General features: G+C 34.2%; 3 protein-coding genes across 3 annotated transcripts; 1 reads left to right on the top strand and 2 right to left on the bottom strand.

Annotated features, from left to right (window-relative positions):
- Positions 1-19,759: 19,759 nt before the first annotated feature.
- On the top strand, positions 19,760-54,892 carry MS3_00006258 (uncharacterized protein; the record flags this gene model as incomplete). Its single annotated transcript, XM_051214386.1, has 8 exons — positions 19,760-19,766; positions 21,063-21,146; positions 51,900-52,112; positions 52,164-52,256; positions 52,308-52,418; positions 52,478-52,640; positions 53,815-54,136; positions 54,683-54,892. The coding sequence occupies exons 3-8, from the start codon at positions 52,073-52,075 to the stop codon at positions 54,890-54,892; spliced, it is 939 nt and encodes a 312-aa protein (XP_051067550.1). The 5' UTR covers positions 19,760-19,766; positions 21,063-21,146; positions 51,900-52,072.
- Positions 27,764-28,833, bottom strand: MS3_00010759 (uncharacterized protein; the record flags this gene model as incomplete). The annotated part of the gene is made up of 2 exons (XM_051219155.1): positions 27,764-27,973; positions 28,519-28,833. The coding sequence occupies 2 exons, from the start codon at positions 28,831-28,833 to the stop codon at positions 27,764-27,766; spliced, it is 525 nt and encodes a 174-aa protein (XP_051067552.1).
- On the bottom strand, positions 30,034-30,761 carry MS3_00010758 (uncharacterized protein; the record flags this gene model as incomplete). The annotated part of the gene is made up of 4 exons (XM_051219154.1): positions 30,034-30,176; positions 30,236-30,346; positions 30,398-30,490; positions 30,542-30,761. The coding sequence occupies 4 exons, from the start codon at positions 30,759-30,761 to the stop codon at positions 30,034-30,036; spliced, it is 567 nt and encodes a 188-aa protein (XP_051067551.1).
- Positions 54,893-57,073: the final 2,181 nt, after the last annotated feature.

Genomic DNA, 57,073 nt, shown 5'->3' with positions numbered 1-57,073 from the left:
TTTATATGATTAGCTAACCTGTAGATATAATTTATATTGTATTGTAAAACATTCCTTAACATATCATGTATCCAGGGTTTTGATTGTATTTAAAGCCACTAGAAGTAATATGCCACTTATCATCAAAGTTGTCATTATTACTTTGGGAATAAAATCTGTCTTTTAGCCAAAATATATTATTACCAGACTACTTATCATTCAAGACATTATTACAGAGTAACTACAAAATATGAAAACCGTTACATTAAATACATTATTTGCACATCTTCCTCTAGTTATGCATTACATGCTTCATGATTCTTTCAATTATGCTGTTACTACAATTTTTTACAGTTTATAAAGATAAACTATGAAACAGGATGAATTGATTCTATTTAACAAATTTTGTTTCTGCTATATTACTGTGTATGCACTTGAATTTCTTTGTAAATGTAAATCACTTCTAGAATTGTGGTTAAATGTATATATCCAAAATCTTCTGATCATTGTCGTTTGGACTTATTTATTTGCTTAGGCCTGTTATCCCTCATGGAGGAACATAGGCAGCAAACAGGCATTCGCCATCCAACTCTGTCATGGACAATCGTTTGCAGCTCATTCCATTTGCTATTTATTCTTTTCATATCTACTTCGACGCAGTGCATTCTTTTGTTTTCCTATTTTCCGTTCCCCTTCAAGATTCAAAGTTAGGGCTTGCCTCGTGATGCAGCCTGATGATTTCCATAATGTATTTCCCATCCACTTCTAACGTCTTCTCTTAATTTCCTCCTCAGATGGAATTTAGTTTTTCCTCTCCCACAGTACGCTGTCGCTGATGGTATCCGGTCAACGAACATACCGTATCTTGTGTAGACAATTGTTTACAAATATTTGTGGTTCTTCAATGATAGTTGTGGTAGTTCCCCAAGATTCAGCTCCATACAGTAGAACTGTCTTGACGTTCATATTGAAGAGTCTTACTTTGATGTTGGCTTGCAGACAGTCGTTTTGAGTTTCATATCTTGTTCAACTGTAGGAATGTTGTCCTTGCTTTATCAATCCTTACCTTCACATTTGCATCAAATTCTCCTTGTTTATCGATGATGCCACCTAGGTAAGTGAAAGTTTCCACCTGTTTCAGAGTTTCTCTATCAAGTGTGATTGTGTTGGTGTTCTCCGTGTTGTGTTTGGGGATCTTGCTCCTTACCTTGTGTATGCTGATACCTACTGATGTAGAATAGCTAGGTGATCTATGAAGTCTGAATCGTCTAGTTGCATCAAACCTGTTCATTGTATTCCGTGCTTGCTCTCCAAAGTAGAAGTCTTCATACCAGAAGAAATAGAAACGTGGAGAATCAGCAACCTTGTTTGATTCCACTTGTCACTACGAATGCATCTGTCACTTGTCCTCCATGCACGACTTTGCAGCGTAGTCCGTCATATGAATTCCGGATGATGTTGATGATCTACTCAGGTACACCATGGTGTCGACGAAGATTCCATAAGGTTCTCTCATTCACATTATCAAATTCTTTCTCATAGTCCATAAAGTTAATATATAGTGACGAGTTCCATTCAAATGATTGTTAAACGATGATCCCTAGTGTTTGAATTTGGTCTATGCACAACTGATCCTTACAGAATCCAACCTATTCATCTCGAATTATCGTTTATACAATTTTATATATTTCATAAACGTACATCTTATATTACCTTCAATGTCATTTTTTTCAACAAGCCATTATATTTAATTGATTTTTGATAAATATTTATAGTTCATATGGTGTATATATATGTTGTTGGATAAATATTTACATTTTATTCCAAGTATATTATGGGTCAGATTACTTACGATTTAAAAGAATTAAGGTATAATTACTATTATCTATGAGAAAGTAAATAAATAAACATATATGTATCAGATGCGTTTTGTGGATATTATGGTAATTTCAATGGTTGTGATCATGAGTCAGTTGAAGCTAGAACACCATGGAAAACCTGGAAGCACTGGACGGCCTTTTCGTCCTATTGTGGGACTTCTCAGCAGTGCTCATCCACGACCTCGCCCCCTGAGAGATTCAAACCTAGGACTTACTGTACCACCTAACAAACTTTGTAATTTTTTAGAACAAAAAAAAACAAATAAATAAACAGTATTCATTCCTAAAAAAATCTTTTCATTAAAGGATAAAAGGAAATAATGTAAAGTACTTTGATTAACCTTTTCTAATTGACATTGTTTTTCTTGATTACAATCATAAAATGAAATATTACAATTTGTGAAAATGTTACATTATAATGAAAGAAAAGAATATTTATCAAATAGTTTTCTGTATATGTAATTGTATGATAAATAATAAATATAAACAAAACGAAGATTTTCTTAAACACTGGAATTTTTCTCTGAGAGCGATCTATTTGACTTTTTCTTTATATCCGAATGTTGTTGCTACCTTGACTTGATGGTTGGGCTTGCCTATCATGATGAACCAATCAAGCTATACTGGCTGGAAAAATCGTTCCTCAAGATCCTACTATGTCAGACAGGTCGGTTGAAGAGCGGTAAGACTAAAAGCAGCAAACTCTAGGTCTGAGGGCGAATTCGTACTGGCTGACTTTACAAAGGTGTGACAACAGTAAGGTGTTTCCTTGAGACAACCAGCAAAACAGCGATTCTGCCCACTACTCACAAGGAAGGGTGGGGCTAGAAGAGGTCGACTCTAAAAATGCACATCTCGCCTTATCTCAAAGATATCCGTTTCCGGCTTTTGTGGATATTACAATAATTTTAATGGTTGAAATCATGAGTCAATTGAAGCTGGACCACCATAGCAAACCTGGAAGCACTGGACGACCATTTCGTTCTGTTCTGGGACTCCTCAACAGTAGTAATAATACTACTAACAATAATAATAATAAACTATTCAATAGCTATGGGTTTCATGAATAACTAACGGAAGGAACATAGAATATATAGGATTATTATAGATAATATGTCTAGCAGTGGAATTCATTATGTGCGTTTCGTCCCATTTGAGATTCGCCAGATGGATGAACGCTGACCCAACAGTTCACTACATTATCTAACTCTGTTTATAACACTTGTGATTTAAAACCAATATCTAGGCAAATCGCATAGGATTCACATATGATGAAAGTGATTGGATTATAGCGTTGTTGATATTTTTTATATTGACCAATATAAATGTTAAGTGTTCAAGGATTGAATATAAAATCTGAGATAATATGAACATTACCATAAAAAACAATCACTAAAGTGTTAACCACATATTCCCATGTTGTAAAATTAAGGTAAGATTTATTATTTGAGTCAAAATAATGTCCTGAAAAGGCTGTACTGAAATTGATTATTTTTTATTATATATTATAGAACGTTTTATTTTACAATGACTTTAGAATAAACTGGGTTGTGGTCAGACATCAGTTAGCTGATATGTTGCATCAACTTCGAGAAGCACTACATTAAATAATATGCACATCCTCTCTAATTACTATTCTGAGGTTTGTCTTGAAATAGTTTTCTCTCTGTGTGCTAATATAGTATGGCAACTTGAACTGATAAATATATGTGTGTTATGTTCGATCTTGTGTATGTGTTGGAGACGTTAGATCCCCAGAACTCACTTGGGAAAGGACCTAATTTTGTAATTTTATTTAGAAAATTTGAATTTCTATGTTTTCGCGCCAAAGGCGCTCTTGTCATCATGTCGTATTTCCCACTGGGAAATATCTAAGATGCTATTGGTCGGTTGAGTCGTTTGGTATGCTATTTGGTAACTCTTCCCAAGGACGGTTTTGTACTGTATATACACGTTTTGAATTGTGTTTGTTGTTATCGCTCGTTTCTGGCTGTTTGCATCAATAGTTAGCTTACTGGTCTTTGGTCACCGAGTCTTTTTTCTCGTTCGCAGATTAAGTGAGCTCGTAATAGCTTCAACCCTAGCAGTATGGCTGACTGGATAGCTAAATATATATTTACAGACAGATTTATTGTTAGTTATAAGAACAGACAACTATAGCCTTGATCTTTAAGTGGAAAATTGTCACATTTCTAAACCGAGGCTACTTTAATTATGCTAGAAGTCTGGTACTCAAGTCAATATGCAGCCAATGCATGTGCGAAATTCAAGGAAATGACTAACTAATACATGATCATAGGTTAACTGAACACTAAATTTAATAGGAATTTAATTACACATGACAGAAAAACCTGACGTTAGCCACTTACAAATATAGTCATCACAATAGATTGGTTCAGCACCTGTGAACTTCACATTCCCAATACGACAAACTTAATATACGTAGTAGCTAATAAGCGATATTAATTATAAGAATTACTAATTAAAACATGCGACTGAGTATCAGAGACCGAGAGCCTAAAATATGAGGATTAGATAAAATTTTGAAAGGATCAACAATATTTATGGCTCGAATAGATGAGTCAATTGATATAACTCGAAAGGCCTCATTGGCCTTCTGGTCAGAATCATTAGTCTAACATAAATAGGCAAGCATTTAAGAACCGGTGATGTTAAGAAAAATCACAATCAGTAAAAGAACGTAATTTTACCTTTTTAATCTTATCATATCAAACTTTTATGGTTCAGGTAGACAAGATCTAAAAATTATAAATTAGTATTTTTTTAAAAGTTCATTTCCATTAACATTTCTACTACACTTCATTACCCGATCCCAGGTATAGTCATGAAAGTTCATTACTGGGGAGTCCATTACTAGGATAAAATAACAGTTCAATACTTTCTGGTAGTGTGAGATTATAAAATTCAATAATCTGCATACTTGAATCCCGCGAGGCAGGGTCGTGGACGCGCACTTCTGGGAAGTCCCACAATAGGACGAAAAGGCCGTCCAGTGCTTCCAGGTTTTCCATGGTGGTCTAGCTTCAATTGACTCATGATCTCAACTGTTGAAATTACTAAAATCTCCACAAAACCCCTTCTGATTATTCAACGTAACTATCAGCTATAGAATATGTAACAGCATGAGTGATTGTCATCATTTCCTTCATAGACTTTTTGATATTTCGAATCTATTTATTTTACAATAAATCATCAAGAAATTTTATAAGATTATCTTTACAGCATTTAATGAATTAATATGTGATATTTTTATAGCAACGTTTTATTGTATCGAATGGTCAATTTATCTATTATTGTTTCTTAAAGAGAGCAAAAACAAAGATTGATACGGAATAACATGAATTCATTTTATTTCGTTAGGTTCTCATCAGCTACTTACAACCTATGATATTTGAAAATAAAAGTTACCACAGATATTGAGATGCTTATAAATAATAAGAGAACTAGAGATGAATATATGTATCATGATATAGAGAAGATTCCAACAGAATTAATCAAGTCATAAAAGTTGTTTGTTTCCAGTAAATAAATCAAGTGTGAGCGGGAAAGTTCCAGAATGTCGAACCAGTGATTAGAAATCATAGAGTTCACAAACATTGAATGAGGTAAGTGAAAACAGATTAATGATAATAAAGAAAGATATGAGTTGAAATCAGTTAATTAGGAATTAAAGAACAATGATAATGATGTAATTAAAACTTGAGAAAGAGTTGAATTAATGGACGATGCAATAAATGGATGTAATGTTACTGGGGCAAAGAAAGATTAATTGCTTTTTGTTTTTGAACATATAGATCTGGTTTCAAATATGTGATCTCTATAGATTCGGCAAATTTCACAAGATTGAAGTTCATTTGTTTATTAATCACCTTGAAAGACTTCAGTCCATCCATTTGATGTCTTGCATCAAGGAGATGTCTCAAGATGAAACTGATGAATGTTTTAAATAAATCTGACCTTGGATTTTTAAAAATATGTTCTTTGAATCGGGCATAAGTATTCCTTTCTGTTTAACCAATGTAACTGCTTTTACACATAAATGTAAATTTGTATACACAGTTTGTAATAACATGAAAGGGATATCTATCGATCTTTGATTGTGTTAAATAACATGCTATTTTGGATAAGAATTAAAATGAATTTTTACAAAAATTACTGAAAATGAATTAGATTTTTGATTTAATTCAAGTTCTTTTTGTAAAAATCTAAATGTATTTCTGTTCGTATACACACCTTGAAATCAAAGATACAACATAAATCTATTACGCTTTATTTAATCATTTAAATGGAAGCTCCAACATTTTTATAGTGGCCTATCTCGAAACAGCTGTTGTTTTACCATGTTTCTGCTAATCATTAAAGTTTTTCTAAAATAATTACAAGTATACATACATAAATGTTAAAGTAACAATTTGGATTTCAATAACTCTTGACGTAAATGAAATATCAGAAGAGGTTTTGTGGAGATCTTAGTGATTTCATAGTTGAAATCATGAGTCAATTAAAGCTAGACCATCATGGAAAACCTGGAAGCACTGGATGGCCTGTGGTGAGATATCAACTCACTGAAGACAATGGTGTACGGTGGCGCCACTTTGTGGATTGGTTGAAGTTAGACATTAACACCGTTGGATGCCGGCTCAGTGGTCTAGTTGGTTAAGTAGCTGGCGCGAGACTGATAGGTCTTGAGTTCGAAGCTCGCGAGGTGCGGGATCGTGGACGCGCACTGCTGAGGAGTCCCATACTAGGACGAAACGGCTGTCCAGTGCTTCCAGGTTTTTCATGGTTGTCTAGCTTCAGTTGACTCATGATTTCAATCAGTTAATGAAATATATTATTTCATAGGTACTTATACCATCTCGGATATGGCGTTATTAGTATTCACAGATTATATATATGATAATTTCTCAGTGTAGTATCTGTTTTGTTTTCCAGAGTGATATCTTATGCGGAATAACTTTGATTCATTTGAGTGTGTTACTTGTTCCAGATTCGTTTGGTATCATTTACTTGAATCTTCCCATTGATGTTTAGGACTGCAATTGGTCATTCTCTTATAGGCATATATACATACTGTGCATATTGCCTAGATATTGCCTTATTTCACAAGCGTTATAAACGAAGATGGACGCGAAACGCGCGTTCTAGATTCCACTGATAGTTACTATCCATTTTTGCTTACGAAATGTTTGTATTAAATTAACATGAACTAGGCTCAGCATGACAGGCAACATGTGATTTTTTATAGCTCTGTGAAATTTTTTTATTTATATGATTTTATCCTAATTAATAACCAAAATAGGTTTACAATCAATGTATAAACGAGTGTATTTTCAACTAGGATCATCAAAGTGTTTTGGGTTTAATAAATCTTCAGTTTTACCTGTCTTGATGTTCTTACTTCGCATCGTGGAAGCTGTATTGGTTCATTTTTTCTTAAGTATAGGCAATAAGCAACGCGGATATAAGGACGTCTGTATAAAAAAGTGATAAAAAATTAGTTTATATTTAATTGAGATCATGAACCGATTGATGTTAGACCACCATTGAAAACCTAGAAGCACTGGACGGTCGTTTTGTCCCATTGTAGGACTCCTCAGTGGCGCACATCCACGATCCCGTTCGCGGGATTCGAACCCAAGGCCTTCAGTCTAGCGCGCGAACGCCTAACCTAGTTTATATTTAATTTCGTCTACAGAATCATCAACCGTTTTTCAACACTTACAATGTAGAACATTTGGATGTATAAATAAAAAAGATTATTTTGATATATCTAGTCCATATTTTATTTTTTAAAACTTAGTTCAATGTACAGCAGTAAATCTTACATAAATCGTAAACGATTTCCGAATTTAGTTATCTAATAATTAACTGAAAAGTTGACATATTGAGTGAATTTGAAATACAGGTAATTTAACAATCTTTATTATTATTATTATCATCATCATCAGCTTTATTCAGTATTATATTTTTGGTACAATATAGAATTCTCAGCGTAAAGTATTTCAACAAGTTTCCGTTTCTTTCTTCTTGGTCGGTCCTGGCGATAAATATTGAGTGATCGCCAGTTAAATGTTAGCAGTTCACTAAATGAACATCTGAATAATATGCATTCTTTTCGTTGTATATTGCCAGCAACCACATTGTTTCTTATTGAGTTTTTTGTAACTATGACAACGAAAGGTTGTACACTTTTCAGAAATACACCAGGATAGGTTATGCGATTAATAGACATAACGATATAATAAAACAAACAAAAAATAGATAACTTGTTGAAATATATAGATGGCAGGAACAGGTAACCCAGATGCTCAAGCACGCCGCCCTGCCATTTAAACCAGACATAAAATATTACAATTAGTTGTGATCTATACATCGAAATCCATGTTAATCATGACTTATAACGTTTTCTAAAGTATCAGAAAATCGAACTACTTTTAGATTACATCATCAGATTAAAAACATGTTTTTGACATAGAATTAGAAATATGATGATTGATGCACACTGCTGAAGAGTTCAACACTAGGATGAAACTGTCATCCAGTGCTTCCAAGTTTTCCTTGGTGATGCAGCTTTAATTGACTCATGATTTCAACTATTAAATTACTAAAATCTCTACAAAACGCCTCTCAGATTGATATTTGTTTATTTGTAATACAAATCAGTATTATAAATATCTTTGTATTTCACGTCATTAAAGCTTGATTAAACATCTGTGGTACATGAAAAACGGTTTCGGCTAGCTAAAATTCCTGTTTTGATAGTTTATATGAAAACTGCTTGAAAATATGTTACTGTATTATTTTGTTCTATTAGTTCTATTAATACATACATATATACCTTAGGTTTTAAATTAGTGATTACTGAACTAAGATAATAAAAACTTTCTGAAGTACTGTACTTTATAAACACACAGGTTTCGGTCTTACAGTTGTATTTAATCTTAATATGTACTTTCTACTTTCAAATCATATTTCATTAAACGTCATTATTTCCGTTTAGAAACTTTGGCGAGACTATAATTTATGGACAAACCAGTCAGATTTAGGATAACAGGTCTTGGATTTTGGTGCGAACTTCAATTATCCATTCGTTTAAATAGCGTTTTGGTATTTTAGCTGATGTCAGTACGTGATGAAAGCCATAAACCTAATTCCTAACCCAAACCATTAATTATAACCCACATATGGCTCTAGTAAGTAGGTGGATATTCTCAAGGTCACTAAAGCGTCACTCAAAGGTCATCCATAAACTATGGTCTTACTGAAACTTTATACGAAAATTCAATTTAGGCTGTTTACTGAAAATAAAGCTGTTACCTTTTCTGTTATTCAATTTCATTCATTAGTCATTTCATAACTCAGCATGATGTCTAAAGCATTTTTGATTTTCCTTTTTTTCAAATTTCAGTTAAGCTGGTTAATTCTAGATACTATGTGTTTCACATGCAGTTGATACAAATTATGAAAGAATTTACTTGATTTACTACTCATGTTTTATCAGTGACGCCTGTTACTAATCCTCATAATAACAGATTTTTGTACGCCTTAAAATTATAATGTTATATTATTACAGATGATATAACCTGATAGTTAGTACTTTTAACTAAAGTGATTATTGAATACTTTGCTAAACGCAAGTATTAAAACAGAAATTTTTAAAACCTAGCTGTCATTTAGCATATCATGATAGAAATATTGATAAAGTAGACATTTAATCTGATTGACTCAGTTATTTTATAGTTGAATTTATGAGCCAATTGACGCTAGACCAACATGGAAAACCTGGAAGCACTGGACGGCCGTTTCGTCCTAGTATGTGACTCCTTGGCAGTGCGCATCCACGACCCTGCCCTGTCCAGTGCTTCTAGGTTTTCCATGGTGCTCTAGCTTCAATTGACTCATTAATTCGACTATAAAATTACTAAGATCTCCACAAAGCCCCCTTCTGATTAAGTTATGTTTTTTAAAGACTTAACGCGTAACTACTGTTTAAAAATTGGTCTGAAAAGGTAAATTTAAAATGTGGAAAGATTTAACAGATTTATACAGTAGTTTGTCAATAGAAAGCATAAAATAGAGTTCATTACATATACAGCCACATTTATTATGTAGATATATTTTCGAATCTCTTCGGAATTGAACATAGAAATCTTGGAGCTTTAAAAGGGTAGCTCCTGAATTAATAATATTGTATTCTAGAAAACAGTTTTATGGTATGGCCCAGTTCCTAATATGATATAGGTCATTGTAAAATGTCAATGTTTAGTATTATCAGTTTGATTTGATTTCCAGCTTTTAACCTAAGCGCTAAACTATAATTCCTTACTAAATCTTGAATGTATACTTTAATTCCAACTAAGTATTTATGTCAGTACAAACATAAATGGTTAAGATCATGAGTCAATTGAAGCTAGAACACCATGGAAAACCTGAAAGCACTGGACGGCCGTTTCGTCCTATTGTGGGACTCTTCAGCAGTGCGCATCCACGACCTCGCCCCCTGCGAGATTCGAACCCAGGACCAACTGGTTTCACGCGCGAGCACTTAACAACTGGACCACTGTCTGGTAAAATCGAGTACGACTATAAAAAGAAACGGTAATCATTCTGTTTTACTCTTTTAATAAAAACAATAAATAGCACCATTCTCATATTCCAACTATCTACAGGACGTATACTTACTACCCTGTACAGCTGAATACACTTTTTATAAAATACATTATAATCTATTTATTAAGCACTTTCTAGGTATTCTATAAGTGTTTCGACTAATATTGACCGTTATCAGTTGAGTGTTTATGAGAAAAATTTTTTCATTCACTGAAATTGACTATTAATGTAAATTCTTAAAATAACATTTAAACTAGTTAGTCCTAGTTACATTTGTATTATGAGAATAGTTTGGGATTTCAGATGTCAATTTCGATTGTGATCTTCGAATTTTTCCCATCTTTTCATAATATGTCCGAAGATAAAAGCGAATTAAACAAAGAAATATAGTGTATGATATGATGAATAACCTATGCTATTGTAAAAAGAAAACTACTTCTTAGAGAGTTTTCTTTAGTTGGAAAAGATCATCTAAATATAAACTTGAAAGTCTTTAGAAAATGGAAAAGAAACTTATTGAATGTAAGATGACCTTTATATTGGCTTGATCCTCAAACAACAGATTGTACTTACAATTCATAGTTTAAGTTTGTATTTTATTTTTATAGCCAACTTTTTTGGCACAATATGTGATAGTGGACGGGAACACTTTGAAATTCTTGTGTTGAGGTTCTTAGATTTATAAATTGTATTTATCGTAAATAATATTTTATTCAACTAAACACTCAGTGTATACGTAAGCGGGAAATTTCCAGCTAAACAAATACTGGTACATTGTTTAAACTGAACATTAGAATGTCAGTTAGAATATTAAGAATCATCCATTAAGTATTTAATGACATTGAGAACATTACGAAATTATGGTAGTCCCAGAAAAAACAGCTTGTGAAGAATGGATGTAGGAGAATGATAGCACTGATCTACAAATTTCTATCAATCAGTTATGCTTTTCAACTAAGCTAACTTAATTTCCAACATCTCTTTTAGAGAATATTATGTAAAGACGTATACAACAAAAACAAATCAAGAAAAAATTCATAGAGTGTTGGGACTAGTCAACTCTATTCTAAGTAATCCAAATTATTGTACTTACTAAGCTTAACAGGCAAAGTATTGACTAATCTTATAAGATTTAGGTTACACTGATCGATCATTTAGTATACTGCAATTTCAGGTTGTCTACTCTTAGTTATTGACTAAAAACCTGGGTTACGGTTATTTGATTCACTAACGTCAAATTGTGGTAGAATATGTATTTGTAAGCAGTATTGTTGACATTCTTATTATTAACTTTACACGGAATTTGAGGTTGTGTTTCTGAATAATTATCTTCAGATTTTATTTGTTTATTTGAACACATATATATATGCACAAAAGGGCACCGTATACATATACGCCACACAAGTCACTTGATTTGTGAGTGGGATGTTATACTACCTGGGTGCTCAAACCGAAGTAAATGATTTTCTTGGGAGGCCACACCTAGAGCCTTCGACAAAGAGGTCTGACCCATAAAGCAGTGGAGCAACGTCAGGAGATGTAGTCCCATGGTAGCCGATCACAAACAAAAGGTTCATACGCCTTTTGTTGCTTCAAGATCATGGACCCTATGTGTATCACTGATTTGGAATAAAAATTTTCCAACTCCCCTGGATGGACCCTCCGTGTCCACCAACCCAGTTAAGGCACCGGCTTTCGCTTTTTGTCCTCTCAACTTCGTGAACAATAGTAATGCTACGAGAAAACAGTGAGTAGGACTTCTTTTTCAGTAGTTGTATATACATGGCTATGTAAGAGTATTTTGAGAGGGAGAGCGGACTCTCCCCACCATCGGCCGTACCAGGGCATTTGAGAGCAATTATCTTCAGAAAGTTATAAAGAGCTGTAGTAACTTTTCTTATTTAATAAAAAAACAGCAGTTTTATCAATAAATCATCGTTTCTACAATGTGGAATTAACTAATATTCTATTCAAAGTGAATAACAATTTTGTAAGATCATAGACGATAAATGTAATGTTTAATCTTGTGTAGGTTTTGTTGTCAAACGAACTTTAAATCTATTTATCATACGTTAGTTATTCCATTTTAATCTAATATTACAAACATTAAATTAGTGTTAGTCCCTATTAGGTATTTATGTTTGATTTAAATGAATACCTTTTTTATTTGTAAGTTTCTTCTTATTCGCTTATGCCATATTCCAATCATTCATCATTGTCTTATTATTATAATTATTATATTATCATTGTTGTAATAATGTGTACTTTTTTCAGCAACTGTTCACTTATCGATTTACAAAGACAGGAAATTTCTTTCATTTCACTGTACATAGTAACAAAAAGGTGTTAAAATATAAAGCGAACCTAATAATTCTTTTCTAAATAAGGGTATTTTTTTGCACAGATTTCTTGAAATTTGAAGATAAATTTCGTTGAAAAATGGACATTTTGAAAAACAAGCAAAAATCATCTTGGAAATCTGAAACTAGAATAAAAACAGAGATCAGGTGTATCTTAGTTCGAAAATGTATTTGTATGTTTTTATTTTTATGAAAGGGTACTACAACACATATTTTCTTTTACCAGTAGATTTGATCTAGGCAAAACAAAAGCAGTTGCTTCCCGACTGCAACAGGTGTAGTTAAAAGTGACTGAAATTTAGGTCATGAGGACAATCATATGTCAAGTGGTAGGAGCACAATTAAAACAATTCAACTTCAATCATTCTTTGAATAATGTTCATCCTTACTATCTAGAACAGCAATACTCAATCCTGTGATGCAAACACATAGTTACCAAGATCCCTGATGGTTTTCCACGAGGGGTAACAGGGATAATGAAGTAAGTTATTAGTTCAATTTCATCTTTAAAACAATTGACTTTCTCTTTAGAATAGCACTTATTACGACGAACAATAATCTTGATTTCCAAAATAAAATTCATCTTGTTTATAATTAACTTACTATAGAATTTCGGTAAAGATTTGAGGTACATTTACAATTCTTGCCTTTTTAATGTGTTCACATAACTCTGAAACATTTCCCTTATACTTTGATTGGGGTAAACAAAATATCAATAAAATAAACTCGACTTCGTGTTAAAAAGTTACAAGTTCAACGTTTTAACCAAATGATATGTGATTAACACAGGATACAGAGAAAGGTGTATATAAGACTCCCAAACAAATGATTATCTAAACATAATTTTTAATGACGTAATTAACTTTCTCTGTTATTCTAAATCGCTAATTTCTTATTAATGTATATTATAGTTAACTAATTTTGTTTATCTGATATAAACCTGTGTTATTTAATTAGTAGTTAAGACTTGACGTGAATCGTCAATGCTAGATGGTTGAAGGTATTCAGGAAGTAACTCTAGACCACTGACCATGTTGCTACATAATCAATCCGATTTGATCAATCCTTATGGACTAAACAAATATGACACAATTTAATACTCAGTAATTTATCAATTTACAGCAAAGTGTAAAACTTGCGTTATCTGACTGAAAAAAAAACATGATTTCCCTGTTAATTGAAGAATATGTAAGAGATATTAAAAGTGTTACTACTTAAATGGTGTTGTTACAGAAGAATCCTATATCATTTTTTGGAGGAGGGGGATGCTTAGTCTATAATTCATTGGAAAAAAATTAGCATAGAAATAGATGATGTTTAATCTTTTTTGATGTATAATCATATATATTCTTGTACCAGTATTAGGAATACATGTACGTTATGTTATCAGAAGAAAATAGGGCGAGAATATAATTTATGGATGAGCCAATCAGAAGTGTTTGAGGGTTTTCAAGGTAACAGCGCCAGCTTCAGTACTAAGTGCTTACGTACGATCAGTTCACAGGGGATTTTATACAAAACGTTATAATTGAGCACCTATAACAAATAAAACGGCTAGGCTATAATTTGTGGATGAACTAATCAGGTATAAGACAACAGATCTAGGATTTTGGCGCTAGTCTTTCATCCATTTGGCTGAATAGAGTTATGGTATTATAGTTGATGTCAGTTCGTGATGGAAACTCTATATGTAATTCCCAACTAACGCAAATCATAACAATTATTGCGAACTGGATAATGAAGGCACTAGTAACACTGGCTGCAGCCAGGTACTACAATATATACGAATGATTGGAGAGCGTACAGACTCATACATAGACTTGGTTATATGTATCGTGTCGTTATCCACAAGTGTCATTTTGTGTACTCAACAACCAGAGTGCACGCAAACAATATTGAAGCTATGTGGTCGAGGCTGAAAGAGTTTTTGCGACCTTATCATCGCTCCAGAGTCTGACTATTCTGTAGCCGTATGGATGATTTCCTCTACTGCATGCATTACGATTTTAAGACCTCTGAACCTCTTTCTAACCTTGACAAGTTTTTGAACCACGCATAAGAAGTGCATCCACTTTATTTCCTTGGTTTTGTATAATACATTTTTACTCTATACTGACTGCTTGCTGATTGGTCAATATTTCTCAAGGTCAATTAAGATTCATTGAAAGGTCGTCTATAAATTATAGTTTAGCCGTTTTCTTTTCTCGTATATTTTATTCTATGTAATATACGATATTCTTGTATTCCATTGACATGAACTATACTGACTATGTGATTTGTTATAACTCTAAGTACTTTTCATGTATGTGATTTCATCCTAATTATTAATCAAAATCATCCACCTGAGCTACAAATCTTCTCCACCATCTCAAAAGCAAAGTGTGTGTACAATCATTATATAAATGAGTGTATTTTCGACTAGAGTAGTCGTCGTCGTGTTTTGGGGGGTTAATAAATCTTCACTTATACCAGTCTTTGTGTTCACATTTTGGGAATTGCAGAGGTTCATCGTTTCGAGTATAAGTGATAAGAGTTTCCGACACAACAATCAGCGACCACCAGATATAACAAGTAGCATTCAACTGACAAGTTATAACATTATCTTTTTCTGAAGATCAGTTCAAAATCTCGATATAAAATCTAAGATAAATTATCTTTGATCATGAAGTAATATCTTCTCTTCAGTAAAATGCTTAATTACCAAATTTCATTTAAATATCAAACACTTAGAATGATATTGATTCATTACTAAAGAAAAACTGAATACAACTAACCATTCACTTAAACTGATTGTTAGATACATTTGTTTTTCGAAGCAAACGTTCAATTTCCCAATCATTCCTAAATAACATTCCATATTAATAATACTATTTATTTTGACCACTTTATCTGTAAAACGTATATTCAAATGCCATACAATATAACATTTACATAATGTCTATATAATGTCGACAAATTATTTATGGTATGTATAAACTAACATGGTTATTCTAGACTATATACTGTAAACGAAATGTTAGATTATCATTAATTATACGAATTATTATGTCAGTTATATTTTGAAAGATAAAGAAATGGTTAAAGTGTGAGAACACAATTTAGTATGAAATTGTATAGTTTAGCCATTTTTAATGAACAATTTTATGCAGCCTATGATAGGTTAGCGTACATTTTCAGAATGATTATCTTTTGTATACGTGGACTAGAATGTTTTATCAAATGTAGAATGAAAGGGGTCGAAAATTCACTTACATTAATTACTTTGTTAATAGAATGAAATTAATGATATGTATTGAGACTAAACTGTTTACTCTGGTTAGCTTTTTTTTGGAGAGGTTGTTTTCTACGGGATGAGGTTGATGACCCCATACCCAACTCTGTTCCATTACCCGGGCTTGAAACCGGTAGTAACTCTAGAAGCGCTACAGGTGGAGTGGATGTATGGAGATAGGCATGGAAAACATATTTTGTGAATAGTTTTTGATATTATTTACATTTATTTTGTTAATTTTTACAGTCTGTACATTTACCACAAAATGATTGTACATGTTGTTTAAGTGCATGACCTTGAACACACTTTCTTCCCTTGTGTAACACTCATTGCATGATACACGTTGTTAACCGCTCGTAAATACACCACGTCTTTTGTTCTCCGTTGCTTGTGGTTACGCTTACTGAACTCTTAAACATCTATCACCTGCATTTATAGTCATTCTGAAAATGTACGCTAATCTATCATAGGCTGCATAAAATTGTTCGTTAGGAGGAAATTAGGAAAAGAGGTTAAAACTGGATAGGAAATACATTACGGAAATCACCAAACTGCATCATGAGGCAAGCCGTAATTTGGAATCCTGAAGGGAAATGGAAAATAGGCAGGCCAAAGAACACACTGTGTAGGGAATTGGAAGCAGACATTAAAAGAATGAATAGCAAATGATAAAAACTGGAAAGGATTGTCCGTGACAGAGTTGGGTTAAGAGTGCTGGTCTGTGGCCTCTGCTCCTCCTTGAGGGGTAAGTAAGTAAATAATTGGGACCAAATAAGTAAAATGTTATGACTTCAGTGTCTTATCATTGTTACTTTTCCAGTGTATATTGTAAATGTAATGTGTAGGAGAACATCATCTGTAGTCTTACCAATACGTTTATATAACATGTGATTAACATTTCGCAACCAAATATAATTAAGCAACACACATTATACTTGGACTAAAAACAACACAACCTATGAACTAACAATAAAACAAATTAGTGTGTTTAGAACAGAGGAAATTCTTTTATCACTTCAGTGTCTAGTATATAGGTTAGTTGTATAGTTCTCATCAGGTCGTCATTCTTTGGGTTAAAATAAAACAATATGGTTACATCTTAATGTCATCATTAATGAAAATGCTGATTTTCAGATTTTGTTCTGATTCACCTTATTTTTTATACAGTTCTAGAAAACAGAATTTTTTCAATGTGAAAACTTATTAAACAGCTATTCATACAGGGACTTTTGAATAATTAGAGGTCTCACTTAATTTCATGTATCTACTATACTGATTCCGTTTAAACCATTTTCAACCACTCAAACTATTGATTATTCTGTGGACTGTGTGTTGGATATCCCTAACCATTGTCTAGCTGGACGCATAACCGTTTGTAGAGTGTGATTAAGCTGAGAGTAAATTGAAGGTGACATTGACTTTAATCAGCTGTTGGACGACTTATGTGGCATGGCCCAGAAGTGGTTACAGTGGCACAGATAGATTCATTTTTTATATGCTCTTAGATTTTGAGCTTCAATATTATTTCGCACCAAGATCTCATTATTCAAGTCCATATTCCCCAAAGCACTATAATTCATATTATTATTTGACTCCTTTGCTATTCGTCTTGTTAATTTCATCTCGATATATTGATGTGGCATGGGATTTCGGGCCGACTGTCATTTGTTTTGTTAGAAATATTGTAGTTGTTATAATTTGCCTTCACCATAAAGCATAACTAGTCTTTAGGATAATTTTAACGTCATTTTAACTTCAAAACACATTACTACTGTTATACTTTATACTAGATACTAGATGTAATTTACCCTTGACTTTGTTCCCACTTTCCACAATTCACAAAATCAATACTTTTCGCTTCAAGCTTCAGATGTCGGTGTGTAGAAATTAACATCTGCAAAGACTTTTAAGAACTTGGAAGAGTATATATATATATATATTTATATATCTTTATAAGAAATTATATCTGATGCTTCACTGGTACTGTTTACACTACGTCTCATTCTGATCAGAATGGACTTCATGCTTCGACAAGAGTCAACTCCGAACTTATCATTCGTTATAACAATCCATTAGTCTCTAAAACACATTGAAACATCAGTATATTATAAAGCAAAATATCTTTGAACGTCACTTTTCACCCTTTTATTCCAAGTCTAGAGAAATACAACCTTTAGCTATGTATAGTACACAAAATCAATGGTCGAATGATACGAAAAAGACCCTGTTTTTCTTCATCTTTAAAAATGCTTACGAACTTTATTGAATAACAAGTGAAATTTATGAAATATCTGAGTAAGTACTCTTAAAAAATTCCATTTTCTTTCAGATAGTTCTGTAATACTTTAAAGTTATAATAAAACTATAATTTACTCACTCCAAATAAAATTCCTCTCAAATAATAAAATATCAGTTTCTATATTGATTAATTTTGTACCATATACTTATTTGAAAGGTACTATGATATAACAAATATCTAGTCTTCAGAATGGCGCAACTTTGTGAATTGGATGAAGTTAGACATTAACATCGTTGGATGTCGACCGGTTCAGTGGTCTAGAGGTTAAGAGATCGCGTGCGAGACCAACAGGTCCTGGGTACGAACTCCGCGTGCGGGATCGCGTGTGCGTATTACTAGGGAGTCCTATACTGAGACGAAACGGCCGTCCAGTGCTTCCAGGATTTCCATGGTGGTTTAGCTTTGATCAGCTCATGAATTCAACTATTAAATTACTATAATATCCACAAAACCCCTTTCTGATTAAAATCATCTTATTACAAAAGTCAAAAAAGACCGATTTTACATGATGTAATTCAAGGAAAATAATATGATAAAAATAAGTTATAAAATTCGACTAAATTTAAGACCATAGTTATAAATCATTTTTTTTCTACCTATATCTACTTTATTTGTATTCATATATAATGTATAATTGGCGCCAATATCTGAAATTAGTCAAACAAACGTTTACTAATATAACCAACTACCAAATCAAACGAATGGTTTGGTTGTAAGTTTCATTTCTTGATTGATATTATAAAGTGTACAGATGGTTATCATGCTATTCAAAAGTCTGTTGACATTCGCTTAATTCAATAAAAGTTAATTAGGATGTTATCGGTTTTATTCTTCTCTTGTTTAATGGTGAGATTTACAATGTCAATTTTTGTTCTCTTTGAAACTCATCAACTGAAGGACCTTTCATTATAATTTGTATCGCTGATTGTGACGAGACCAAAAACTTCGGTATCATTTGCTTTGAAAGTCAGTGTTACCCTCTAGATTATGGGATAATTTTATCTAACGAGTTTCAGCTAGGATTTAAGAGAGCAGTTTTCTTGCTAGTTTATAGAAAACCCTATCTCCTAGTAAAATTATGCTTATTTCCTCCAAATGTTTAAAAGCAGATTTGTGAGTGGTCATATTCGAGCATCTCCATGGTGAGACGTTTCTCACCGGCTACGGTGGATAATTGCTTCACAGTTTTTCAAAACTAATTCATTTTAAAATATTAGGCTTTAACGGAACAATCTAAAGGTCATGACACGTGAACAACCTAGTATTGTTCTTACAGGAGGTTGCGACTAGGCACTGCTGAAGATTTTTATAATTAGGACGAAACAAATGTTCAATAATGCCTGGTATTTTTACTTGCTCTTCAATTAATGTTAGTCCATATCGAAAAATCTTTTCAAATTTACCAATCGCCTAGTCTCTAGTTACCACTAGATCAAGTTTTTTTGTTATAGAAGTGCTAAATTTACCCATAGTCTTCAAATTACCGAATGTTTAAAAAACTTTATCTTCTTTAGATTTGTGTAAAATTATATTAAACCCTGATAAAAGTGAAGGACATTACTAATTTTTACCTCACTCACCTTGTGGTTATTTATAAACCATGCTCTAACTGTGACGAATAATCATACTACTCGGTCACCAAAACCGAAGTAAATGAAGAGGAGATTAAATCTACCACTTGGTGGGTTGAATTCGTAAGCCTAGTGATAAAGGCATTCAACTTTTAGCCCTTTGGGCTGACGTCTGAACCCCTCTTCACTTCGCTTTGAGCAACCAGTCATTATCATCACCCCTTATACTTGGGGCCCCGATCATTATTGATATTTGTTCATTTTAGTTAGTATTTCGTTTATTTTCTTGTATTGAGCATGGATTATAGAAGTCAAACTAATGCCTTGTTTTAGATAAGTTTACAAATCTGGAAGGATGTTTGACAAGTAGCTAACCTGAAGCAATAGTAAAAGATCCATGATTGTTTTCGTTTACAATATGGGTGAGGCTAAAAGCACACTTCTCAACAATTGTCGAGTCTTTACATCAAGTTCAATTCATAGTTATGTTCACTCCATGCCACAACTATTATGCGCTTAAAATAATAACATTAGTACAAACGATAAGAAGTTGAATGTCAAGAAATGGAATAATGTTTTGCAAGATCGAACATCTAATTCATAAGCAAAGATATTTAAATAACATGCAATGCAAATGAGCAAATAAGTAGTAATTTTTTATTTACCTGATATATATAAAACATTTTACTATGTACTGAGTTATTATCGCCTAATGATAATTATAATGATAATCACAGAATATACACTATTTCTTCAGATACAATCGGCTTGATACAAATGAAGAAAATAATGGTACATTTTATAAGCAAAGATGGATAGTGGCTAGCAGTGGGACCCAGGACACGTGTTTAGCTCTATTTGGGACTCGTCAGCTGGATGCACCTGCATCTCAGAGTTGATGTTCCCTCTGAGATGCCCTCTGAGACTCGAACCCAGTACCATTCGCTTCAAACAGCATCGCATTATCCACTCAGCTACTGAGTCCTGATAGACACTTGCTTGTGCAATGTGGTGAATTTAACTTCACTCGGTATTGTTTTGCTTGTATCTTCTCATTGAGTTTTAAGACTGCAATTGCACATATGCCAATAACAGACTGATCAATTGCAGTCCTAAACCTCAATGGGAAGATACAAACAAAACAATACCAAGTAAATTCATAATGGTACATTATCTGAAACCATTTTGATTCATGAATAATATTAAATCAATATTTGTCACAGGGTTGTTACTAATATGAAGAATATAATCAACGCAGAATTCGTAATCATAACTGGTAGCATTTTATGGTACAGTATTGTTATCAGAGTGAACACTATAATAGTCATCAGTCTTGTATGCACATTGTTTCGTTTTTCAAGTACACTAAACAAGTAACATAACTCCAATGTTATAAACGTTTCAGAATAATATATGTAGCGTAGGGTACAATACACAGTAACCATCATTTACTTAATAAAAAGATCAAGGTGAAAAAAGTAATGATAGTGAACGAATTATTTCCTAAAACACTATAAAAACTACAAAATTATAGATAATCTAATTTGCTTTTCTTTTCTAAGTCCACTTTTAAATAAAAAATTTTGGTGCAAGACTCAATGTCTTGCATTCGAATCCAGCGTGCGGTGTCATAGATGCGCAATGCTGAGGAGTCTCACATGATTGCAAATGATATGAATTTGAATGTCCCATATCCAACATCTAATTGATAAACAAAAATACTTAAATACTATACAATGCAAATGAGCAAATAAGTAATAGTTATTGATAATCGAATTTACATTCGTTTTCCAAAGTCACTTTTAAATACAAAATGTTGGCGCCTGTTAAAAAAAGGAAAGGGCTGAAGTCAAGATGTTCAATTATTTTATTACTTTCATGCAATGAAAAACAAAGGCAACTTGTGCTTTCATGTAATGAACATTCTTTTCTTTCTTTCTTTCCTTTATCCGTTAAGAAGTTTGTGATGTTTCTTAAAAAATAAAATTCTTCTAACAAATTAATTAGTGGTTTCTATACAAATGAATTTACTGAATAACTGAACAGATTGATTAAATCAAATAAAAATCCTTTCCCCAAAAAACTGGTTTATCTACCATAAATCATTGTTTAAATGAAGCAGTTGATTATAATAAGGTTAATGTTAGATTCAAGTATACTCTAGAAGAAACTGAAAAAACCGAAGATCTCATTCATAGCTACTTATCAATAATTCATTGGTGGGTCAGTGACATTGTAGTGAACAAAACACGAATAGGGACAATCGAATGTATTTGAGCACAAAATTACAGAGCACATCAATAAAATCTGAGAACCATATAGTAAATCGTTAATTTGCAAAATATCAATCCATCATCTCAAACTTGACTGTTCCTGTTGCAAACATCAATCCATTGTCTCACATTTCATTGTTCATATATTTTCATACCAACTGCTTTGTGTACCTATTCTCTCCTTCTCGATCTTCTACTGAAATACATTCTATGCCTGACCACCGTTATATACTACTTGTGTGGATATAAGTAACCCACACCACAATATGACTGACTTATCAGATGAACGTGTTCCAAACCAAGACTAAACACATATATTTGTATCTAACCTGTTTTCAGTCAATTTCCTGATAATCACAGTTCATGGTGTAAATATTTTTCAAGTTATTAAAACGATAATCACATTTTGTTTCAATTACCAGTTGGCGATTTCATGATTTTTTTTCAAGAAGTTCATCAGACACATTTTCGTAATATCAGAGAAATGTTAATTTTCAAGAAAGAGATAGTTAAATAGTTATTCAAGCTTCTCACTTCACTTATTTTCTACGACTGTGTATTCTTGCTGATTTTGACTTTAGAAAATATTTTTGTATTAAAGTTCACATAACTATTAATTATAAGAGGAAACAAGTTATGAAAAGCTGTAAGATCTAAACTTGTCACCAGAGATTTGATTGTGTCAATCAATAATTAACTCTGTGTAAAGGCCCCATTGCGTTATTGACTACCAATTGAGAAGCATACACAGAAATCTACTGAAGGATTAACTACATTATTTTGATAGTCAGATGTATCAGCAAACCCGGAATCTTCAGTCCTGTGCGCGAACACTTAATCTCTAGACCACTGAGCTGGCATCCAACAGTGTTAATGTCTAACTTCAATCGGTTCACGTATCGGTTCAAATATCATTTCAATATCTGAGATAAATACCTGCCTCTATCCTACACAGATTGACTCCACCGGCCACGACTTTCCACTAGAATTCTAGGAAATCCATCTTGTAGCCAGTCATTAGTGAGTACATGATGATTATTATTGAATTTGGGTTTGTGTAGATTGTAATCATTTTAATAGTTGAATTCATGAATCAATGTAAACTAGACCACCAGTGAAAACCTGGAAGCACTAGACGGCCATTTCGACCTAGTTTGTGATCCCTCGGCAGTGTACATCCACAATCCAGCATGCTGGACTCGAACCCAGACAATATATGAATTAATGATCTGTTGAAATTAAAGTTTCGTCTAGTTAAACTAAATTGCAACTAGCAATTGTTATAAGGTTGCAAAATTCATACATATATATTATATACATAAATCAGATTTCATCAGCTCAAACATTGGATGATTTTAATCACTCTTAGGTAGTTTAGAACAGATTTCCGATTACTTTGTACCTTCTCATAACGTAACGACTATATTTTGAAAGAAAATTCATAAGTATTAAACTTCTTAGTTGAGTATACACTAAATTAACCTGTTGGTTATGAGACTGAAATTTCATTACGATAATTTAGATTGGTTTACAAGATATATTGTCTTGTCAATATAAACAAAGCGAGAAAAAAGAGTTTTAGAATGGAATCAACTCGATTTATTTCAAGAGAAAACAACACAGTTAATATAATAGTTAAGACTGACAGGTGGAGTTCAACAAGGTCAGTTGTGAGATAGTATCTCACTGAAGACGATAGTGGATGGTGGTGTGATTTCGTGGACTGACGTACCACACATTAACATCGTTCGATGTCGAAAGGTTCAGTGGTCTAGAGGTTAAGAGATCGCGTGTGAGATCGACAGGTCCTGGGTACGAATTCCGTGAGCGGTATCGTGTGTGTGTATTACTAGGGAGTCCTATACTGGGATGAAACGGCCCCCACTTTCAGTCCTTCCTACGAACGTTTCCACAAGTACATTCAAATCGATAAACACATTCGAAAATAACCTCACAATCAAACTGACCCATTTTTGGTTGATTTAAGGAAATTAGTTTTGTAAATGATAAGAAATAAAAATGTTCAAAATGTTCAAAATTGATCTGTCAGTTCACTGATTACCAATGTGAATAATGTAAATAATTTTGATGATATGATCAAGTGAAAATCTTTTCATTCCATATTATGTTTACAATGCTTAATCAGATATTTCTCAGATAATAACTGAAACTCACGAACAAGTATGAAAAAGATTAAGCATTTTCTGATCATTAAAATTAAATGATACAGTTTAAATTGTTAAAGTTATGTAGAATGTGATCGGTCAAAAATCTTACTTTCGTCTATATTTTCAAACATTTTCATGAGTCCGACTTTGAAACACACAGGAAACATACAAGACGAAATACCTTCTCAACAGTTTAGCATAGTTCAAAACTTCTACTACACAAACCTATCTATTTCATTGAATCAATCGCTTCATCAAAAACACAATATGCTTTGTACGAAGATTGTGGAGATGAGGATTTTCTATAGATGTAATTCAGTTTTTGATCGTTATATTTAGTTATATGATCCAGTGTATTTTGATAGACTTATTGTTTGTAGTAAATAATGAAATCTTCATTGACTATCTTGTCCACTTCCTTGAATATCGCCTCATCAATTTTTGTTCCGTCATGACAAGTAGTCATATCAGTGATTTTTCCAGATACCATAGCATCATTTTAGTGAGGTTAACCATTTAAAAATATCATTGTTATCTGATAATAATCATGTCTCTGACGTCCTTCATATATAGTCATATAATTGTTATGACTCATTTATATTCTCGTGGAACATTCCACTCACATGTTCTTGGAACTTCCTACATATAAAACATGTTAAACCGAAATTTTGGATTCCTTTTACTCCCTATCCTTTAGTTTCAGCCTATTAAAATTGCTGATTTTAAATTCTATTTACTTGTTATAACTATAACTCGATATAGTGGTCTTTAAATGATTTTATTTTACATATACGACAGATAAAGCTTCGTTTAGTCTTTATATTAATATTCAAATTTCGGTTTTCAGACAATACAGTGCTATTAGATGCTGATAAGACAGTTTACAAACAGTTAATAGAGCGTATTTATTCAACAAATCAATTGCAGAACGTTTGAAACAAAATCAAAGAATAATTTTACATTTTATATCGGCCATAAATATCATCGAAGTTTACAATACTCGAATCGAAATAACCCCAAATATCGGAACTCTGTAGTTCTCACTCATTAAATTTGGGTTAAAACATAACGAAGCATCACCACTTTAATTGTCCCATCCGTTACTAACCAATTAACCCTAGCACAGTCTAAATCTGTTTCATAATAAATTAAGTGATATACACTTGTTATATATTAGAAAAATACAAATGAATGAATACCTCCGTAATATATCTGTTCAGTATTCATATGTTCTCTTTTCATATTATATTTACTGTTTATACATAATCTAATGACGCATCTATTCATCTTTACCAGTTATAAACCATTTAACATTTGTCCACAGGTAACTTACTTTTCCCTATATATCACATTAATGAAATCAATGTAGTTTAGTGTTATCGGATATTTATTTAAAGTAAATCTATAGAAATCATGATAGAAATTATCTATGGCTTTTACTCCAACACACGAAGATTCAAATTCATCTCAGTGAAACTTCCAGAAGAGATATTCCGTTCGATTAGTGAACAGTACAACAATTCGCAAAACACAAAAACCACAAATTTATTTCACTATATTTAAACTGACTACTGTAACCTTTTCAAGTAATAATAACCTGACACGGTAGAAAACTTCAAGCAATCATAATTTTCATTTTATCATAGTAATGATATCTGTGAGAGCAAAAGAAAAGATCGAGTATAAGAAAAAGGACAATAGGATTATGTTACTTAAGAACTAACATTAGATAAGTAGTGAATACATCCACTCCATTAATAAGGATTCAGAACCATATCACCCAAATTCTCCAAACACTGGTTACGATAATCACCAGACCTCAACCATGTAGTCTACTTCTCCCTACATAGCTCTGTCTAACAGTGATTGTCTCCATGTACTGTTACGATTTAATGTTTTGCTAGCCCCTTGTCTCCTACCGAAATACATTTTCAACAGATATCATTGTTCCACATGGTAGGCGATAACCAAGCATACTTATCACATACTTATCCCAACTACGTCAGTTGATGAACATACATACCTCGTCAATCGATTCGTCATATTTACCTAGCACTCTGTACCGAACTTCAAAACTTCCCACTCAGTGGGCTCAATGTATACTAGTGATACTTCGGAGACACCAATGACCGAGTACTAGTAACCCACGAATGTAATCTATTCTTAATGGTCACAATTGACAACCACAAAATAAAACTGCTGTCATATACTCATCCCCTGTTTGGTAGACGGATGTCTCGTCTACGCCACAAGTGACGCAAATTAACAAATGTCAAGTGAACTGTTCGAATGAGTGCACATATTTCTTCAGACACAAACCCTCTAGGTCTGAATTATAATATTTTAGATTTAATCAATGAATTAAATGGTGATATGTGGAAAGCATAACTGAAATGACATCCCTACTCATCAGTGGAAGGGAATGTTCGATCTTAACGATACTTAATTGATCTGAATGATGTTTCAGGTAGATACAGTCTTGTATAGAGAGTATACAGTTTCAAGTTAGATTAATAACTTAACTAATGTTAGTAGACATTAAAAAGCGTTGTATGCAATGAAAGCTCAAAGTAATTCTTAGATCATATCGGAAGGCAATATTTCTAGTTCAAATCAATAAAGCAGATTGTGATAATTAGGACTATTTGAATTATAGTACAAACTTGGATGTCTTGAAACAACGCAATCTAACCAAGTTGTAGTAGATAAGCATGAACGAACGTATTGTATTTGGAATTCGAAATCAGGCAGTCATCAAGTATAAAGGAGTCATCAAATGCATATAATCACAATATCCACCACAGTTTAAATGAGAATCCAAATTTCTGCGATCAGTCGTACCTCCTATCCTTAGGTTCATCATGTGTCTCTGTATGATCTAAAACGTACTCACTAGTATTAGAAATAACATCTGAAAGTGGAACGGACTCCCCTGGGTCCTGGAATTGTACACAATCATAGTGTCATCAATTCACGACTTTACCTAACTGACTTATAGACAGATAATTAAAAGATGACCTGATTGATTCAATAAATGTAAATGGCATTGTGTCATTCATTATTGATTAAGTAATTCACACATTACACAATTAGTACAGAATAATTAAATATTGAGAAATAACTAAGTCAAACCACCAACAATGACAACAACAACGAAAAAACATAAGAAAACAAGATATTGATGAATGTTTTAAAAATAAGTCGAATCAAAACATGGAAAGTATTTATCATCAATGTGCTGAATGAATAACAACGACAACAACAACAACAACATCAAATTACATAGTATTCATCTTCTGGAACTAAAGATTTTCAAATTTTATAAAAATTAATTTGACAATCTTCTTAAACGACCAATGTAAGGTAGATAAAAGCTTCCAGTGTATAAAGTATCATCATGTTCTAGTACTTCACAAGCATTTGGTAATTCATTTTGCAAATCTTTCCAAATTTCAATTATCTGTCCATTTTCATCTAAACGAATTAACATTGATGATTTTCCTTTCGGTATTAATGTGAATGGAAGCATGAAGATAATCTGTTGCAAAGATAAAAAAATAATGAAATGCTGAATTCTTACTTAGTTTGGTGGGAAATTGCATAGAAGTTTAATATGTGTCACTAGATTCTCTGATCTACCTCTATCATAATTCATTTTGTAGGTATTGTGAAGTTTATTTTACTTCGTAATTAGCTTCAGCTACAGATTCACATTAGTTAAGGTACCAGTGAAAACCAGGGAACATTTCTCAGTTGTTCCGTTGCAGTGTGGAACCCCTCAGCGTTTGCTCCTGCTAAGGCACCGATATAGAATCGTTTGATCCCTGTTCATTTTCTCTGAAATGAGTTCAGTAGGTTTCATTGGGAATTCAAGACTGGTGGAGGTCAACCATGCCGGTAGTGAGACAGTCTTCCTCAATGCGATTATGTGACTGTACTGCCATGTCATTAGTTGGTTGAATTTGAAAATGTCTACATACACTGTTCTAGGTTTACTACTCGACTGCCAAAATATTTAAAAATGGAGTGACAATAAGATGAAAAATATTGATTATAAAAATGTAGGAATATTATTAACCGTACACTGGAAGCCAACTGACGAATACAAGGGTAAGCTGGTAGATAATTGAGTAGAAGTTCAGATAGAGGCTCGTCACGAAGAGGTGATACAGGGACCCAATATCCACCACGTGGAATGGCTTTGATATTATCCGGAAAACCAGGTAGCCCATCACTGAACACGGTCACTTCACCTCCGTCTAATGGAATTCGTAGAATTTGAAGTTTCATTGTTTCAACGAGTAATATGGATTTTCCGTCACTAGAAATTTCGATTCCGTTGGGAAAGCGTAAACCATCCATTATGTGACTGTATTGACCAGTTTTTGTATCAGCCATTGTTAGCCTAGAGAAATGTTTAGAGAAGAAACCTACATTAATTAGGATTCGTGTTCCAGAAATACAAATGATTGGAAGGCGTATTCAAAGTTTGTTTCATGAAGATTCTAAAGTACATCGCATTAATTTGATCTTATTATAGCTTAGACAGTTATTGAAGTCTATTGTTTTGTCCATATCTGTTTTGTATATTTTTAGGTTTATTTCCCAGAATATAACGGTGACATCGTCGTTACGTGTATAAACGTTACTAAGAATAATGTGATATTTGTATACAACCCTTTGGTTCCCGGTGGTCATTCGAATAATGTTTCGTTGTATCCAAACCAAGTTATTTGGTGGTTATTTGACAGCATTAAAAGACTTTATTGTAAACATTTAGAAACGAATTATCCATCTGACTCATTGTCAAAAGAAAAGAGGTATTAATACCTTTACAACCGTATAATTCACTTAAACTCTTGAAGACGGTTTCTGTTTAATAAACATTAATCAGTTGTGTTGAATTTCTCCAGAAAAATCAACACAGAAGACTGAAAGGATACATTTACCAATGCCTAGAACTGTGTAACACGTTTTTGTCTTAAAAGTTAGGGATTTAATTGTTGTCATGTAATTTATTGGTAAACACTGAATGTTTTGCTTTGGTCTTCTAGTTACAACTCAATGGAAAATTCTGCAGTTAGGAAATCAAACATACACAGATGCTTATTAAGACCAAACGGAATATGCCAAATCAAGTAGAATATATCTTATTTTATTAACACTAACCGACCATTGACTAGTAAACAGTATTTTATTGCCTAGTCCTGTAGTGATAATCAGGTATTATATCTGCATTTTCGACATAGTCTATTCTATCTACGTTTTCCGAAACCGTATCACCGAGCATCACAATCAAATATGCCATTATTGAAGAAGTATTTGCGACTGTCTATTTGTAAATCTGTCTCTTTGCAAAATTGGCTGAGTGAGACTTGTTTTACGTGTTTCCGACGAGTTCCAACTAATACATAACTTAGGTCGATGATTTTCCGTTGAATAGCTCAACTGATGAATTAAATGTTTACATATTTCAGAACAAAATTCATGAAGAAAGTATCATCATCCTAAACCTAGTTAAAAATAAGTATTAATTGAACCACTGAAATACAGATCATTTGTGAAAAACTTGTCATTACCTCCCACTAGGTAGTCCCTCTAAAATTGTTGTCCATAAATGTCGTAAAGGATTTTTGTACTAGCTTCAGTAATAACAAGACTACCGTTCGGTAACATTACCGAATCATCAAAAAATGTAACTTTGAAATCTTCATCTAAGGGGAACAATTTCTTCACACTACCTAAAAGATGAAAAAATATAATCAATACTATTATTATTACTATTGTTTATTGAACTGACCATCTTTTACCGAGACAGAGAATACACCTAAATAGGCATCCGTGACCAAGAAATTCTCCGAATTGTTGAACAATTTTAAACCTAATGGTCTACCACATTCATGTACACCAACTAAATATTTGGTGTATTAGTTAAGCTATAAGCTATAAAGAATAATATTACCGCAGTTTGGTGAACCAAGTGTTGCATGAACATAAATCCCAGAATTATTTATTTTTAATATTTTCCCTTGAATCACTGTGGCATACAATGAACCTATTGGATAGTTTCCCAATTAAGAAAGCTAAACAAAACTACACTACTTACCATCATGATAAATTAAACTTTCAGGACCACTGTAATTCATTAAATCAATCTTTTCTAACTTTCCATAATTTTTATTTATAATAAGTTGGTCATTCAGCTCAATGGATGGATTAATATGATAAGTATATGAATCGGTTGATTTATTCAGAAAACAGCGTATTATATATCCAATACAAATGACTGTTATTGATCTAAAAACAAGTTTTCTCAGTTCTATCATTAGAGTAGATTTTTTATGGTTGAGAGCAATAGAATCATTTATTAAGCTTACTATATATACATAAATAGATTATGATGGCTTTCAAAAAAACTACAATTATGGTCGATAATAATTGATCAATTTCCGTTGCGGTGTTGAACATGAATTTACTGACCTAAAGGTCATTTCAAAAACATAGATTCTCTAGTGTGCCTCACACAATAGAACATATTATTGTTGGTCTTATGACCAACGTTAAATATATGAACACATGCTAATAAGCGTTTCTTAATTTGATTGGTATTTTGATAATTTTTTAAAGTGGCTATCTATTTTGTTTAGTTTGACACGTTATATGAAAAGATGAGTTCAGTGTATGACAATTGTGATCATTTAGAGGGAGACTCTGATATGTCAGATGGTTGAAAGTAGTTGACAGGAAACCCTGGATGCAAGTTTCATGCTATTCAGCACTTACCAGCAAGGTGTGCCTGTAAACGTGAAGGGAACGACACTCATTGTGGGATAACAGGTACGCCTCGTTGAAATGTGCTAAACAGCACGAAATTTAGAGTGATGTTTTCCTGTGCACTACCTCACACCATCTCGATGTAGTGAACACGATGTCGAGTCACTTAGACTACTGGCTATATTGTAACTTGACCTATAGAATTCGATAAGCACTAAATAATCAGACAAACAATACATTGAATAAGAAATAAGGATTAGTTCAGCGAAGAGTTCTCTTTTCGGCGAAACAATACATTGACCACTACCTCGTGGTCACTCATCTATTAGTATTATACTTTTATTCTCGATTTTTTGATGGTTAGAAATAAATATTACTTAGGGATTTATAGTTAAATGTAATTTAAAATTAACAGAATTAACTTAAAATCTTAATGTCTGAGATGTAAAGTCTCTGATGTTCGAATTATATCTTATGGTCTTGAGTATCTGGAAGTGACTTGCGTTCATTGTTATGGGTGAATTTCGCATGTACTACGACTTCTAACAATTGACCTCATATTAGAGTAAACAATTATATCTGGCAAATTAGTGGCAATATTGTAGTTTGGGCCAAGGACTACTACAATAAGTTCTTAACAGTTTAGACAATAAAATCATACTATTCCTGAGCAATTGTTTAGCTGAGCGATCTGGGTACAGATATCTGTTCGTTGGCCATTCATGAGACAGTTAATACTTTTGACAATTCATAGAACAAAGATAATTGAAAGGAGAATTCTTTTTCCAATGAATTCATATTATATTCCACCGTTATATGCCGAAAACTATTGATTAAAGTAATAGTTATGTTTCCTGGAAATGTAGCTTTATATTACAGATATTGAATTTATATTTGTGAGTTAGTATAACAAGTTAATGGGGGATTGGCAGGTATTGAAATAGTTTTCGCGTTTAGTTTAACGATGTATCTTTATGATGTTTATAAATATCGGTAGAAGAGTGATAAAATAATGGTTGGGGTGAATTCTGGTATAGTTTTAAAGCTGGTCAGCACAATGGATATTCAAACTCAAATAAAACGAACTTAATCATGATAAATTTCAGTTGTAAAGATATTTGAAAGAGGGAGAAATAAGTAAGTTAACTACTCTAAATCAAATCAATATCTACTTTGTAATTGAAATGAATAGTCATATATTAGAACCGTGCAAGTTATCTATATAAGTTACATCTACCTTTTTGTGTTGTAAATGCTATTACATGATCAGTTTGAGAGATTTGGCCATCACACATTTACACTACATTATTTTTACTACAGTAGACAACTGATCATTACACACATGTATTTTTTTAGAAATAACTAGAGTTAAATGTGACTTTATTAAGCCATACTAAGTGATATTGATGTGGGTGATGAGGTGAATTATTAAGACTCCAAGTACTACAATTCACTGTTAAGAAGTTAGACTGACAGTTACAATAGGAATTGGTCAGTCCAAGTAATTCATCTTTAGTTTTCTCCTTCTACTGCTTCACTTCTAATGTTTCTTAGATTACTTAATGTTCTGTTGAACATGTGATTTTTCATTAATTTGAATCTGCTTTATTGATTTGAACTAGAAATATTGCCTTCCGATATGATCTAAGAATTACTTTGAGCTTTCATTGCATACAACGCTTTTTAATGTCTACTAACATTAGTTAAGTTATTAATCTAACTTGAAACTGTATACTCTCTATACAAGACTGTATCTACCTGAAACATCATTCAGATCAATTAAGTATCGTTAAGATCGAACATTCCCTTCCACTGATGAGTAGGGATGTCATTTCAGTTATGCTTTCCACATATCACCATTTAATTCATTGATTAAATCTAAAATATTATAATTCAGACCTAGAGGGTTTGTGTCTGAAGAAATATGTGCACTCATTCGAACAGTTCACTTGACATTTGTTAATTTGCGTCACTTGTGGCGTAGACGAGACATCCGTCTACCAAACAGGGGATGAGTATATGACAGCAGTTTTATTTTGTGGTTGTCAATTGTGACCATTAAGAATAGATTACATTCGTGGGTTACTAGTACTCGGTCATTGGTGTCTCCGAAGTATCACTAGTATACATTGAGCCCACTGAGTGGGAAGTTTTGAAGTTCGGTACAGAGTGCTAGGTAAATATGACGAATCGATTGACGAGGTATGTATGTTCATCAACTGACGTAGTTGGGATAAGTATGTGATAAGTATGCTTGGTTATCGCCTACCATGTGGAACAATGATATCTGTTGAAAATGTATTTCGGTAGGAGACAAGGGGCTAGCAAAACATTAAATCGTAACAGTACATGGAGACAATCACTGTTAGACAGAGCTATGTAGGGAGAAGTAGACTACATGGTTGAGGTCTGGTGATTATCGTAACCAGTGTTTGGAGAATTTGGGTGATATGGTTCTGAATCCTTATTAATGGAGTGGATGTATTCACTACTTATCTAATGTTAGTTCTTAAGTAACATAATCCTATTGTCCTTTTTCTTATACTCGATCTTTTCTTTTGCTCTCACAGATATCATTACTATGATAAAATGAAAATTATGATTGCTTGAAGTTTTCTACCGTGTCAGGTTATTATTACTTGAAAAGGTTACAGTAGTCAGTTTAAATATAGTGAAATAAATTTGTGGTTTTTTGTGTTTTGCGAATTGTTGTACTGTTCACTAATCGAACGGAATATCTCTTCTGGAAGTTTCACTGAGATGAATTTGAATCTTCGTGTGTTGGAGTAAAAGCCATAGATAATTTCTATCATGATTTCTATAGATTTACTTTAAATAAATATCCGATAACACTAAACTACATTGATTTCATTAATGTGATATATAGGGAAAAGTAAGTTACCTGTGGACAAATGTTAAATGGTTTATAACTGGTAAAGATGAATAGATGCGTCATTAGATTATGTATAAACAGTAAATATAATATGAAAAGAGAACATATGAATACTGAACAGATATATTACGGAGGTATTCATTCATTTGTATTTTTCTAATATATAACAAGTGTATATCACTTAATTTATTATGAAACAGATTTAGACTGTGCTAGGGTTAATTGGTTAGTAACGGATGGGACAATTAAAGTGGTGATGCTTCGTTATGTTTTAACCCAAATTTAATGAGTGAGAACTACAGAGTTCCGATATTTGGGGTTATTTCGATTCGAGTATTGTAAACTTCGATGATATTTATGGCCGATATAAAATGTAAAATTATTCTTTGATTTTGTTTCAAACGTTCTGCAATTGATTTGTTGAATAAATACGCTCTATTAACTGTTTGTAAACTGTCTTATCAGCATCTAATAGCACTGTATTGTCTGAAAACCGAAATTTGAATATTAATATAAAGACTAAACGAAGCTTTATCTGTCGTATATGTAAAATAAAATCATTTAAAGACCACTATATCGAGTTATAGTTATAACAAGTAAATAGAATTTAAAATCAGCAATTTTAATAGGCTGAAACTAAAGGATAGGGAGTAAAAGGAATCCAAAATTTCGGTTTAACATGTTTTATATGTAGGAAGTTCCAAGAACATGTGAGTGGAATGTTCCACGAGAATATAAATGAGTCATAACAATTATATGACTATATATGAAGGACGTCAGAGACATGATTATTATCAGATAACAATGATATTTTTAAATGGTTAACCTCACTAAAATGATGCTATGGTATCTGGAAAAATCACTGATATGACTACTTGTCATGACGGAACAAAAATTGATGAGGCGATATTCAAGGAAGTGGACAAGATAGTCAATGAAGATTTCATTATTTACTACAAACAATAAGTCTATCAAAATACACTGGATCATATAACTAAATATAACGATCAAAAACTGAATTACATCTATAGAAAATCCTCATCTCCACAATCTTCGTACAAAGCATATTGTGTTTTTGATGAAGCGATTGATTCAATGAAATAGATAGGTTTGTGTAGTAGAAGTTTTGAACTATGCTAAACTGTTGAGAAGGTATTTCGTCTTGTATGTTTCCTGTGTGTTTCAAAGTCGGACTCATGAAAATGTTTGAAAATATAGACGAAAGTAAGATTTTTGACCGATCACATTCTACATAACTTTAACAATTTAAACTGTATCATTTAATTTTAATGATCAGAAAATGCTTAATCTTTTTCATACTTGTTCGTGAGTTTCAGTTATTATCTGAGAAATATCTGATTAAGCATTGTAAACATAATATGGAATGAAAAGATTTTCACTTGATCATATCATCAAAATTATTTACATTATTCACATTGGTAATCAGTGAACTGACAGATCAATTTTGAACATTTTGAACATTTTTATTTCTTATCATTTACAAAACTAATTTCCTTAAATCAACCAAAAATGGGTCAGTTTGATTGTGAGGTTATTTTCGAATGTGTTTATCGATTTGAATGTACTTGTGGAAACGTTCGTAGGAAGGACTGAAAGTGGGGGCCGTTTCATCCCAGTATAGGACTCCCTAGTAATACACACACACGATACCGCTCACGGAATTCGTACCCAGGACCTGTCGATCTCACACGCGATCTCTTAACCTCTAGACCACTGAACCTTTCGACATCGAACGATGTTAATGTGTGGTACGTCAGTCCACGAAATCACACCACCATCCACTATCGTCTTCAGTGAGATACTATCTCACAACTGACCTTGTTGAACTCCACCTGTCAGTCTTAACTATTATATTAACTGTGTTGTTTTCTCTTGAAATAAATCGAGTTGATTCCATTCTAAAACTCTTTTTTTCTCGCTTTGTTTATATTGACAAGACAATATATCTTGTAAACCAATCTAAATTATCGTAATGAAATTTCAGTCTCATAACCAACAGGTTAATTTAGTGTATACTCAACTAAGAAGTTTAATACTTATGAATTTTCTTTCAAAATATAGTCGTTACGTTATGAGAAGGTACAAAGTAATCGGAAATCTGTTCTAAACTACCTAAGAGTGATTAAAATCATCCAATGTTTGAGCTGATGAAATCTGATTTATGTATATAATATATATGTATGAATTTTGCAACCTTATAACAATTGCTAGTTGCAATTTAGTTTAACTAGACGAAACTTTAATTTCAACAGATCATTAATTCATATATTGTCTGGGTTCGAGTCCAGCATGCTGGATTGTGGATGTACACTGCCGAGGGATCACAAACTAGGTCGAAATGGCCGTCTAGTGCTTCCAGGTTTTCACTGGTGGTCTAGTTTACATTGATTCATGAATTCAACTATTAAAATGATTACAATCTACACAAACCCAAATTCAATAATAATCATCATGTACTCACTAATGACTGGCTACAAGATGGATTTCCTAGAATTCTAGTGGAAAGTCGTGGCCGGTGGAGTCAATCTGTGTAGGATAGAGGCAGGTATTTATCTCAGATATTGAAATGATATTTGAACCGATACGTGAACCGATTGAAGTTAGACATTAACACTGTTGGATGCCAGCTCAGTGGTCTAGAGATTAAGTGTTCGCGCACAGGACTGAAGATTCCGGGTTTGCTGATACATCTGACTATCAAAATAATGTAGTTAATCCTTCAGTAGATTTCTGTGTATGCTTCTCAATTGGTAGTCAATAACGCAATGGGGCCTTTACACAGAGTTAATTATTGATTGACACAATCAAATCTCTGGTGACAAGTTTAGATCTTACAGCTTTTCATAACTTGTTTCCTCTTATAATTAATAGTTATGTGAACTTTAATACAAAAATATTTTCTAAAGTCAAAATCAGCAAGAATACACAGTCGTAGAAAATAAGTGAAGTGAGAAGCTTGAATAACTATTTAACTATCTCTTTCTTGAAAATTAACATTTCTCTGATATTACGAAAATGTGTCTGATGAACTTCTTGAAAAAAATCATGAAATCGCCAACTGGTAATTGAAACAAAATGTGATTATCGTTTTAATAACTTGAAAAATATTTACACCATGAACTGTGATTATCAGGAAATTGACTGAAAACAGGTTAGATACAAATATATGTGTTTAGTCTTGGTTTGGAACACGTTCATCTGATAAGTCAGTCATATTGTGGTGTGGGTTACTTATATCCACACAAGTAGTATATAACGGTGGTCAGGCATAGAATGTATTTCAGTAGAAGATCGAGAAGGAGAGAATAGGTACACAAAGCAGTTGGTATGAAAATATATGAACAATGAAATGTGAGACAATGGATTGATGTTTGCAACAGGAACAGTCAAGTTTGAGATGATGGATTGATATTTTGCAAATTAACGATTTACTATATGGTTCTCAGATTTTATTGATGTGCTCTGTAATTTTGTGCTCAAATACATTCGATTGTCCCTATTCGTGTTTTGTTCACTACAATGTCACTGACCCACCAATGAATTATTGATAAGTAGCTATGAATGAGATCTTCGGTTTTTTCAGTTTCTTCTAGAGTATACTTGAATCTAACATTAACCTTATTATAATCAACTGCTTCATTTAAACAATGATTTATGGTAGATAAACCAGTTTTTTGGGGAAAGGATTTTTATTTGATTTAATCAATCTGTTCAGTTATTAAATAAATTTACTTACTTACTTACGCCTGTTACTCCTATTAGAGCATAGGCCGCCGACCAGCATTCTCCAACGTACTCTGTCCTGGGCCTTCTTTTCTAGTTCCATCCAATTCTTGTTCATTTTTCTCACGCCCATTTCCATTTCTCGGCATAATGTGTTCTTTGGTCTTCCTCTTTTCCTCTGACCTTCAGGATTCCATGTGAGGGCTTGTCTTGTGACGCAGTTGGGTGCTTTCCTCAGTGTGTGTCCTATCTACTTCCAGCTCTTCTTCCTGATTTCTTCCTCCGCTGCAACCTCGTTTGTTCTCTCCCACAGTTGGTTGTTGCTAATAGTGTCCGGCTAACGGATCTGAAGTATTTTGCGCAGACAACTGTTAATAAACACCTGTATTTTCTGGATGATGGCTTTCGTAGTTTTCCAGGTTTCCGCCCCATACAGTAGAACTGTCTTGATATTTGTATTGAAAATCCTGACCTTGGTGTTGGTTGACAGTTGTTTTGAGTTCCAGACGTTCCTCAGTTGTAAATATGCTGCTCTTGCTTTACCGATCCGCGCCTTCACATCTGCATCAGATCCACCCTGTTCATCAATGATGCTGCCCAGATATGTAAAGATTTTTACATCTTCCAAAGCCTCTCTGTCAATTGTGATTGGATTGGTGCATGCTGTGTTGTATCAGAGAATCTTGATTTTCCCTTTGTGTATATTGAGACCTACTGCTACTGAGGCTGCTGCCACACTGTTCGTCTTCTTCTGCATTTGTTGTTGCGTTTGGGATAAAAGGGCCAGATCATCTGGGAATTCTAGATTGTCCAACTGCATCCTAGCTGTCCATTGTATCCCGTGCTTCCCTTCAGATGTTGACGTCTTCGTGATCCAGTCGATCACCAGGAGAAAGAGAAAGGGTGAGAATAAGCAACCTTGCCTAACACCGGTCTTCACTTCGAACGACTTTGTCAACTGTCCTCCATGCACAATTTTGCAGTGTAATCCATCATATGAGTTCTGTATGATATTGACTATCTTCTGAGGTACGCCGTAGTGTCGAAGAAGTTTCCATAGTGTTGTCCTGTCCACGCTATCAAATGCCTTTTCGTAGTCAATGAAGTTGATGTAGAGTGATGAATTCCATTCAATTGATTGTTCCACAATGGGCCGTAGAGTTGCGATTTGGTCTGTACACGATCTATCCTTACGGAAACCTGCCTGTTGGTCACGAAGTTGGGCGTCTACGCAGTCCTTCATCCTGTTTAACAATACCCTGTTGAAGACTTTTCCCGGTATTGAGAGAAGAGTGATGCCCCTGTAGTTATCACACTTGCTAAGATCGTCTTTCTTTGATACTTTGATCAGAAGTCCTTCTTTCCAGTCTTTTGGTACTTGTTCCTCATCCCAAATCTTATTGAAGAGAATGTGTAGTATCCTTGCAGTTGCCGCTACGTCTGCTTTTAGTGCCTCTGCTGGGATGTTGTCTGGTCCTGCTGTTTTGCCACTCTTGATTTGTCTGATGGCCATGCTGATCTCTTCAACTGTTGGTGGGCCAACGTTGATTGGGAGGTCCGTGGGTGCTGCTTCGATGTTGGGTGGGTTCAGTGGAGCTGGTCGATTCAAGAGTTCTTCGAAGTGTTCTACCCACCTGTTTTGTTGCTCTTCAATGTTGGTGATTACCTCGCCTTCCTTGCTTTTCACTGGTCGTTCTGGTTTGCGGCGATTTCCAGAGAGTTTCTTTGTCGTGTCATACAGTTATCTCATGTTTCCTTCTCTTGCAGCCTTTTCCGCCGTCGTTGCTAAATCTTTCACATATTTACGTTCGTCGGTTCTGATGCTCCTCTTCACTTGTTTGTTTACTTCTGTGTATTCAGCTTGTGCCTTGGCTTTTTCTGCTCTTGTTCGACTGGTATTGATTGCTGCCTTCTTGTTCCTTCTTTCTTGAATCTTATCTAGTGTATCAACAGTGACCCATTCCTTTTGATGGTACTTCTTGTGACCCAGGACCTCATGACATGTTGAAGTGATTGCTTCTTTGATCCCCTTCCAGTTGCTCTCCACAGTAGTTCCTTCTCCATTGAGTAGATCATGAAAGGCCTGGAACTTGTTGCTGAGGTCTATCTTGAATTCGTTGAGTTTGTTAGTATCCTGAAGAAAGGCCGTGTTGAACTTTTGTGATGTTGTCCGCCCCATTGTCCAGTGCTTCTTGAATTTCAATTTCATCTTGGCGACCAGCAAGTGATGATCTGATGCTATATCAGCTCCTCTCTTGGTTCTCACGTCCTCTATAGTCCTCCTGAACGTTTTGTTGATGCAAATATGGTCGATTTGGTTTTGTGTAGAGTGATCCGGTGAAGTCCATGTGGTTTTGTGTATGCGTTTATGTGGGAATATGGTGCCGCCTATGACCAGCTTATTGAAGGCACATAGATTTGCAAATCTCTCACCGTTTTCGTTTCTTTCTTCCAGTCCGTGTCGTCCCATGATGTCTTCATATCCAGTGTTGTCCGTTCCAACCTTGGCGTTGAAATCTCCCATCAGAATGGTCAGGTCCTTTGTTGGGTACATCTCGACGACTGACTGCAGCCTACTGTAGAATTGATCTTTGGCGTCTTCATTGTAGTCGTTGGTAGGCGCATAGCATTGGATGATGTTCATTGAAATGCCCTCTTTCTTAGTTTAGAAGGAGGCTTTGATGATCCTTGGTCCATGAGATTCCCATCCTATAAGCGCATTTTGCTCTTGTTTGGACAGCATCAATGCAACTGCTTGTGTATGTGGGGCATCTTCTTCTTCATGGCTAGAGTATAACAGGAGCTCTCCTGAAGTTAGTCGTTGTTGTCCAACTTGTGTCCAATGTGTTTCATTGATCCCAAGCACCCCCAGGTTGTATCTCCTCATTTCTGCACCAATTTGGAAAACTCTTTCGGTCTCCCACATTGTACGAGTATTCCATGTGTCTAAATAAATGGTTGCTCTGGTTGTCAGAAGAGGCATCGACCTCGTAACTTCCGAAGGAACTCAGCTTCCATCATGAGGCGTCATAACTCTTCTAAATGAAGACCTTCTAACTCCCAGGGCAGAGTTTAAAAGATTTGAATAATTCTTCTGGTTAGCGTTTTCTTAGCTAGTTAGTTTTCTACGGGATGGGGACGCTAACCCCATGCACAACCCTTCCCCTTTATCCGGGCTTCGGACGGGTAGTAGCCCCCGGAAGGACTCCAGGCGGAGTTATTTTAAATCAATTTATTTGTATGACAACCACTGATTAATTTGTTAGAAGAATTTTATTTTTTAAGAAACATCACAAATTTCTTAACGGATAAAGGAAAGAAAGAAAGAAAAGAATGTTCATTACATGAAAGCACAAGTTGCCTTTGTTTTTCATTGCATGAAAGTAATAAAATAATTGAACATCTTGACTTCAGCCCTTTCCTTTTTTTAACAGGCGCCAACATTTTGTATTTAAAAGTGACTTTGGAAAACGAATGTAAATTCGATTATCAATAACTATTACTTATTTGCTCATTTGCATTGTATAGTATTTAAGTATTTTTGTTTATCAATTAGATGTTGGATATGGGACATTCAAATTCATATCATTTGCAATCATGTGAGACTCCTCAGCATTGCGCATCTATGACACCGCACGCTGGATTCGAATGCAAGACATTGAGTCTTGCACCAAAATTTTTTATTTAAAAGTGGACTTAGAAAAGAAAAGCAAATTAGATTATCTATAATTTTGTAGTTTTTATAGTGTTTTAGGAAATAATTCGTTCACTATCATTACTTTTTTCACCTTGATCTTTTTATTAAGTAAATGATGGTTACTGTGTATTGTACCCTACGCTACATATATTATTCTGAAACGTTTATAACATTGGAGTTATGTTACTTGTTTAGTGTACTTGAAAAACGAAACAATGTGCATACAAGACTGATGACTATTATAGTGTTCACTCTGATAACAATACTGTACCATAAAATGCTACCAGTTATGATTACGAATTCTGCGTTGATTATATTCTTCATATAAGTAACAACCCTGTGACAAATATTGATTTAATATTATTCATGAATCAAAATGGTTTCAGATAATGTACCATTATGAATTTACTTGGTATTGTTTTGTTTGTATCTTCCCATTGAGGTTTAGGACTGCAATTGATCAGTCTGTCATTGGCATATGTGCAATTGCAGTCTTAAAACTCAATGAGAAGATACAAGCAAAACAATACCGAGTGAAGTTAAATTCACCACATTGCACAAGCAAGTGTCTATCAGGACTCAGTAGCTGAGTGGATAACGCATTGGCGTTCGTAGAAAGATATGAAGTGATTTTAATCTCTTAGTTTAAGGGAAGACAGAAAGTGTATACACCGACACCATTATGATCGATTATCAGCCATGTCACCAAGAATCTCCAACCATTGGTTACGACAGTCACGCGGACCCCAACCAAGTAGTCTTCATCTACCAACATGGCTCAGACTAGAAGTTAGTGACTTCAAGCACTGATGACACGTTTTGGTTTGGCCGCCCCTAATTTTCTTCCAACCATCCCCAACACCGGTTAGCATTGCACGTCGTGGTAATCCGTGTTCGGGCATACGTAACACGTGGCACAACCATCTCAGTCGATGAAGATTCACAACCTCATCGACTGATTTACCATCCTTCCCTGATACCCTGCGTCTAACCTCACGATTATTTACCCGGTGATCCCAGCAGACGCCAGCAATATTTATGAGGCATCTGTGGTCAAATACTAGTAGCTTACGAGTGTCTTCTACTCTTAATGGCCATGTTTCTCCGCCGTAAATTAAAACAGAACGGACTGCCGCGCAGTATACTCGTCCTTTAATTGATAGATGGATATTTCGCCATAGGTGACGTGAGTTGGCAAAAGCCAAACGAGCTTTTCGAATCCGTGCTGAGATTTCGTCAGACACCAACCCATTAGGGCTGATCAGACTTCCAAGATAAGTGAAGTTGTCAACGCGTTCGACTACTTCACTCCCTATCCTTAGTTCAGGTGTTGACGCAGACCAGTCCTGAAGCAACAACGTGCATTTCGAGGGAGAGAAGCGCATTCCAAACATCCTGGCATTGTTGCTTAATACTACCAAAAGACTGCATTTTATCAGTGTCTTCACCAAACAGGACTATGTCATCTGCTTATCCTAAGTCGATAAGTGGACCTCCTGGAAGGATATCAATACCCGAGAATTAAGTCGACGACAGCGTTACTTCCATCAGTAGGTCTGTGATGAAGTTAAACGAAAATCGAGATAGTGGATAGCCCTGACTGACACCACTTGAGGTTGCAAAAGCAGATGACAGTTCGCCATAAGCTCTGACTCGATTAGTAGTGTTCGAGTAAAGAGCCTTTGCAAGGTTTATGTACTTCTGAGGTACGCCTTTCAATGACAGACACTGCCGCAGAATCTCGCGGTCTACCGAGTCAAATACTGCTTCTAAGTCAAGAAAGACCACCATTGTCCGACGCCGGTAAGTATGCCCATGTTCTAGAACCTGACGAATGGCGAATATGTGGTCGACCAGGTCTGAAGCCAGCTTGATTCTCTCGTGTTTGCAGTTCACGCGTCTTAGTTAGGCGTCCGATTATTATTGAGGCTAGTACTTTAGATACTATATTAGTTAAACTAATCCCTCTATGGTTGTCACAGGATGATTTTGACCCTCTCTTATATATTGGGATGATAAGTGATTGTGACCAGTCAGATGGGATAACATTGCAAATATTATTCTCCAGCTGATCACTGTTGACCAACAATCTGAAAGATAAATTATCGCATCTGACCAACTCAATGTGCATTTACCAATTTACCTGCTCTTGTGGAGCTAGGTATATAGGCCGTTCGATGCGTATTTTATCCAAAAGAATTCAAGAACATTGTCCGGCGTGGCTAAAAAGAGGAGGCAACGGCTCAATAAGAAGTTCTATAATCGAACACCTTGTGAACACAGGTCACTCAATCAAGACAGACTCTGCGTTCAAGGTCATCTACAAGGTAAGTAGAAGCCTTCGTAAGACAATTAGACTGCATCTTCTTTGCATTGCCGAGTCAATAGCCATACATTTTGAAAAACCAGAATTATGTGTACAAAAGAGACTGGTACAACCTCTTCTACCATGGTCTTAATGTATTAAAATTTTTTTTCTATTTCTTCATACTCTTGTTCCCTTACAGCCACCTGCTTCACCTTCCATCTTCCCTTCAAATCTTCTACCCCCAACCGGTTTGTTTTTATTTCCACGATCATTCCGATCACATTTCATCTCTGTTTCAACATTTTATTTTATCATGCTGAGCCATCCTTACCCAATGAATACTTCAGCCATTAACTATCAAACGATTATTAAACTTTCCTTGTTTAAAAAAAATTTTTTTTTAATACCTTTGTTTATTTAACCTCACTGTCACCATGTATAACAGACGTTTATTATCAGTATTATTATCACCCTGTAAAAATAAGTATATATATTTGCGATTGTACAGCTTTGAAAATGAATTCGTCGAAAAGAGAACTCTTCTCTGAAATAATCTTTCTTTCAGAAGGGATAACGTTCAACTCACAGATCTTAGCTAAAATATTAGTCAACCTAATCGCTAAAATTGGACCACCATCCTTAAAGACCTCTGGAGCCAATCCATCTGGACCAGCTGCCATTCCTCGTTTCAGATTAACTATAGCCTTTTGAACTTCAGCTAGAGTTGGGGAACCTACTTCAATAATCCATTCACACTGTCTGGGAATGGAGGGTAGTTGTAGAGTAGCTGAAGACCAGCTGAACTGTTCTCTGAAATGTTCCGCCCATCGTTCCAAACGACTGGACTGAGAGCAGATGAGGGTGTCTTCTTTTTCCGAAATAGTCTCACTTACACTTGACTTATCATTTCCAGTTTCCTTTATTAGTCTGTAGAGCTATCTTGTGCTCCCTATAGCCACCGCCTTTTCCATCTATTTTGCTTTCGTTGCCCACCACTGATCACGGTCGTTTCTTAGACTTTTGCTTAACCTAGATCTGATTTGTTGTCGCTATTCATCGTGTTCAGAGCCTGATGAGATGAGTTTGCGAGAATCCATCAGTGTGATAGACTTTGAAGAAATCCACTCTGTGGTTTAAGTCGCTAATAGATGTCACTGCTGTTTCCACACCTGTTTGTATATCTTTCCAAGTAATATCTGGGTTAGCCTCGTTTTCAGAACTACCTAATTGTGACCTCACTTGACCCTGAAACTTACTTTTGGTTTTCTCGCTACTCAATTAAGTTCTAATGGGTCTTTTTACTGTGGCTTTTTTGCGTCCAGTGAGGCGCAAGCAGATGCAAGTCCATATTAGGGCATAAACACTAGACACTGCCTTATTTGTTAGATGTAGTTTGTTCTATTTGGCCACTACCAGATTCACAATTCTAACATGTAATTCGTGATTCCAAAACCGCCACTTAATTCAGAGTAATATATCAAATATAACTCATTGATTTATAAATAGATGTAATCTGTAAATTTATGTGACAATTGTATGGATGATCTCTTCCCCTTCTTCAGACAAGGCTGATTACTCTCCCACTTGCTCTTTCTTCTGGTGATCGACTGGATTATGAAGACCTTGATGTTTGAGGGCAAGCACGGAATACAATACACAGCTCGGAATCAATTAGAAGATTTGAGCTTCGGAAATAAGCTGATCCTTCTATCCCATACCCATCAACAAATGCAGATTGAAACAACTAGTGTAACAGCAACCTCTACACCAGTATGGCTCAACGTACATAAAGGAAAAAGCACGATCCTCAAATAAAACACGGAGAACACAAACCCAATCACACTTGATGGAGAAACTCTGGAAGCTGTGAAGTCTTTCACTTAACTGGGAAGCATCATCGATGAACAAGGAGGATCCGATACAGATGTAAAGGTGAGGATTGGCAAAGCAAGAGCAGCATTCCCACAGTTGAACAACATGTGGAACTCAATACAACTGTCTGCATTCCAACATCAAAGTCACGATCTGTAATACGAACGTCAAGACAGTTCTACTGTACGGGGCTGAAAGGTGGAGAACTACTACAAACATCATCAAAAAGGTACAAGTATTTATAAGCAGTTGTCTACACAGGATATCCGCTGGACGGATATAATCAGCGACAGCTTATTGTGGGAGAGAACAAACTAGATTCCATCTGGAGAGGAAATTAGGAGAAGACGATGGAAGTGCACAGGACACACATTACGGAAATCACCAAACTGGATCACGAGACAAGCTCTAACTCGGAATCCTAAGGGGGAAACGGAAAAGAAGATGGCCGAAGAACACACTACGTCGCGAATTAGAAGCAAACGTGAAAAGGATGAATATCAACTGGAAAGTACTGGAAAGGATTATCCACGACAGTGTTGGATGGAGAATGTTGATGTGTGGCCAAAGGTCCTTATCGAGAGGTAACTAAATAATTAATCAACTAATTAAGTGACTAAGTAATAAGCAGGAAAGTAAGTCACTAAGTTAGTCAGTAAGTAAGCAAGTAAGTAGCAAGTGCAAGGCAAGCAAGTAAGGCAAGGCAAGAGGCAAGGCAAGGCAAGGCAAGGCAAGGCAAGAAGCAAGGCAAGTAAGCAAGTAAGTAAGCAAGGGAAGAGTAAGGCAAGTAGTAAGAGCAAGTAAGCAAGAAGAGCAAGGTAAGGCAGAAGTAGGGGAAGTAAGCAAGGAGTGAAGAAGTAAGTAAGTGAGTAAGAGTAAGCAAGTGAGCAAGTAAGTAAGTAAGCAGCAAGAGTGCAGTAAGTAGCAAGCAAGTGCAAGCAAGAGTAGAAGCAAGTAAGTAAGGGAAGTGCAAGTAAGCAAGTGCAAGCAAGTAGAAGCAAGTGAAGTGCAGGCAAGTAAGTAAGAGTAAGTAAGTGCAAGTAGTAGTAGTGAGCAAGTAGAAGTAAGGTGAAGTAAGTAAGTAAGTAAGAAGTGTAAGTAAGTAAGTAAGTAAGGAGTAAGTAAGTAAGTAGTAAGTAAGCAAGTCAGTCAGTCAGTAGCAGTAAGTAAGTCAGTAAGTCAGTAAGTAAGTAAGTAAGTAAGTAAGTAAGTAAGTAAGTAAGTAAGTAAGTAATTATATGAATGATCTGTCAATATAGTAGCTGATTATATTAGAACCAGAGTGTATAAACAGTCATATGTTTGTCGGCGACAATCATCATTATGAAGCAGAAGAAAAATTTTAATGGAAAAGTCAAGAGCAAACGTGAACAACATGTTTTCGTCATTACTAATGATTCCATAAATCAAGTGATATGAAAAATGTGAATGACGAATGATTGACAGAATAATAAGCCTATGTCAACTAACTCAAACAAATATGTACACGGTGTATTAACAAAATACTTGATTACGTACCCTTAGTTAGTTCAGTCCTGCTGAATACCTACTGAGTTTGTCCATGCTAATGCATTGTTTCCTAGATCTGAAATTAAAACACAACTACTTTAAGTTGTAATACCACTCATTATGACAAATGTTATCGAAGGTAGCTTCAACAGTAAAATTTGTTTATGTTTACTTAAAATAGGGATTAGTAGTGCACCATAGGTTGAAAAAAGAAACACTGAAGTTCATTGCAATAAGGAAAATCTGAATATAAATCATAACCATGTGTGGAAAAAGTCAAACAACAGAAAACTGAATAGGTTGTGAATAATATTGTTGTGACAAAATCAATATTAGGGAAATGGTAACTTTTGGGACTATTTTACACTATATATATGTTGCATAATCATTAAATGAATGGATTATTGTATATGTGCATTTCCTTTATCATAAGCTTCCGTTGGACTCATTGACTGTTCATATATGTCCCACCATGCTTTAATTGTTGTTGGTTGATTATTCATCTTATGCCACATTCTGTCACTTACAGCTTGATAATATATGTGGAGTAGGATTTTATTCCTCGGGCGTGTTGTGATCTGATGATTCCAATATAGTACCCATGATTCTTTGAAATATAGAAGCTCGTCTGCTTTGTTCTCCTACTGTGTTCAGTATTGGGATACAAGAAAGCCGTGAGTTTGTCGGACCAGAACTTACATAATTACTTACGCCTGTCACCCCTCGTGGAGGAGCATAGACCGCCCACCAGCACTCTCCATTCAACCCTGTTCTGGGCAATCCCTTCCGGTTCCTTCCAGATGCTATTCATCCTTTTCATTTCGACATCCAATTCGCGACGTAGTGTGTTCTTCGGCCTTCCTCTTGGTGAACCAGTAGATGTTAGATTATTCCGTCACATCTCAAGCTTAATTGTGCCAGTTTAGCCCAATTATTGGTCAAGTCCACATCATTATTTTGTAAATGAGATGGTATACTCGAGCCAGAGACATAACTCCAGATTCTGGTTGATGAATCCACTCCAGTAGATCGATTAAGAATTTTGTAGCTAAACCAATTACATAAAAGTTTTATTAATGTAAAAGTATTTTCTCTTATTATTCCTTATTAGCATGTACAACAATGTTGTTGATGTGAATTCAACTGCTAAAAATGTACTACTTACTCTATACAATGAACACAGACAATGGTTCTTCAACATTTTAAATTGTTGCCCATTGAATTTATATAAAAATCCAATATTTTCACTTCCAAAGAAAACACCTAAAACTTTGTGTAGAGTAAATTATTCAAACGCAAATCCACAAATTCAATATGGTCTATCTAACTTCAGTGATTTCATAATAAGTTGGAACTGTCATTCAGTCTCTTTGATGAGCTCTCTTTCCTCTTATCGGTATCAAAGAAGTATTCACTATTAGAAATCCAATAAATTGAAGATGTAAATTGGAATAAAACCAGAGTATACGGATTTAAAAGAAACTTAACCTGCACCATGTATTTATATATATATATATATATATATATATATATATATATATATATATATATCAATGCTAGAGTAATCAGCTGAGTAACTGGTTGCAGCACTTTGTATACCACTTAGATAATAAATTATTTACTTCATTTTCCTTCTAAGGAAATAATTATCTGACATTGGTGTACCTGGAATAATTATTTTACAACTATTTTAGTAAATGAAATAAGTTTTAGTTTAAGCATTAATTGGTATGATCGGATCGCTACTAGAAAAAGAAAGCAAATCTACATCTGTATCATTTTTTTATCAACGTTTTGTAATAACCACAAGTATTACGTAACATAAGCAAGTTAACATGCATAATGATATCAATTCACGACTTTACCTAACTGACTTATAGACAGATAATTAAAAGATGACCTGATTGATTCAATAAATGTAAACGGCATTGTGTCATTTATTATTGATTAAGTAATTCACACATTACACAATTAGTACAGAATAATTAAATATTGAGAAATAACTAAGTCAAACCACCAACAATGACAACAACAACGAAAAAACATAAGAAAACAAGATATTGATGAATGTTTTAAAAATAAGTCGAATCAAAACATGGAAAGTATTTATCATCAATGTGCTGAATGAATAACAACGACAACAACAACAACAACATCAAATTACATAGTATTCATCTTCTGGAACTAAAGATTTTCAAATTTTATAAAAATTAATTTGACAATCTTCTTAAACGACCAATGTAAGGTAGATAAAAGCTTCCAGTGTATAAAGTATCATCATGTTCTAGTACTTCACAAGCATTTGGTAATTCATTTTGCAAATCTTTCCAAATTTCAATTATCTGTCCATTTTCATCTAAACGAATTAACATTGATGATTTTCCTTTCGGTATTAATGTGAATGGAAGCATGAAGATAATCTGTTGCAAAGATAAAAAAATAATGAAATGCTGAATTCTTACTTAGTTTGGTGGGAAATTGCATAGAAGTTTAATATGTGTCACTAGATTCTCTGATCTACCTCTATCATAATTCATTTTGTAGGTATTGTGAAGTTTATTTTACTTCGTAATTAGCTTCAGCTACAGATTCACATTAGTTAAGGTACCAGTGAAAACCAGGGAACATTTCTCAGTTGTTCCGTTGCAGTGTGGAACCCCTCAGCGTTTGCTCCTGCTAAGGCACCGATATAGAATCGTTTGATCCCTGTTCATTTTCTCTGAAATGAGTTCAGTAGGTTTCATTGGGAATTCAAGACTGGTGGAGGTCAACCATGCCGGTAGTGAGACAGTCTTCCTCAATGCGATTATGTGACTGTACTGCCATGTCATTAGTTGGTTGAATTTGAAAATGTCTACATACACTGTTCTAGGTTTACTACTCGACTGCCAAAATATTTAAAAATGGAGTGACAATAAGATGAAAAATATTGATTATAAAAAATGTAGGAATATTATTAACCGTACACTGGAAGCCAACTGACGAATACAAGGGTAAGCTGGTAGATAATTGAGTAGAAGTTCAGATAGAGGCTCGTCACGAAGAGGTGATACAGGGACCCAATATCCACCACGTGGAATGGCTTTGATATTATCCGGAAAACCAGGTAGCCCATCACTGAACACGGTCACTTCACCTCCGTCTAATGGAATTCGTAGAATTTGAAGTTTCATTGTTTCAACGAGTAATATGGATTTTCCGTCACTAGAAATTTCGATTCCGCTGGGAAAGCGTAAACCATCCATTACGTGACTGTATTGATCAGGTAAATGAAAGCACCCACCTGTTTATGAGTTTTTCCATCAAATGTGGTTGGTGCTTCCCGTGTCGTATTCGAGTAACTCCTCCTCTGAAACTTGTCACTATGCCCAAAATTGAATTAATAGCCTGTGTTCTTCGCTCTTAATTTGGAAGGAATATAAAGGAACTGTTAATCATTCCCATTACGTCGGTCATCTATAAGATGGATTCGTTCATCCTGCTTCATTGCTGAAAAATATTATGAAAAGGCTTTAAAGCTTTGTGAGTAACGCCGAATCAATGAAGATACGTGAAAGGTAAATTGAATCCTGCGGATCACGCATCGCGTGAACTATCACTGAATGATGAAGCTAAGTTAGGGAGGGTTTAAAAGGGCAGGGATTTATGTGGGTGGAAGAAGATAAATGACCTAACCTAGAAAAAGGTGAGAACACTGTGGCCCATGTATTGACACAGGATTTCGGATCCTCAAAATTCAATGATTACTTTCTAGATCGATTTCGTACGTGTAAGTCATGTTCCAGATAATTAAGGCTGTTTTCATACTGCAGACGGTTTATTGACAATATGTTGAACATGAAGAATGGACAATGTCTAACCTTAGTCGCACTAAGTGTTGAGGACATAGCTGGCTGACCACGAGGTAGTGGTCAATGTATTGTTTCGCCGAAAAGAGAACTCTTCGCTGAACTAATCCTTATTTCTTATTCAATGTATTGTTTGTCTGATTATTTAGTGCTTATCGAATTCTATAGGTCAAGTTACAATATAGCCAGTAGTCTAAGTGACTCGACATCGTGTTCACTACATCGAGATGGTGTGAGGTAGTGCACAGGAAAACATCACTCTAAATTTCGTGCTGTTTAGCACATTTCAACGAGGCGTACCTGTTATCCCACAATGAGTGTCGTTCCCTTCACGTTTACAGGCACACCTTGCTGGTAAGTGCTGAATAGCATGAAACTTGCATCCAGGGTTTCCTGTCAACTACTTTCAACCATCTGACATATCAGAGTCTCCCTCTAAATGATCACAATTGTCATACACTGAACTCATCTTTTCATATAACGTGTCAAACTAAACAAAATAGATAGCCACTTTAAAAAATTATCAAAATACCAATCAAATTAAGAAACGCTTATTAGCATGTGTTCATATATTTAACGTTGGTCATAAGACCAACAATAATATGTTCTATTGTGTAAGGCACACTAGAGAATCTATGTTTTTGAAATGACCTTTAGGTCAGTAAATTCATGTTCAACACCGCAACGGAAATTGATCAATTATTATCGACCATAATTGTAGTTTTTTTGAAAGCCATCATAATCTATTTATGTATATATAGTAAGCTTAATAAATGATTCTATTGCTCTCAACCATAAAAAAATCTACTCTAATGATAGAACTGAGAAAACTTGTTTTTAGATCAATAACAGTCATTTGTATTGGATATATAATACGCTGTTTTCTGAATAAATCAACCGATTCATATACTTATCATATTAATCCATCCATTGAGCTGAATGACCAACTTATTATAAATAAAAATTATGGAAAGTTAGAAAAGATTGATTTAATGAATTACAGTGGTCCTGAAAGTTTAATTTATCATGATGGTAAGTAGTGTAGTTTTGTTTAGCTTTCTTAATTGGGAAACTATCCAATAGGTTCATTGTATGCCACAGTGATTCAAGGGAAAATATTAAAAATAAATAATTCTGGGATTTATGTTCATGCAACACTTGGTTCACCAAACTGCGGTAATATTATTCTTTATAGCTTATAGCTTAACTAATACACCAAATATTTAGTTGGTGTACATGAATGTGGTAGACCATTAGGTTTAAAATTGTTCAACAATTCGGAGAATTTCTTGGTCACGGATGCCTATTTAGGTGTATTCTCTGTCTCGGTAAAAGATGGTCAGTTCAATAAACAATAGTAATAATAATAGTATTGATTATATTTTTTCATCTTTTAGGTAGTGTGAAGAAATTGTTCCCCTTAGATGAAGATTTCAAAGTTACATTTTTTGATGATTCGGTAATGTTACCGAACGGTAGTCTTGTTATTACTGAAGCTAGTACAAAAAATCCTTTACGACATTTATGGACAACAATTTTAGAGGGACTACCTAGTGGGAGGTAATGACAAGTTTTTCACAAATGATCTGTATTTCAGTGGTTCAATTAATACTTATTTTTAACTAGGTTTAGGATGATGATACTTTCTTCATGAATTTTGTTCTGAAATATGTAAACATTTAATTCATCAGTTGAGCTATTCAACGGAAAATCATCGACCTAAGTTATGTATTAGTTGGAACTCGTCGGAAACACGTAAAACAAGTCTCACTCAGCCAATTTTGCAAAGAGACAGATTTACAAATAGACAGTCGCAAATACTTCTTCAATAATGGCATATTTGATTGTGATGCTCGGTGATACGGTTTCGGAAAACGTAGATAGAATAGACTATGTCGAAAATGCAGATATAATACCTGATTATCACTACAGGACTAGGCAATAAAATACTGTTTACTAGTCAATGGTCGGTTAGTGTTAATAAAATAAGATATATTCTACTTGATTTGGCATATTCCGTTTGGTCTTAATAAGCATCTGTGTATGTTTGATTTCCTAACTGCAGAATTTTCCATTGAGTTGTAACTAGAAGACCAAAGCAAAACATTCAGTGTTTACCAATAAATTACATGACAACAATTAAATCCCTAACTTTTAAGACAAAAACGTGTTACACAGTTCTAGGCATTGGTAAATGTATCCTTTCAGTCTTCTGTGTTGATTTTTCTGGAGAAATTCAACACAACTGATTAATGTTTATTAAACAGAAACCGTCTTCAAGAGTTTAAGTGAATTATACGGTTGTAAAGGTATTAATACCTCTTTTCTTTTGACAATGAGTCAGATGGATAATTCGTTTCTAAATGTTTACAATAAAGTCTTTTAATGCTGTCAAATAACCACCAAATAACTTGGTTTGGATACAACGAAACATTATTCGAATGACCACCGGGAACCAAAGGGTTGTATACAAATATCACATTATTCTTAGTAACGTTTATACACGTAACGACGATGTCACCGTTATATTCTGGGAAATAAACCTAAAAATATACAAAACAGATATGGACAAAACAATAGACTTCAATAACTGTCTAAGCTATAATAAGATCAAATTAATGCGATGTACTTTAGAATCTTCATGAAACAAACTTTGAATACGCCTTCCAATCATTTGTATTTCTGGAACACGAATCCTAATTAATGTAGGTTTCTTCTCTAAACATTTCTCTAGGCTAACAATGGCTGATACAAAAACTGGTCAATACAGTCACATAATGGATGGTTTACGCTTTCCCAACGGAATCGAAATTTCTAGTGACGGAAAATCCATATTACTCGTTGAAACAATGAAACTTCAAATTCTACGAATTCCATTAGACGGAGGTGAAGTGACCGTGTTCAGTGATGGGCTACCTGGTTTTCCGGATAATATCAAAGCCATTCCACGTGGTGGATATTGGGTCCCTGTATCACCTCTTCGTGACGAGCCTCTATCTGAACTTCTACTCAATTATCTACCAGCTTACCCTTGTATTCGTCAGTTGGCTTCCAGTGTACGGTTAATAATATTCCTACATTTTTTATAATCAATATTTTTCATCTTATTGTCACTCCATTTTTAAATATTTTGGCAGTCGAGTAGTAAACCTAGAACAGTGTATGTAGACATTTTCAAATTCAACCAACTAATGACATGGCAGTACAGTCACATAATCGCATTGAGGAAGACTGTCTCACTACCGGCATGGTTGACCTCCACCAGTCTTGAATTCCCAATGAAACCTACTGAACTCATTTCAGAGAAAATGAACAGGGATCAAACGATTCTATATCGGTGCCTTAGCAGGAGCAAACGCTGAGGGGTTCCACACTGCAACGGAACAACTGAGAAATGTTCCCTGGTTTTCACTGGTACCTTAACTAATGTGAATCTGTAGCTGAAGCTAATTACGAAGTAAAATAAACTTCACAATACCTACAAAATGAATTATGATAGAGGTAGATCAGAGAATCTAGTGACACATATTAAACTTCTATGCAATTTCCCACCAAACTAAGTAAGAATTCAGCATTTCATTATTTTTTTATCTTTGCAACAGATTATCTTCATGCTTCCATTCACATTAATACCGAAAGGAAAATCATCAATGTTAATTCGTTTAGATGAAAATGGACAGATAATTGAAATTTGGAAAGATTTGCAAAATGAATTACCAAATGCTTGTGAAGTACTAGAACATGATGATACTTTATACACTGGAAGCTTTTATCTACCTTACATTGGTCGTTTAAGAAGATTGTCAAATTAATTTTTATAAAATTTGAAAATCTTTAGTTCCAGAAGATGAATACTATGTAATTTGATGTTGTTGTTGTTGTTGTCGTTGTTATTCATTCAGCACATTGATGATAAATACTTTCCATGTTTTGATTCGACTTATTTTTAAAACATTCATCAATATCTTGTTTTCTTATGTTTTTTCGTTGTTGTTGTCATTGTTGGTGGTTTGACTTAGTTATTTCTCAATATTTAATTATTCTGTACTAATTGTGTAATGTGTGAATTACTTAATCAATAATAAATGACACAATGCCGTTTACATTTATTGAATCAATCAGGTCATCTTTTAATTATCTGTCTATAAGTCAGTTAGGTAAAGTCGTGAATTGATATCATTATGCATGTTAACTTGCTTATGTTACGTAATACTTGTGGTTATTACAAAACGTTGATAAAAAAATGATACAGATGTAGATTTGCTTTCTTTTTCTAGTAGCGATCCGATCATACCAATTAATGCTTAAACTAAAACTTATTTCATTTACTAAAATAGTTGTAAAATAATTATTCCAGGTACACCAATGTCAGATAATTATTTCCTTAGAAGGAAAATGAAGTAAATAATTTATTATCTAAGTGGTATACAAAGTGCTGCAACCAGTTACTCAGCTGATTACTCTAGCATTGATATATATATATATATATATATATATATATATATATAAATACATGGTGCAGGTTAAGTTTCTTTTAAATCCGTATACTCTGGTTTTATTCCAATTTACATCTTCAATTTATTGGATTTCTAATAGTGAATACTTCTTTGATACCGATAAGAGGAAAGAGAGCTCATCAAAGAGACTGAATGACAGTTCCAACTTATTATGAAATCACTGAAGTTAGATAGACCATATTGAATTTGTGGATTTGCGTTTGAATAATTTACTCTACACAAAGTTTTAGGTGTTTTCTTTGGAAGTGAAAATATTGGATTTTTTATATAAATTCAATGGGCAACAATTTAAAATGTTGAAGAACCATTGTCTGTGTTCATTGTATAGAGTAAGTAGTACATTTTTAGCAGTTGAATTCACATCAACAACATTGTTGTACATGCTAATAAGGAATAATAAGAGAAAATACTTTTACATTAATAAAACTTTTATGTAATTGGTTTAGCTACAAAATTCTTAATCGATCTACTGGAGTGGATTCATCAACCAGAATCTGGAGTTATGTCTCTGGCTCGAGTATACCATCTCATTTACAAAATAATGATGTGGACTTGACCAATAATTGGGCTAAACTGGCACAATTAAGCTTGAGATGTGACGGAATAATCTAACATCTACTGGTTCACCAAGAGGAAGGCCGAAGAACACACTACGTCGCGAATTGGATGTCGAAATGAAAAGGATGAATAGCATCTGGAAGGAACCGGAAGGGATTGCCCAGAACAGGGTTGAATGGAGAGTGCTGGTGGGCGGTCTATGCTCCTCCACGAGGGGTGACAGGCGTAAGTAATTATGTAAGTTCTGGTCCGACAAACTCACGGCTTTCTTGTATCCCAATACTGAACACAGTAGGAGAACAAAGCAGACGAGCTTCTATATTTCAAAGAATCATGGGTACTATATTGGAATCATCAGATCACAACACGCCCGAGGAATAAAATCCTACTCCACATATATTATCAAGCTGTAAGTGACAGAATGTGGCATAAGATGAATAATCAACCAACAACAATTAAAGCATGGTGGGACATATATGAACAGTCAATGAGTCCAACGGAAGCTTATGATAAAGGAAATGCACATATACAATAATCCATTCATTTAATGATTATGCAACATATATATAGTGTAAAATAGTCCCAAAAGTTACCATTTCCTAATATTGATTTTGTCACAACAATATTATTCACAACCTATTCAGTTTTCTGTTGTTTGACTTTTTCCACACATGGTTATGATTTATATTCAGATTTTCCTTATTGCAATGAACTTCAGTGTTTCTTTTTTCAACCTATGGTGCACTACTAATCCCTATTTTAAGTAAACATAAACAAATTTTACTGTTGAAGCTACCTTCGATAACATTTGTCATAATGAGTGGTATTACAACTTAAAGTAGTTGTGTTTTAATTTCAGATCTAGGAAACAATGCATTAGCATGGACAAACTCAGTAGGTATTCAGCAGGACTGAACT

This window comes from Schistosoma haematobium, chromosome 2, assembly GCF_000699445.3.
Source record: "Schistosoma haematobium chromosome 2, whole genome shotgun sequence".
In the NCBI taxonomy this organism is placed as follows: domain Eukaryota; kingdom Metazoa; phylum Platyhelminthes; class Trematoda; order Strigeidida; family Schistosomatidae; genus Schistosoma; species Schistosoma haematobium.
The sequence above is the reverse complement of the archived record's forward strand: the minus strand, read 5'-3'. Positions and strand labels throughout refer to the sequence as shown.